Source organism: Dipteris shenzhenensis, chromosome 27 (assembly GCF_047967505.1).
Source record: "Dipteris shenzhenensis isolate YYH24624 ecotype China chromosome 27, Dip_SZ_1.0, whole genome shotgun sequence".
Taxonomy (NCBI): domain Eukaryota; kingdom Viridiplantae; phylum Streptophyta; class Polypodiopsida; order Gleicheniales; family Dipteridaceae; genus Dipteris; species Dipteris shenzhenensis.
Window position 1 is genome coordinate 32,899,157 of NC_141622.1, and position 72,089 is coordinate 32,971,245.

General features: G+C 42.1%; 2 protein-coding genes across 3 annotated transcripts; one reads left to right on the forward strand and one right to left on the reverse strand.

Moving 5' to 3' along the window:
* The first annotated feature begins 5,460 nt into the window (after positions 1 to 5,460).
* LOC147884182 (protein EMSY-LIKE 3-like) lies at positions 5,461 to 37,757 on the forward strand. Of its 2 annotated transcripts, none has more exons than XM_087398522.1 (10): positions 5,461 to 5,700; positions 13,236 to 13,425; positions 16,484 to 16,593; positions 16,866 to 17,109; positions 17,204 to 17,419; positions 25,629 to 25,697; positions 25,781 to 26,095; positions 32,003 to 32,065; positions 32,273 to 32,339; positions 37,041 to 37,757. In XM_087398522.1, exons 1-10 carry the CDS (start codon positions 5,663 to 5,665, stop codon positions 37,262 to 37,264), a joined length of 1,536 nt encoding a protein of 511 aa, XP_087254648.1. In that variant the 5' UTR covers positions 5,461 to 5,662; the 3' UTR covers positions 37,265 to 37,757. The 2 variants fall into 2 exon arrangements, with proteins under 2 accessions (XP_087254648.1, XP_087254649.1); XM_087398523.1 differs by having other exon boundaries at positions 5,461 to 5,690; positions 13,232 to 13,425.
* A 30,137-nt stretch (positions 37,758 to 67,894) lies between these two features.
* On the reverse strand, positions 67,895 to 69,677 carry LOC147884183 (WRKY transcription factor 71-like). Its single transcript, XM_087398707.1, has 3 exons — positions 69,019 to 69,677; positions 68,752 to 68,898; positions 67,895 to 68,282 (listed from the first exon to the last, which is right to left on the reverse strand). Exons 1-3 carry the CDS (start codon positions 69,603 to 69,605, stop codon positions 68,081 to 68,083), a joined length of 936 nt encoding a protein of 311 aa, XP_087254833.1. The 5' UTR covers positions 69,606 to 69,677; the 3' UTR covers positions 67,895 to 68,080.
* Positions 69,678 to 72,089: the final 2,412 nt, after the last annotated feature.

Here is a 72,089-nt window from a genome sequence, read left to right on the forward strand (position 1 = left end):
AGATACTATGATGCAAATCGTTTTTTTGAAATATATTATTTGACAGCATTATAGTGGAGGAACACCATTATATACAAGGTAGAAATTGACTATTATCCAAGTCAATATTACCTATGATTACTCCAAGTTATTGATACTAGTATTATACTCTTTTCAACTCTAATGAGCCATATAGCACTCATTTTTTTGAAGAACACATTCAATTCCTAGTGTAAGTCTCTTGTTTAAGGCCTTTAATTTTTGACCTAGGCCTCCAAGTGCCATGCTATTTAAAGTAAGATATTAGGCATTCCATTGTTTTTGCATCCATATCTTCATTTATTACTTATAATCCATATGTGGGGAGAGGAGAGCTCCACGTTTGAATCAACTCAATAAGATTGATTACACACCCATCAAATATGGATTGTACTGAGCCATTGGTTCTTGAAGAACCATGTAAGTCAAGCCCCCATATGCCTAAAAATCAGATAGTTTGCATGTTAATGCACGTGAACAGAGCTCATTAACAATTAATCTACCCAATAGGGAAGCATCACTCAGTAGGAAGTTATGCTAACACCCACAAAAGATACTTTGTATTATCTTCGTGGCATCATAATAATGATGTGTATTATCAATATTTATCTCTGTCTTGGATGAATAAAGCTCTTTTTCAACTCAACTATAGTGTTTTGTTGCAGCCAATTTTGTAAATAGCTTTTGAAAACCAATGCTAGAGGTTTGATATTGTGTGCTTATCCAAGTGACAAAAGTTATTACAATGAAAGTGAATCGTGAACTACAGTTTCTGAGTGATCTCAAAAGAATTGAGTAGATTGAGGCACAATATGAACGAGATGCTTACCAAAAAGGATAATCAAGTATAGCTTTGAAAGGGCAAGAAAGGGTGTGCCAATAGGTCATCATGCATGGTACATGAAACCACATGAGATGTAAGGGATTTTATGAAGGGATAAGCCATAAGTTGAGAGGAGGCGGTGACATTGAGACAAATGTGGGGTAGTAATTGGGAGGGAATAGGGCAAGATTACAAGGGAGGGCATGTGGACAACAGTTTTTGGATGACCAATCTATGATTAATTAAGCACATTAGAATTACAAATACATGCTCAATACAATAGTATGGAGGTGAGTTGAGAAAATGAAGAGAAGCCTTAAGGAAGTGGATGGTAAAAGGGTAGGGAATTTTTTTTTGGGGGAGTGGGGGTGGGGGGGGGGAGGGGTGAGGATGGGATTAATGATTTCGATAACATCAAAGTTTGAACAAATCAACTATCCACTACATGTTTTCGATGTCAACCATTTTAACTTAAATGAGACTATAGGTATTGTCATATGGTTGTGATTCTGGACGCTACACACTAGTGGTAGATAAAAACACTAGTTTTATACAAGGTAGACCCTTGTACCCAATTGGTTTTTGATTGGTAGAAAAGGGAAATTGTTAATTTTGGAACCAAGACTCATTAAATCTATAATATAAAATAAAGACAAAGAAATCCAAGTAAATAGGATAAAAAAATATTGAAGTTTATTTTCATATAGCATTGAAGTGGATTGATTGGGTCAAGTAAATGCCAAGCATGGTCTCGTGGAAGGCGCATTATGTTGGTAATTTGGATGGTGAGATGGATGTCAATCTCGATTGATTGGAAATGCATGCATCTGTCTTTGTGTCTCTTGTGAATGCCCACACATGCAGATCTACCATAGTGGGGCATGGATGGAAGCATAAGCTTGACAAAACATGTGTGCCTCAAGATCTATGGAGCACTCTAGGGTGGATGGAACCTATGTGAAAACATGATGAAGAGAGTGCTTATGACATGCACCTCAAGTCAATTAGGTTCCAAGATAGATTAGCTTAGACTCATAAGAAGAATCTTGAGATAGTGCAAAGAGCTTGGTTGATATTACATCAAATGAACCTCCCTTTTGTAGGTGAGAGTAGTTACATCCATATGCTTGCTCACATGTGGGATATCTCCTCCATGCCATGTCGCAGCTTTCCCTTTACTCATACCTTTGCTCTACATGTGCTCATAGCACCACAACTCTCAACACCTCCCCTTGGTGCCATGATCCTTTGGCTACTGCAAGGTGGTCAGATGTGAGTTACAAGATCAAATCCTCCCCTGGGTGCTTACATAGCTACTCTCAGGTGGTCAGGTTTGATTTACAAAATATAGGCAAGGTTGGCAAGGTTTTTTGTTTTCTCAATACATTCCATTGATGTCACCTTTTGGCTCATGGCTTGACGATGATGTCGTTGTCTTCTTCACTTGGTGTAGCTTCATGCATGATGCTTTGTTCTTCCATGTGCCTTGATGCTTTATGTGTGGATGCCATGCTTCGTGCTATAGTCATCTCATGCACTTGTGCTTTCGGCATGCTTATTGCATTCATGCGTTACTTTTCCATTTGTTGCAAAGGTCTTACCAATTGATTTCTTTCAATATTGGCAGTGTCTAATTGCATACAATGATTTTGACTTGATAGACGCGTAGAGCTTGAAAAGACGATCACTTTTCCTTTTTGGAGCATGTTCAAATTCCTCTTGAATTACAAGTTACGCCTTGTTGAAGTTTTTGTGAAGAAGAGTGCCTTTGATGATGTGGCATAGGGATTCACATGCTGAATTCCATACTGTGCTTAGCAAGATGCTGTGTGCTTAGAAGGCACTGCTGACTGTGCATGCTGATGTGGCTTAACTAACCCTATCTACTTGCTGACCAAGGTTAATTCTACCCAAGTTAAGTTAACTAGCAGTCAATGACCACACCCAACTAACCAAGGTTAACTGTGGTTGGATTAACTTAACCACAGTTAAGCCTTATCTTGCCACGTGGCTTTTTGTGGGAGCCTTAGCAAAGAAATGGAAGCTTTGAAGCTTCTCTGCTGCAGAGACGACGACGACGACGGCTTCGATGAACAAAGTTGTTCGTGCAGGGTGGGCCGGCCTGTGAGGCTTGGAGTTGCTAGCAAAGGTCGGCTTTGGAGAGGCTGGCCGATCTGGAGATGGAGATGGACGTTGATGCAGAGGCTCAGCTTTGGAGAGGCTGGCCGATCTAGAGATGGACGTTGATGCAGAGGCTCGCTCATCGAGCTGAGAGGTTGAGAGCTGTTGTGAGCCCGTGTGCTCAGGTGTGATGGAGCCGTCAATGGAGCTGAGAGCTTTCTTTAAAGCTTTCGACTGTTTTACAGATGGAGCTCATCTGCCTTGGTGTTGCGGGAGCCGTTGTAGGAGGCGACTCTCTGGAGCTTGGCGTTGGCATCTGGGAGCTGCTCTATTAGGGTCGCCTTAGAGCTCACAAGGCTGGCTGTTGGTGGTGCTTCTTTGGCTGTGTGGCATCGAGGAGCGCTACTTTGCTTGAAGCTTTGGAGCAATCGTTCAATCAGCTGGTGAAGGAGTTGGTTGGAACTACTTCGTCAATGGAGGAGGGAGCCGGCTTACATGCAGCCATGAGCTAGAGTTACTATCAGGTCAACGGACGGGAGTGAGCAACTGTTGTTAAAGTCACTAGCCGATGGAACCCGTGGAGTTTAGTTGCTTAGCCTTAAGGAACCTTGCTTACTGGTCATGGCAGAAGCTTTGGAGGCATTTTCCACTGTGCTGAGCCTTTGCAGTGGCTAGACGAGAGGCAACAGATAGCATTGTAGATAGCCTTTGCATGCATTATTGTAGATAGCTCTTTGGAGTCACTGTAGGAGAGGTTGGATATGTGTCTCATAGGAGATCTTGTAGCTAGAGAGAAGACAGGTTCTTGTAGAGTTCTCTCAAGACTTCACATATCTCAAGAAAAACCTTTCTTTCTCAACCAGCATGAAAGAAAGCTCTCTCAACCAAATCTCTCTCTTCGGAAGAGAAGAACAACTCTGACAGATTTATCTCACAAAATAGATCTCTAAAAAGGAATGAACTCTCTCTCTCTCTCTCTCTCTCTCTCATCAAGAATGACGGAGATATCTCAAAGCAATGAACGGAGTTTTCATTCAATGGATGGAATTCTCTCAATCTAAAACTAAAACTAACCTAAGAGAAAACATGTGCTCCTAAGGCAAGCCTACGACTAATCTAGGAGACTAGACCTAAGCTCTGATACCATGACAAAACATGTGTGCCTCAGGATCTATGGAGCACTCTAGGGTGGATGGAGCCTATGTGGAAACATGATGAAGAGAGTGCTCATGACATGTACCTCAAGTCAATTAGGTTCCAAGATAGATTAACTTGGACTCAAAAAGAGAATCTTGAGATAGTGCAAAGTGCTTGGTTGATATTACATCAAATGAACCTCCCTTTTATAGGTGAGGGTACTTACATCCATATGCTTGCTCACATGTGGGATATCTCCTCCATGCCATGTGGCAGCTTTCCCTTTACTCATACCTTTGCTCTACATGTGCTCATGGCACCACAACTCTCAACAAAGCTTGCCTCTAAATTCCCATGTTTGTGTGCATCTTCAAAAAGCAGGGTGAGGTTAGTCGAGTGCAAGGGGATGAAGGAGCTAATTCTTAGTTGGGAGGAAGAGTTTGAACGAGCGAGGCATCAAACACAGACCCATGATGCTCCGCCCTTAGAGCACATTCCCGCACCTTTGAACTACAATATGGAAATTGAGCACCAAAAAGTGGCACAAGAATAGGGAACCTGTTCTCTCGTGTCGGCTTACCTCCCCGTCCCTATGTTATATGTGCATTTGTAGATGGGTTGGCAGGTTTTTGTAGGGCAAGAGGTCTCCTGGATTCACGCTCCCACAAAGCTCGGCCGTTTCTTCGATTTTAGTGGGCTCACTTTGTCGTTCTCCTTTTAGGTGACAGAAGGGGAACATGCCATGGGAACGCTACTGGGTATCTGTTCCGTGAAAATAGAGAGCAGGGGTGTTTACAGGTTGGAGCCCACCCTTCCCCACCCATGGTGCATTGAATGCATTCGGGTTGTGGGCTGGACACGGGTGCTCAGGCAATGGTGCTAGTCCATGATCGGTGGTGGGCGGCAGGGCCAATGGGGTGTGCAAGTCTGCAAAACACGATGATGCTCATGGGTGGGGGTGGCAAAGTTGTGTGGAGTATTTGTAAGATAGGGGTGGACAGTTTGAAGCAAAGGAAGTGATTGGGTCAAGGGATGTGGTCACAATAAACGTGCGAGCTACAAATACGAGCTACATCACCCATCTACGACAGGATGAAACATCTGCATCTATTCAGCCGGCTGATCGAAAGGCTAACCTCTCTCAAACGTCCCGAAGCGCCCCGAGCCATTGCGAGCCTCGTGTGAGACACCACCCTCTCCGTAAGATATATAGAGAAGAGAAGAGAAGAGAAGATTCGGAGAGTTGTAATGAATGAATGAAGGAATATGTGATGAGGAGGGGAGGGCCAGGCAAGGGGAAGGTGGTTCAAAAGGTCCAAGGGGGAGAGGTTCCAAAACATATACATACATAAACAGAATGCTATTACAAAGACTTCCCATTCTGATGACCGTCTTATAAATCTCTGCATTTTAGCTTCCCCTGTTTCTTGAACAAGAGCTTCTTCGACGGAACCTCAGAGCTCCATCGCCACCCTCCCTCCCTCCCACCTCCATCGCCACTCCATCGCCAGCCTCCTCCTCCTCCTTCGCCATGCCCTCCCCCCCTTGATCGCTTCCCTCTCCATGGACTATGAGCGCTCCGATTCCAGCGGTATTTTTGCCTCTCCCCTCCTCCTCCTCCTCCTCCTCCTCCTCCTCCTCCTCCTCATTTCCCTTCCTTCCTTCCCTTCCTTCCTCTTCCTTCCTTCCCTTCCTCGCTGATTTTCTTTTCGCTCGCCTCCTCTCCCCCTTTCCTTCTTCATTAAACTCTCTTAGGTCTCCTAGCTTGCTCGTTTTACATGCAATTGCCCCTCGGCTCTTTAGGGTTTTGCACCTCGCCCCGCAAACGGGCTCAGGACATTGTCTCGCGGGAATGCTCGGAGGAATTTTGCTGGTTTCGCCACCCCGAAACGCCCGATTCGTGACTCCGTGTGTAATGAATGCTGGTGTTTCTACCCCTGATTTAGGGCATGTCGAAAGTGAAGCGTTTCTCTATATTGTTCAGGTTTCCATCCCATCAGCTCCTAAGAAGTGGGAGCAGTGAGCGTCCAGCCGATCGCATGTTTTGGACTTGAGCCTACGGCCCAAAAATCGCAGAACTTCACGCAGTGTCACAAATTGACACTTGAGATACTCGTCAGCATCGGTCAATTGTCGTTCAATTTTCCAATGTTAGTGCGAGGATTTTGTCCTCTTCAAAATTTATTAATTCAACGAGTACCAAATTAAACGGGTTGAAGTTGTAGCGATAATTTATGTTCAGACGAGCCCCTCCATCGCTATGCCTTTACTTGTCCAGCGGCCACAGCTAGTTCCGTTGCGACCGCACCCTGTAATTGCATATTATGTGCTTCTAGATTAGGGCTGATCGGGCGGTCAGTTTTTGCAGCAAAAAAATGTGCCTTAGCAGCGAGCCCAATTTCCTGAAAAGATATCTCGATCGGTTCTTAAAAGCTATTGAAAGAAGCGTTTAGCAGTTTCTCCAGCAATAAATGTGCTTGAGCACACTGCTCCTGAAAGGTTCTCAAAAACATTGAAAGCAGCGTTCAGCTTAATAGCCTATAAAAAGGTGCAAATTGACAGGAACATAAATACTTTCTTGTACTTCACTTAGAACTGAAATATTGTTCTTTCTTTTGGCGTCAAGTGCTCTCATAGCTGGACTCTCTCTGTGTCACCTTTAATTTTGTGGGCGCTCTAAGAGTGGAGTATTTATTTGGATACTCAAGTCTAATTGAAAGATCTTGTGTTTGAGGGTTTTGAAAGTAGTTTTGGGAACCTCCAAATGCTTGATTGTATTGGATTTGGGGAAAAATCTCAGGGAAATACATCGTATTTTAAGCTGATTTATGAGATCATAAATCCTCACTAGTTCTCATTTTCAACAACGGCAGTTGATTAAGACTTCTGTATTTTTTCTCAATGGGCTTGGGACATGGTGATTTATTGGATCGAATATGGGCTATGTTGATGTACTCCTGAAGCTGCCTAGCAACAACTTTATCTTCCTATGTCGAGCTACACGTATAAGTTTGTCTGAATATGGGATATCTGAGAGTAAATCAATGACATAATTCACATGATTTTGTGGAAGTGGCCTATATGATGTCTGTATAGGAAATGAGTATTGGGCTTATTATATTGCACAAATAGACCTTGGGAGGCGTTATTCGTTGTACAATTTTGCATGCATAAGATGTTACATCCATGCCCATGATGAAAATAAACAACAATAGTACCAGCCTTGATCTGTAATTTCGTACATTGCATTGGTTTTTTTTGGCTTGTGGTGGAAATTTATCCTAATTTAATTCTCTCTCTCTCTCTCTCTCTCTCTCTCTCATTTCATTTTTTATTTTCTGCTTTGTTTATTCATTTTTACAATCAAAAGTTTTGGTTGTTTGTTTGGTAAGCAATGGGTTTACCAAAGCGATTTTGGTATCTTTCAATACCCAATGTGACAAGACAAGTGTTGCTTTGCTTATTTAGTTGTTATTAGTATTATATTTTCTCATGCACTTATAATTTTGTCTAAAGTCGCTTACAAACTCCCTTTTTTTTTTCTGGTTTACTCATAATTTTGTCTAAAGTCGCTTGCAAACTCCCTTTTTTCCTTTGTTCTTTCCTTGTTCTATTGATAAACTTAATTTGTATGATTGGATATGTTCTAGTCTTATGAAGGTATATATATAACTCTTTTCCCAATAATAATTACAGACGAACATCTTACTTCATTTTTAAGATTCATGTTTCAAGCCTTGTGAACCTTTCATTCATAAGTTTTATGTCATAGTTCCAAACACTTGGTAAATGATAATCTCTAAGTTGGATACAACTTTTCATCAGTGCAATATCCAATCCCCTTTAGAAGCAACACTCTCCATCATGGACAGTCATGCTTCCCTAGCAACCTTTAGAGCTGTAAGAAACTCCAATGGCAAATGAGGGCTACAGCCTTTACTAGCAAATGTGCTTAGCTTGTGGATGGTCATCTAACTTCTATATTTTTGCAAAATATATCTAAGTTGAGTTTGAACTTCCTAAGATATGTTTCCTATTATTTTTTGTGGGATACTTTCTTGAAATTCACAAAAGCAGGTGGTAAATTGTTTTCCTCTTATTCTTGGGCATAGTTACCAGCCGAAACGGAAACGGAAGAGACGGAGTTTCCGGGCGCCGCCGAAACGGAAATGGAAGAAACGGCAATATGATACAATTTATGTATAAAAATTTATTTTTTATACATAATATAATTATCAATAGAGTGCAAATCATACATAATACAAATTACAATTATCTATACTTGAAGGCTGAAGCTTCAGCCTTCAAGCATCAATGCATCATTCATGCCTCTATGATTCTAAATTCTTGAATGATGCTTCAATAATCTGTAATCAACATGTATCATGAGTCATGACTAACAACTTTGGCATTACAAGAATCTGAAATTTAGAAGTTTGAAGTACTTTAAAGTTTAAACTTAGCACACAAGTTTAAACTTGAAAGTATCCAATGTCTAGACTCCATAGATGATCATGATTCATGATCCACAAATTTCATGATCATGACTCATGACTCATGAGTCATGCAAGACTCAAAATAAAAGCACCCATGGATGATATAAAAAAAAGCAGCAGGACTACTGATCATTTGCATCATCCATGGACTTCTCGTCATCGTCATCCTTTGCGTCCTCAGATAAGCTTGAGGCATCTGTGTCACTGTCTGAAGAAGAATCATTAACATCAGGATCAGGACCATCGGGTGTAACTGAAGTACTAGCACCATCTTCAGATGGTTGAGTGTATGATCGTGTGTGGTGTGCTGGTGCTGACAGCCCCTCATACAACATGGTGTATATGTCCAACTCCTCCCGTGGGATATCTGATATGGCCTTCATCTTCTCCACGTCCACCTTGTCTACATTCACTTAGCGAGGTTCGGGGCAGCCGGCGGTGAACTCAAGGAGACGGAGGTTGCAATGACAAAACACCAACCGCTCCAATTGAGCCGTGCTCAATCTGTTCCTCTTCTTTGTGTGAAAGAGGGCCCAAGTGCTCCAGTTTCTCTCACAAGGACCGGAACTGCAGTCCTGTGAGAGAACACGTATAGCAAGGCGTTTCTGCCATAAGCCAATTAAGCCGAGATAAGTATCAGGAACTTGATAACTTTAAACATATTTGTAGTAGATAAAACTTCAAATTACTTATTAACGACTAAGCTCTAACTAGTGGTGTTGGAACTTGTCTCTTAGACTCTTACCAAAGTAGGAGTACAGTTGCCATATTTCTCCCACCAGGAGACAAGTTGCAACTGTGTCTCTCGGAGCCTAGCCGTAGGTCAACCAAAGGAGAGGCTGTGATTGCGGAACAATAGAAGTTCATCCTCCATTCTTCGTTGCATCTCCAAGTCACCACCCGTCCAATTTTGTAGATACTGTTGCATCCCCTCCTCCAACTCGTCATTCTTATATTGCTCTTGATTGCGCTTGAGCGGATGCAATACATGTGCCACCGCATGGATTGGGCGGTGGAACCAATTCCACCGCTTATTCCATATAGCACGGATGGACTCAACCCTAAATCATGCCACAAGAAATTAGAATGCATTATGCATGCAAAATTCATAGACTATAGATAATAGTACATACATAATATATATCTGAAAATTCCAGGCTTCATGATAACAAATTGCCATTTAGTAACTGCAATAATTATACATATTACAAAAGTAAAAAGTCTTACTTATCAGGCGATAGGGAAGTGTTTCTGTTGAGGGCCTCTCCAATCTTGTCCATAAACTCGTATAAGAGCCCTAATGTGCTTCCCTCCATGTCCGTGATGCGAAGCACCGTGTAGATAGGATTAATCGATTTGATTAATGCCTCCGCTTGATTCCACCAAGACTCATCCATGATCATGCGAAAAAATTTGATAGACTTTGCTTGGCCTCTATCATCCCAATCTCCCTACTCCCGAGACACAACCGTGCGCAACAAGCCCTGGCGCACTCGCACAAGCCTCTCCACCACTATGAACATGTAAGCAAACCTTGTGGCTGGAGGTTTCAATAGCTCAAGGTCACTGTAAGCCCGATAGATGCTGAGGACTTTGGGTCTCTTCGTGACAAACTTCACGATACTGCGGGCTGTGGAGAAGATGGCATCAATCCAAGGTATCTTCCCTAGGTCCTCGATCAAAAGATCAAGGCAATGTGAGGCACAGGGTGTCCACACAATCTTAGGGAACTCATCTTCTAACATGGCACCCATTGACACACAATTGTTGCCATTATCAGTCACCACCTGCATCACATGCTCAACAAATGCTCCCAAATATACAGCCCTGTAATCACTGTATTTGCAGTGGAAGCGTCTATGGCTCTCAAGAACATGGTTCCCTTGCAAGAAGACACTAAAATATTGTACACATTCCTCTTGCGTGCATCTGACCATCCATCGCATAAGAGTGTGCATCCATATTTTTTCCAAGTCTCTTTCAAGGGCTTCATCTGGTCTTCCACACATTCCCTCTCTCTTCTTAGCTCTCTTGTCCGCAAGGCCTCATATGTAGGCCCTTCCCATTCATACCCAATGCGGCTTACGGCTCTCATGGCCTTCCTCCATCGTGTAGTCTTCGCCACATGAAAGGGTATTGCACACTGTATGAAGAGCTTTGTGAGCTGACTAGTGGCCTCCTTCACTGCTTGCTTTTGCAAGCGTGCTTGAATGCTAGACCTTTGCAGTGATCCTCTTTTCCCCGCACTAGCATCCACACTAATTGATCCATGTGGCAAGGGTGTTCTCCTGGCACTAGGACCCGCGCTCGATGTAGTTGATGCCCCTCTACTTCTCTTTGCAGAACCCAATGTGCTGGCATCATCCAATGGCTCAGTGTTAGCAGCCTCTTCTTCATCTTGCAGCCCTTGTCCTCCACTTTTTGCAGCCAAGGCTGCCATACGCACACGCTTCCATTCTGTTAGGCCACCTTTCACTGGAGCAGGCACGAACTCACAAGGTCCTACATCCTTGCTTGGAACACCTGCTAGATGGTCTTTCATTCGTGTGACAGACCCTGTTTTGCTTATGCCGCAATAGTTGCATCTCCACTTCTTGGAGCCACTGCCTCCTTTATAACTATCCAGGAGGGAGACATGGACCCAATAAGCATCTCTTGGCATTGAGAAGGATGGAGAGGTGAGAAGGAGGATGGAGAGGTCACAAGTGAGAAAGGATGGGAGGTAGACCGTAGAAGGAGGATGGAGAGATAGAGGTAAAAGAGGATGGAGAGGTGGAAGGAGCCTGGAGGATCAGAGGTAGAAGTGAAGGAGGATGGAGAGCAGGAGGATGGAGAGGTAGAAGGTAAGATTAAAGAGAGGATGGAGAGAAGAAGGATGGAGGGATGGAGTCTAGAGAGCAGGCTGCCAAGCTGCAGCTTGCAGGATGGAGAAGATGGAGCAAAGGATGAAGAGGATGGAGAGAGAAGGATGGAGATCCAAGAGCAAAGGATGGAGAGAACAACAAGGATGCACAAGAGGAGTGGAACGGGCTGGAGGTGGCGAAAGATGAAGAGAGGCGGCCGAAATCGCGTTTTTAGGGTTTAGGGCAAAAGCAGGGTTTACGAAACGGCGTTTCTTGACGAAACGCCATTTCCGTTTCGTCGTTTCCGTTTCTGCCCACGAAACGGGCGTTTCGTGCAACTATGTTCTTGGGTAGGGGGACATGAAGCCCTTCTCCTTCAGTGGGTGGGTCTCTGTGGATGTAGCAGCCATGTCCAAGGTGGTTAGCGGTAGAGAGCAGTGGTAGAGCGATGCCAATCAATAGCACCAGTAGCATTCAATTTGGCAACTACAGCGACAATAGGCTGTTTGAGTCTGGAACTTGATTCCGTCTAAGCTGATTGGATTGGTGGCAAAATTGTCAAAGATTGTGTGGGAATTCTGGGTTTGTGCTGCGTCCGATCACCAATTAGAAAGTGCAAACGAAATCTGGCATACTGGAAGGATTTTTGAGTTATTGAGTGAGGGACTCTGGGAGAGTGGGTCTTGGGATTGGAAGCACCGACGCTTGAGGCTGGCAAGTGTCGCATATCCTTTGCTGAGTTGGGCCTGCATAGCTGGTCTCATTGTGAATATCAGGCCTGGGAAGAGAGCCCCAAACCATCTCAACTGGTGCTTGTCGAAGGTGAACTGCTCTTGATGTGCTGTTGCCTGAGATGGATGGAACAGCATGACCTTGGTTTTACCAAGGTTGACCTTCAGATCTTGTCTCACAAAAATATTGAAGTTGCAGCTAGGTGGTGTTGGAGACCTCGGTTGAGGAGTAGATTAAAACCATGTCAGACATGGAATCACCCATTGATATCCTCAAAGAGTGGGGGAGGTGAATACGTGTATATCCTAGTATCACATTGAGGCCCATTCTGTTCTGCTCATCTACCACGCCTTATCTGGGAGGATCTCTTACCACTACATACATTCAAAACATGGTTAACCCAACGAGCTTCTTGTGAAGCTCAACTTCTGCAAGGACCATTGCTTAAAGATATCAAGGAGGGCTTCATCTGTAATCTGCCCGTACGGAGACCTAGACTTTCAAACCATCTGCATGTGCGTGCATACCAGCACCTCTGATTGCCCTCAGTTGCTAAAGTCATAGATAGGGCGAGTCATCCAGACTCAAACCATTTGCATGTGCGTGTGTACCAGCACCTTTGAAGACCCTCAGCTGCTAAAGTCATAGATAGGGCCAGTCATGGAAACCTGCATCGGTCTGAGGTCTAGGAAACATACTCCAACTCCCTGACTTGGTAGAGTTATATGATCACCTGGAATGCTGTGTCAAGTTGTACTGGAGATGTCCCAAACTCAGCTAGAACATTTGATGTGAGACGGACGGCTTACTGCGGATCATCCGTACAAACTTGATGATTCGGGAACTAGAATTTGCAGGACGTTTTAGTGTATTGTTCCCTCTCACTTATATATTCTAGTCCTATGAAGGTATGCTTTTCTATCACTTAAGCAAACATGCAACTCTTGATGAATTTTCCCCTAATGGTGGCCAGCGTTTGGGCCCCATGGATTTATCTTTTATATGAATGCCGAAGTTCTTGAACCACACTGTGCTTTCCTTACTATTTACTGATGGAACAGGGACAGATGATGATCTTCCACCTTCCCAACCTGGTCGTGCATCTCGAGGTGGAAGAGTTAGCGGTAATGGAAGGGCTATTAGTGCAGCTCATTATGGGCGACCAACGCCAGATCAGCAGCTGTGCAAGCTGGAGCAAGATGCTTATATTGCTGTTCTTCAGGCGTTTAAAGCACAATCTGAACACATCACTTGGGTAAAATTCTTGCTTTTTCTTGGTTGAGTAGGTTTCTCAGCTAAAACTAGCTTTTATGTAATCTAAACAGCTAAGAGCTACTAAAAAGCATGTTCTTCACATAAGGCCATGGTTTATCCTCAATGATATGGATCCTTGTCCATGGTGGTATCTTTTTTTAATTGGTTATGCAGAAATTGCTCCTCATAGAGTTCTTCGGTGACCTTTCATAACCTCCATGAAATCTATTTTGATCTGCGTGTGCAATAGTTTGTGTCATCTATAGTTTCTCTTCTCTAAGTTGAGCATAGGAAGGTATTTTGTGCTTACAATTCAAATGAAGTCTCCGACTCCCAAACAAGCTTCCCGAAATAGCCCGAAACACTATAGAACAGCAAGTATACACCAAAATAAGTGATAGGTAGTGCCCAAAAGCTGTCCAAAGTGCAGCAAAAAATGAGACCTGAACTTGTGTTTGAGGTGTAGCAACAATGTCGTAGATGAATCGGAACCGAAGTAGGGCTCTGACCTGCTCAATAGCTCCCGTCTGCACATGCTGGAAAAAATAGCATTGATCATGACTATTGTGTCCAAGAGCCGTCTCTGAAAAAAGAAGGATGTTCAGCTGAAAGTGCTGGCATTCCTTGCTTGCTTCAGGACTCCGCCCCGTAAAAAGATACTCTCTTTGCATTGCCTGTGTTGGATGATGATTTCCCTCAACTAATGATAAAATGACAGCTGCAATCCGATCGTATCCTCAAGGTGATCAAGGTGCATCTGATATAACAATGTAAGATAGCGACTACAAGGTGAGATTATTTAGCCTACGGGTAAAGAGTTGTATTCAGCCTATTGGCAAACAAAGAATGAACTGTAGATACTCTCTAGGGAGGGGGATGGTTGTAGCCCAATCCTGCATTCATTCTCACACACCCAGAAACCCAAGCAGGGTGTTTATGTTGTCTTCTCTCAGTTCAGTGCATTCTGCATTCACTGACAGATAATGGGCTAGAGATAGAATAAGTCAGTTTCCTTGTCCTTTACATTGGTATCAGAGCTTTGGAATTTCTTTCCTTAAGAGTGTAAGGTACATATTTGGGAGTATTGTGTAAGGTACATATTTGGGAGTATTGTGCAGCATACACTTCGGCATGTCAACCATGACCAATGAGACACCATCTAATTATAGTTCCAACCATATGCATATGTTTGGTTTTCCAACACAAATTGCAAATTTCTCGAATCTTGATTGCAAATTGCAAATTGCAAATTTGTAGGTTTTTTCCCTCTCCTTTGAGATTTTGTAATTGCTGATGGGAAAGAGAAAGGATGCTGAATGCCAGTATGCAGATGTCCTTGCAACTCTGGGCAAGGGTATGAAAACTAGAAGCTCCTTACATTTGATGTAGTATTGACCATTGTCTTGTTTCTCAAATGCTCATCTCTAATAGTCCAGTATTTTCTCAGGTGTTCTAGAAAGCAATGTTCATTGTTCAAACTTCAGCGTTCACTTTTAAAGTTTTATACAATCTATGGTCTGAAATGGGGATTTGAATGTTCAAGAGGGAGAACGCTTATTGCGATTTGATTGCCAGCTCCCTTCTTTGCTGCCAATTAGTGTCAGGTGTGGGCTTGAAGACTTGGAACAGGTTTCACTATCAGCCTAGTACGAGCAAGGTTATCATTAACAGAGATGTTATCTTTGCTGAAACTCTGTTATGCCCTTGTTGGACTGTCAAAAACAGCCAACTATTGTTGACATCCAACAACCTGGGCCTTTGTGTTGCCGCACGAGGGCCGCTGCTAGTCACATGCAGGGACACTAAATGGAAGTTGCCCTTCTTCTTACACTCTTGTGCTGCTGCAATAACTTACACAGCTCGTTTTTGGCTTCCTTGCTCATTTTCTGCTCCATGGCTTCCACACAAAGCTTTTAGCCATTATATCAATGGATTCGACAGTTACATACATTGGTTTTACTAATTTTTGAAACTGTAACTAGAATGATTGTCAAGCTAAGAAAGATGCAACACCTCATATATGGAGTTTGACTCCATGCACCATCTTCCCAGAAGACTAACAGGATGATAAGGAAGGCAGAAGGTCTCCTTAGGTGAAGGTAATCTTTGCCAGTGACTGTTCAATAGGTTGGGTAATCTTCATATAATGCTGGCCTATGGGGTAAGGATAGGCTAGCAGTCTAGGATAGGTGGGAGCGAAAGACTTCATTGTCCTGCCTTGTTAGACATGCCGATTTAGGAGAGAAGCACTCTCGTGAAAGTACAATATGCTTACTCATGTTTTAATACATAACCTTTCCTCTTGTGGTCATGGGAAGCTAGCATTGTCACTAGGACAACTGCTTGTTTTAGCCTTGCAGTCTCAGACATGGAGAGCGGCTGAGCCTGCCCACTGCTTTTGAGCCAGGGTTTTTCTGGCCTTAATTACGAGAAAATAGCAGTGATGAGGTTGAAAAATAATCTCCAGGATTTTGAGATCCTCTTCAACATCCAGCAGGAGAGGAACATCTCTTTGAAGTGCTAAAGCAGGAGTAATGTGAGGTTCTGAGGTACTGGTAGAAAGGTAAGCTAAGCGTTCTGTACACGACATGGTCAGTGGGATCTAAAGGAAATATTTGGAAGAGATAAGAGATAAGAGTCTTCCTGTATGTTCCTATACACTGTTGCAGTTCTTGTTTAAATTTGAGTAAGTCTCAGACAAAATAATCTGTAACTGCTTATCATTTGATATTTAATTCTTGTGTAGAATAAATAGATCCCCCTCTTGCAGTAGGAAGTCTTTGTGCATTTAATTGAAATGACGGCTGGCTGCTGGAAAGTTTCTGCAGGAAAGACTTTCTTTTAACTTGGTTTTTTCTTATAAGATATACAGATTGTGCTAATGGTAAGTTTGCTAGTCATGCTATGTACATTTTATTGCACTTGCTCTCATCTCTTAAGGCCAAAGAGCAGTTGATTTCAAATAAAAGGAAACTGTTTAAACAGCATTGTGGTACTGAATTGATGGTTTAAAGAGGGTGATTACCTTTTTGTTGAATGTGCTTGCTATTATCACACAGGCAAAAGAACAGCTTGTGTCAAACTTACGGAAAGAGTTAAGGATTTCGGACCAACAACATTTGGATTTCCTAGTGGAAGTTGGGGCAAATGCTACACTTCGTCAAATCAGGTCCAGTGCTTGTATTAGTTTCAGAGAGAACATTAGGTTTCTGCATTTTTGTGATGCAGCAGGGTCATGACTCATGAAAGGCAAAGAGTAGACACAATCTTTTTACTGGATTATGAAATAGTGTGACCTCTGGGTGAGTTTCGTCCAAAGGCATTCATTGGAGATACGTGTTTATTTGACTGTGGTCGATTTGATATGAAATGTTATCATGATCCCTAAATTTTATTGTTCTTGACAACCTCTTTGAAGCCTTGTCTGGATATGGAAAACAGGGAGCGGAGGCCACAGGTGGATGAACGCATGGGCCCACCCATGTATGCTCCACCGCTTCCGGATTCTGCTCCAGCTCCTGTTGCAGCAGCATCGCGGAAAAAGCAGAAAACTGCACATGTCTCACAGGCGACGTTGCCACCTCCGGCAATGAAATCTTCTTTGGTTCCATCTCCCACATTAGCTTCAAATGCTCCTGGGAAGCGTGCTCCACCTGTTGGAGCAAGAGGCAAGAAGAGCAAAGGGGTATGCCTGGATTTTTGTGAGTAGCAGCTTGCATTTCACAAATGCACTTATAGTCATTAGCATGTTTGATCATGTTTTAAACTTGCGTTTGCAGAGCCGTCAGCAGCCAAATGTTTCCAGTCTGACTACAAAGACACTTTCAGTAGGAGTGCCTTCTGCCGGGGAAGGTTCAGCTCCTGCTACCAGTAGAGGTGGTGGTCTAGCAGGAGATGTTCCCATCGATCCTTGGATAGGAAGAAGGGTGAAAACAAGATGGCCTGCTGACAATGCTTTCTATGAAGCAGTTATAACAGACTATAACCCAGAGAATGTAAGTCATGCGATTAACAAATTTTGAGATCCTAAGTTTTCTGCTTAGCTGGCAAAGTGGAGCTGCTAATGTTTGCACATATTATAATAGTTTGGCTGGCATAGTTTCCCATGTCAATGGATATCACTAGATGGTTCAACATTCATTCCAAGTGTAGTGTATTAGTGCCAAGAAAACCTATAACATGAGTCATCGTTTTGCTAAGAATCCCTGAATGATTTTCTTGCATGTTCTTTACCATCCAAAAATAATGTTTGGTAAGCTCTTTTAAAAATCAGCTTTACTAGCTAGCATAGGTACACTATTGTTTCAGGAATAATTTTCATTGTCTGATGATATTTTTAGACCTAGTGGTGTTCCTCTTCAGTGATTAATTCTTTTACTGTAGTGAAAGTCTGAAAGAATGAGAAGAAAATATGAGGTACAGTTTTGTGTCAATCTTTGGAGTAGACAAGTATACTGAAGGAAGCATGGTGAGAGAGAGAGAGAGAGAGAGAGAGAGAGAGAGAGAGAGAGAGGCTAGGGTGAGAGGAAATGATACTTAAATGAAGCCATCATGAAAGGCTTTCATTCATTCATCATCATCAATGAGACGAGCGAAGTATGAAAGGCTTTCATTCATTCATCATCATCAATGAGACGAGCGAAGTACAAGACTTTATAAGCTAGACACACTCACATATGTACTAGGTGCATATGGGATAAATCCCAAGATGACACGTGGTACTCATACATGAACCACTACTAGATCTCCTAGGACAACATGTCACATAACACACCAACACACTTTGGCTATGGTTTCTCCAACACCCCCCTTTAGAGCAAAGAGTGTGAGACCCAACACGTAAGGAGTAGACCAATCCCCCCTCCATTGCAATATTGCGAAGAGCAAGTCCAACTATCCAACACCTCCCGTGTGATAGTGACTTCTCAGTCAGCTTACAACCGGCAAGGGTAGACTATCACTGGTCACCCGTCCTTACGCTGAACGGGGTGGTCAATACCATCATACCAAAGTAAAAAACCATACAATTATTTTTGGGGGACACAACCTAGGGTAGAGTACCCTTATTGACTCCAATCCAAATACATTCATTTTAGAAGGACTACTCAAGGCTGAGAACCTTTATTGACTCAACACAAAAGAACTAGTAGCATTAAATATCATCTACCACCTCAGATCATGCAATATAGCAGATAAAGCTTGTTCTTTAGGTCCAGTAGATGTGGCGAAAAGATTCTCGAGCTTGTCCAATGTCTCCTTGGCTGAACTATCGAGGTCAAGATGATGAAGTAGATTGTCAGCCAGCCTCAAACCAATAAGCACTAGTGCCTTGTCATTCTTCTCATCCCAAGTGATGACTTGTGCAGATGGGTCTTCGCCACGAGGATGAGGGTCCATGTGTGCAAGACGGCTGAAGAGGTGCTCCTGTAGATAGTTGCAGCAGCTGGATGAAGCCCTAAAGTACTCCAAAATGCAAACGTGGCTGATGTAGATGGCTAGGCGATAGCTGTAGGTGTTTCAGATGCAAAGGTGGGTCTCGAAATCTGCAAGGCGGCTCAGCAAGGCACTCTGAAATGCAAAGGCAGGTCCGAAAACTGAAGGTCGGCTGTTATATGCATGCTAGAGGCTGGAAAACAGCTTGGAAGTGGCTTTGTTGAAGGCGGTTATGCAGCAGCAGCACATAGGATGCTGATTTTGGTGACGAAATGCTCCAAAATGTCCACACGTGCAGAAAATGCCTTGGGAAGTGAGCCGACCCGCAAGCAGGGAGGCTGCCAAGAGTGCCTAGAATACTCCAATGCAAGCGCTCTAGTCGGGTGCAAACAGCTGAAAGGAGGAGACAACACTAAAATGTCATTGGGTGTGGTCAAAAGGATGTGCAGCCTATTTCAAAGTGGAGCCATTTCTACTTTGTTGCCAGGCACTTTAGTCTAATTGGCCTAGAAATGTTTTGGAGATTTCTTGCTTTAGGCCATGGGAAAGGAGAATATGATGAAGATGAAGCTGTCATTAAGATAGGCTGCCTGTCAATCTCTTCGAGAGAGGAGGCAGGAATTCTCCGAAGGGTACTTCTGAAGCAGGCCCAAGCTTTTAGTATAGTGACCATAAGTGGGGAGGAAGGAGATCTGAGACGGGCTGGAGTGAAAATCCATCTGGTGCTGTCCATCCAATCTCCACTTGAGGAGGGGTTGCAGGTTTGGTTGCAATGAATATATATCTTTTCCCATGGCTCATCCCCAGGCATAAGACCTCTAGCCACAAACTTGCAAAGCAAGGCCTTACACTACAAATCTGGGTCTATGATGTTGAGTTCTCCCTCCTGCGTCAGAAGGATTAAGGTCTCCTACGCCATCCTGGCAATAGTGTCTACTGTGCCATCTAGCCCACTCCATAAAAACTTTCTTAGAGGCCTTATGAGCTGAGTGATTCAATCCGTGGAGCTGCACCAACAAGAGCAAACATACCAAGCCGTGGCCAGCAAAACCTGGTTAACAATGACCACCTTGGATGCAAGGTCCAACCTGGCTGAACTCCAGAAAAGGAGTTTCCTCCTAATGCTCTCCAACACCGGAGCAAATTGCTGCGGAGAGCAGATACCCATACCGACCTGGCATCCTAGATATCTGCTTGACGCACCCCTCTGAGTCCAAGTGAAGCCCAAATGGAGTGTCATCATCATTGATCCAAAAGCCATTGGACTTGTGCCAATTAAGTGAGCACCTGCTGCAATACAAAACAAGTACAAGGCTGTCCTATAGGAAGTGAGTCTGAGAGGAGGCTTTCAAGAAAATAGCAACGTCATCTCCTAGCTTACAATCAACGAGGTCCTCCTCTTGTTTGAGCAGGGTAGTTTGAGCCCAAGAATGTTAGCTCGAGATCTAAGAAAAATGCTCATAGCCTCAGCCACAAAAAGTCAAAGAAAAGGGGCAAGAGGGCGTCCCTGTTGGACTAATCTGGAAATTTGAAATCTGTCTCCCCTGACCCCTCCGATAAGCACCTGGCTGTGGGCTGATCTGTACAAGGCTGAAACCTTTGATCCGTGCATCTGAACATCCAAAATGATGAAGGGTGCTCTTAAAGAAATTCCAATCTGCCCTGTCGTAGGCTTTTTCAAAGTCCAGGAGAAGAATCGCTAGCTTTTGTCTGTTCTGCATGGCCCACCCAGAAGCTTCCCAAAAATAGAAATTATTATTAAAAATGCTTCTGACACGAACAAATCCCGTCTGCGTATAGATATGGAAGTATGGGAATCAAAGGCAAGTTGATTGCTTTCGCCAGGATTTTATAGCAAGTGCCCAATAAAGTGATAGGTCTCCATTGTGACACTAAATTTCTGCACCCCCCTTTTGGGATTAGATGTATGAAGCCCTCTGAAAGTGAAATGGCCATCTCATTGGAGTCCCAAACACCCTGCAGGACTGAGGTGATGTGATCTCCAATCATATCCCAAAGGTTAGCAAAAAAGAGGGTGTAACCCCTTCTGAACCTGAGCACTTCCTCTTATGTAGGGTAAGAAGTGCAGACTTGAACTCTATGTTAGTGAAAGTTACATCAAGAGAGAGACTCATATCTGGCTTCACCAACAAGGAATACAGTGCCATATGACCTATCTGGCATCATCTGTGGCCTCGCTACTAGGATCAGCTGAGAGAAGGGAGGCATAAAAATCTGTAGCTATGCACAAGACGGCATCCGAATCTGATAGCAAATTCTCGTGCATGAAAGGCAAACTCTGCTCTCGGATCCAACAAAATTTGCTGATGAGGCCTGGCTGCAGCAAGGCGCTCTTGAATCCAAGCATCAAGGGGCCTCTTATGCTCTTCCCTCTGCAAGGTTGTCAACTACTGGCAAATACCAATCTCTCGTCTAAGAATCTCACGTCTTCTAGTACTAGCAATCAGATGGTAATATCGGAGAGGGCTGCTGTGAAGGGGAGGACACTCCACCCTGCATGTGAGAAACCCAGATTTGCAAGGCTGCCTCTGTGAGGTCCTTCTTTGCATAAAGGGCATCGGGAATCCTAATATTGGCAGAATGTCCTCACAAGTGCAGCTCTGAAACCATCAACACTACCGGAAAGTGATCTGAAGTGGAAATACTTGGGGCAATGCATATTGATCCTCCTCTATCCATGGCCCAATCATCAACACAAAACCGGTCAATTCGTGCATGGATAGGCCTCTGCGGCCTCCTGTTTGACCAAGAAAACATGAGTGACTGGGACTGAGTGTGAAAGGCATCATCCAACCAAACATCTTTGCCACTGAAACTGAAAAGGAAGGCATCCCAAGAGTGGATGCCACCCTCTTTGTCCCCTTTTTTATCTGTGGGTGACTCCACTATGTTGAAGTCCCTCTAATGACCCAAGAGTATGCTATTGGGGCCCAGGTGAGCAACTCCTTCCAGAATAGGACGCGATCCCCTCTATTATTGGGGGCGTAGAGATTGGGAAATCCAACCTTACGTCCCCTAATCAAAAGAAGAATCCATTGAGCTCTAGAGGGAAGGATAACTCTATGTCCAACCACCAAGGGGGAAAAAGAGTCTGAAATTGAGATGCATGTACCTCTCCTAGTACCCAAAGAAGGTGACAAAAAAGTGTGAGTCGAAAGTAATTTACCCGACTTTGCACAATCTCTGGCATCCAGTTTGTGCTCCTGAATGAATAAGACATTAATGGAGCCATTGGTAACACCTGAATGAAGCTGATTCCGGATCAGTTATTTGTGGTGGCGATGAGGGACGCCACCAAGGCCCTGTATGTTTCAACTAACAATTCTCATTCACGGGAGGATGTAGCATGGAACATATTACTTGAGCTAGTGGCCGAAACAAACCCCTCAATGGGGGAAGATTTCTTGCTCAATGAGCGAGGGAGGGAGTCAAGTGACGGAAATTCCACTGGGGAAAGTACTCGTCCACCTGAGGAGAAGACACCTTGTCAATAGGAACACCAACCACTGTTTCACCAAAAGTAGAAGGCACAAAGTCGTCCTCTAGGAAGTCTGTGAGATTTGGCAAGGTTGTGAAAGAGTTCTTGTGAGCCAACCTTGACATAGGGGTGCCAAGTATCCCTGTAGAGGGAAGCCGTTAATGGTGTACACAACCCCTTTCCCTCTATCCAAGAGGGGAGTTGAGGGAAGGGGCTGCTTTGAAATGCCATGATCCATGAAAGCTGCGGAGGCCTCTCTAGCCGGACAAATACCATCAAGTGCTGGTCAAGGAGAGGGATTACTGCTGAGTTAAGGGAAGAAGTTGCAGCCAGGGCTGCAATTGGAGCACTAGCGTCCTGGATTGCGTGAAGTGCAACATTAGAGGGAGCAACCAAAACGGGAATGTCCAAAGCTTCTGAGGAGATGGCGTCTTGGACGGCGGCCGTTTGATTTGGAGGGTGTGAAGGTTGCACATGGACCGGAACCCATCGGGGGACAGCAGGTGCCACAGAAGCGGGTGGAGGCAGTACAAAGGGAGCACTTTGTCGAGGAAGAGCTCTCTGAAGTGGAGGAGTTGTACCAACACTTTGTTGAGGTCGAGAAGGAGGTGTTGGAACTGTACTAACACCCTATCAAGGTTGAGGAGGTGCGGGAACTGTGTCACCCCTTGTCGAGGCTTAGGGGGGGCTGTTGTACCAGAACACTTTTTGAGCCTCTTCTTCGTTTCAGGGCATTCCTTGGCGAAATGCCCCAACAGTCTTGTAGATCCTTCACTGGTCTTGTCAGCCCGCTATCTCCACTCTCTGTCAAAAGAAAGAACCGTCTGGACACTGAAGCATGATATGATCATTTGATAAATTAGGGTCGAGTGTAAGGACCCTAACTCTAGGAACCTTGTGAGACGTGATTGCCTTTGCAGCTGTCAAGGGCAAACTAGGGCAGGGGCATCTCAAGGACAATACCGAAGCACTCCCCAATCACCAGGAGTAAGCGATGGTAAACTTGGGGGAGATTGGGAAACCGGATGAAAAACGAAGACTTCTGCTTGGCGGCTTAGGGTCAAAGCCTAGCATGAAAGGGTCAAAGAAAATCTTTTTGTGTCCCAAGTGCAAGAACCCGGTTTTGTGCACAGCGCTCATAGCCTCCGATGAATCAAAAACAACCTCAAAGAAACCTAGCCCAAGTAAGCGAACATCTTTGAGTCGAGGGGTGAGGTTGGGGGGTAGCGCCGCTAGCATCCAGTCTTTGGATTGTGATCTTGAAGGGTGAGACCCATAGATGCATGTGATCAAAGTGGTAGAGCTTTCAAGCTCTACATCCTTCTTGAGCTGTTCCAACTCGTCTTCTGAAATCTAACTGTTTTCGCGGCTGGTGGAAGCGGAGTAGGATTGACTGAGTGGAAATCCATCGCCAATCAAGGTGAGAAGGCCAATTCGAACACACATAAGCTCTGTCCGACCCAAAAGTGCTGCTGGAAGAAGAAACCAGGTGGAGAGGGGCTGGTTGAAGAGAAGGGAGGAGAGGTAGAGCGAAGGGAGAGGCAAGGAGGGGGGGAGGGGTTGAGGGAGAGAGAGACAGAGGGGGTGAGACAGAGAGGGAGAGGGGCAGAAGAAGGGGCTGACAGAGAGGGAGTGGGAGGGGCTGAGAGAGAGGTAGGGGGAGGGGCTGAGAGAGAGGGAGTGGGAGGGGCTGAGAGAGAGGGAGAGGGGAGGAAGAAGGGGGCGGGGGAGGGGTGCAGGAGGGAGTGGGGCGCAGGGGGCGGGGAAGGTGCCAAGGTAGAGAAGTGTAGGGACCGGGGAGGGGGAGGGCTGAGAGCGCGGGGGATGGGGCGGGGGAGGGGAGAGATGAGGGAGCAGAGGAAGGGGGAGGTGGGCTGATGCATACATATTAATAAAGGTGTATATAAAAAATACATACTTACATAGTCAAGAGTGACGAGGAATGCTGCAGAATATTGAATTCTCTTTGATGACAGCATGACAGTGGCAGTCTGAAAAAAATGTTTGATTTGTTGGGAAAATATGTTTTTTGTTTATCAGGAGCTCATACAATAGTGCTTTCTAGCAAACATGTTTGTTTTGTTGGGAAAATATGTTGTTTGTTTCTCAGGAGCTGATACATGCCATTCTATGTTTTCTTGAAATAGTGCATTCTGGTTTTATCCTAGTATTATTTGGCAGAGTCAAACTTATTGGGATGGATTATAGTGTAACTATCTTGTTGAAGAAGGGAATATAAACTTGCAACTTTTGATTGTCAGTTTGGCATAGTGTAAGTGAGTTGAATTACATTCTTTGAATTTTAAGATGATTTCGGGGTTAACACCTAAGAAGGTTTGGGAGGGAGAACGCCATGTATAGAAGATGTGTAGAGAACGCCTGAAGGTGTATAGAAAGTGAAAAAAAAGGGTTATTAATTTTCACCTTGATTTATGAGGACATTAATTGGTTTTGAGAGGGGTGGGGATATCTTATATCCAAAAGGGACTAACCATGGTCCACGCTAGAATATGGTTAGGTGAGGCAATTAGAAGGCTTGGATAGATTTGGGGTTTCCAGTAGTCTAACGCATGGTCAGTCACAGTCAAGTTTGATACTAGGCTAGCCCAAAATCAATATAGGCGGAGGGTCGAGTACAGTCTATCCAAGTTTAGGAATAGCCTAAGGCGAAGTTTGAAGCTAGCATGGATGACCTTTAGATCTCATGGAAAGAGCTATTTTAGAAAATTGCCACTAATCCAGGAAAACTGTGCTGTTTAGCTGATCACTCTTACAATTAGAGTTTGGGCGTGCAATTGTAACAGAGAATGCAAATCACAATCAAACTATAGTTGGATGGTTTTTTTGGCTAACAGAGAATGCAAATCACAATCAAACTATAGTTGGATGGTTTTTTTGGCATTTCTGCCTTATTTGTTGCCCCAAATTGAGGATCCTTTCTGCATTCCATTATATCTGTTTGTGTTCAATGATGATATACTATTGATTATCAATAGTCAGACTCTAAGCGTGTTTTGTATGTTTGATTAAATTGCACATTAGATGCAGATCGAGAAACCCTTTTTCTAAAAACCAGCACAAGCCTAGAAATCAGGCTGTGGAATATTTCAAATTGCTGAGAGAAGTAGTGCATGCTAATCCTTACTTGTCCAGGTTCTTAACTGTTGTATGCTTGGTTTTCAACATTAAATTGCCTCATCTTGCAGATATTCCTTTATAATGTTATAAGGAGCTGTGAATGCCACAAGCTGATGCAATCGTTGTTTATATAGGGTCTGCATGCGCTTGTATATGAGATGAACACTGACAATGAGACGTGGGAATGGGTGGATTTGAAGGAGGTAACTTTTCTTGCTGTCTCATTGGTTCGTGCCGAATGGTTGTGTTACAAGAACTTCTTCATGGTATTCTTGATGGTGTGCAGTTGTCACCAGGAGATTTGAAGTTTGTTAATGGGCCGCCTGTATCAGTCACCGGTAAAGGTCCATCAGCGAGCTTTGCTGCAGGAGGTCGGGGAACTGCAGGAAGAGGCACTAAGAAAGCAGGTGGAAGAGGTGGCCTCATATCTCCAGCAGGAAGGGGCAGGACTGCAAATAAAGGGCCCACTAATTCTTTAGATAAGTCTGCTCCTTCAGGCATGCCTCCAAGGAACTGGAAAGGTGCAACACCTGAAAATGGCCTTGAATTAAAGGGATCACGGCAAATCCAATTGCCTTCACTTGATGCCCTTGTTAAGGAGGTGAGATTCTTTGATGCATGCTGTCTACTCGAGCTGCTTCATTTGGCCTAATTGGATGTATTTCTTCAGATCGTTGTCTTATTGATGACTGCAAAGGCCTTCCCGTACTATTTGTATTATTGCACTTTTACATACATTGAAGACTAGGTTGTGATGGAATTAAAGATTGCAGGGCTGATGAAAATGGAGTAATGATCTTTCATAGTTTCAGAGACTTCAAAAAGTTATTCTCAGCTGATGTCAGAGAAGAAGGGCTCTAGAAAGCAGCGGCAAGGATATCTTTGTATAATATTTCAGAAAACTGCAGTGGCAATGTTTGTTGATTACCTGCTTTCTCAAAGGGTTACTGAAGAAAGTCCAAATATCGCTTAATGTTGCTGCTCCTTTGCCACCAAGTTCTCCGTTCCAAATCCAACTCATGGCCTTCCTCTTCCTGAGGCTCTTCAAGGGGAGGGAGGTACATCCTCGTGCTTGCGAGTTTCTTCAGTCATCATAGGAGAGAGATGAGTGGGCAGAAAGAGAGTGACTCAAGCAAGTAGGTGAGGGAAAAAAGGGAGAGAGCAGACTGGTTTACTGCCTGGCGCAGAAGCAGCTGCTGAGAAAACCAAACAGGTCTTCTTTGTCTGCTGCGACATCGAAATGAAAAGGAAAGGGTTTGCTACTGTCAAGAAGGGAGCAGTAGCCTCGGAACTGCTTGGGAATCACCTGGTATGCACCCTTCTTGAGTTGCAATTCACTGCTGTAGGAGGATTTCCTTGTGTGGAATCTGCTGTGACACTGAAGTAGGCTGGTGTGTAAACTAATGACAGAGACGAGGGGTGCAGGTTTTCCCAGCATGTTGAGAGCCCGAGCCCCTTGCCTCTAAAAGCCATCTATAGCGCTGCTTTCCTCGAAAAGCTTACTGTTTTTGGAAGCATTGCTTTCAGAGAACTTTCTCTAAAGCTCACAAAAGCAAGCTTTGCAGAGGCCTCCAGCCCTTTGTGGCCAAAAGCATCCATGCTTCAAGATTTGGACTACTTTCTGATTAGCCTTCTCCTTTAGTGCTAGCCTTCGTCATGGCTGAGTTTGCCCTTCACCTCCGGAGTGCCGACAGAAACTCAGAACGAAGACTTTGTATAAATGGATGCTCAAGTATGTGTGGGTGTGTGGATTTGTATGTGTGAGAGCATATTTTTATACTATGGTCTACACCCACTGTTGGGCGCTGATGACGTCAGTGGGGATGTCATAGTAGCTAGTCCCTGCTATGGGTGATGGAGTTTATGGCTTTCAATCTTATGAGTGACTACCGTGAGATTGAAACTGCACTATGTTGTGTTTTTAGAGGATGAGTTTGGGAATGTTCCTGGATTCATCTAGGTATATGCTTCAAGGAACAGTTGCAATCAGCTGTTCCATGTGCACCACAGCCTCATTGCTCAGCTTCTGCCAAACTAGTCTGTTTGCAGTAGCTGGACGGGTTTTTCTGCAGGTTGGGCAGCGCTAACCAGACCCTCAGTATCACATCGCACCATCTATTTAATCTTCCAACCCCCATATCTACCCCTACAGCGACTGGTCGCACAGCCTGTCCAGGACTCAGCAACCTGTCACACCTCACAGTACCAGATCCAGTCTATGATTCTTCCATGACTTCCTACTCTATCATGGACCTGCAAATCACTGCAGTAGTCTTCTACTCTCTTTCTTAATAATTCAGGACTCTGTTTTTTATTCACAATAGGTACAAGTGCCCCCCTTCAGGGTTTCTTGCAACAAACAGTTGCAAACAGCTCCCAGCATTGCACCAGGGAAATTCACTCAATTTCGAACCTTAAAACACTTCAACAACGTATAGACACACTGCGCTACATTATACATACCTGGCAATATTCGAACAGCATACCTCGTAAACCTCAACTTTGTAGAGGGCTGCTCCGATAAAACACAGTCCAAACATAGTCAGCAAGACCAAACAGAGATTAGCAGGCGACTCACCTCAGCCACGTGACCTTGACATCAGACTCCCACAAGGCTATTGCCATAGCTCTTGTGTCCCATACCACTGGAACTGTCCATTAGGAACCTTTAGCATAGTGTCTCATGATCTGCCATGACCAGACCTTCTAGTGTTGTCAACACATGAATGAATCCCAATAGCCTGGGCCACTCTTATATAGAAGATCATACCGCTTTCTAGAAGCATCTTAGCTAAATATGGTCAACTGGTTTTTTGCTTTAGTTCTACGTCCTCTAGCCCCATGTTAGCTTGCTTTGATTAATCACACATCCCCCTAACCCTCCCAGATTAAGTCACTACTCTGAGGATTAGCATGCTGGTAATAACAATTGCCGTTTCTGTAGCTTGTGCGTGGCTGTGCATAGGCATTGTGTAGGCGATTTTTTAGTATTTGTGTATGCTTCTGTAGGTTGTATGTAGTATTTGTGCATGCTTTCGGCAGACATTGCACAGGTTTTGTCTTAGCTCTATGTAGGATTGGGATTAGCGTAGTCTCGTAGGCTAATCCTAGCCTACAAGAGTAGTGACGATGTAAACATTTCATTCCTTGGCCCAGATGGTGTGTTCCTCTATATTGTAGGCATTGCCTAGGTAGCCCAAAGGCCTTGACTCACAGACGAAAACCCCATCTGCTGAGGATCTTCGGCATCATTGGGAGTTGGGGTCCTCCATAATCAAGCGCATCTTTGGAGAGTAATAAAGCTGCTGTTGTAGGGTGTACAAAATAGTGGTAAAACATACACATGGAAAAATGTATGGCTCAATATTTCTTGGGAAACCTAGGAACCAGAATGTAATCAAGAATTGGTGCACTTAATGACTCAAGTTCATTTGCTATTGGCACATTTGTTTATAGATGTACATGCTTCACTCCTTTGGTAGGCGGTATACATTGTTTATATTTATCATGCCACCATCTAGAAGACATGGGAATATCATCGATTCCCATATGTAACCTCTAGAATCTCAAATGAAGTATGCATTATTAGTGGCTAAATCAATTTTTTGGTGGGTGTCATATGACCTGAGGCACTTGAATCTACAAGCCTTCAACAAGATGTAGAATGATGAGAAGCCTAGGTGTCTCATAAATGCCTCTTGAAGTACATATCCTTTAGCATAAGCAAATTTGCCTTTGCCCATGCTTGGATGGAAATTTTCGCCTATGCTTGCAAGTAAATTCCTTCCTCGTGCTCTACCTCTGCTCAAGCCTCTACATGTGTCTGTAAAATTGCCTATGCTTGCAAGTGAATTCCTTCCTCGTGCTCTACCTCTGCTCAAGCCTCTACATGTGTCTGTAAAATTGCCCTCACTCTATGTTTGCCAATTGATAAGCATAGAAGGTAGATCTAAGGGTGAGAAGAAAGTTTTTAGGCTATCGAATGTATTACATTATCAAGTAAACGAAGCAAATTGTCTTACGCTAGGTGGATTGCTTCATCCATTAAAGATCCTATCTAACATATGGGAAAGCATCTCAATGGGTTTTATTGTTGATATACCTCGGTGTTATGTGGATGGTTGACCAAAATGGCTTGTTTTATTGCAATGAGGAAAACTTTGAAACATGGTTGCCCTCGTTCAATGTACGGAACGTTCCGTACGTTCCGTTATGTTCCGTACAGTACTGTACAATCCGTATGTTTTTTTTTTAATTTTTAATGTTATTATTTTTATTAATTTTTTTTTTTTTCCCTTCATTTCGTTTGTTTGTTTTGGATGACTGGTTTTGTTATTGGTGGTGGTTCTGCCAAACTGATTTTGGGCCTCCCAAATGGCAAGGTTCCATATAAACCTCATCTCTCCTCACTATGATCACACACTAAGCATCTACCTTTGACTCTGAGTCTCGACTCTCCCTTCTCCATCTCCAACAAGTGACGAGGCTCAAGCTGCATCAAGCCCTCTCTCCCTCTTTATCTCCATCAAGCACCTATATTACATGTTTGTACAAGTTTTAAAGCTTGTACAAGTACCTACTCCAAACTCTATAATCTTTGTCTTCTTTTTGGGGTATCAAATGTACCATCGGACGTACGCCTAAGATTTTTTAGTTCGTTTAGTACCGCACTAATATCGAACGGCACGCATCGAACGTGATCGTACGTGTCAACGATGCTTTGAAGACTCCTCAACTAGCATCATTGTTTGTAGGAATAGTCTTTAAGCTATATGGTGTACCATTTGGGTATTGTTAGTGACTCGGATCTGTCTTTAATATGTAGGAAGTTATTTTAAATATGAGCACTTTCGAATCATGCATGAGCAGATGGCCAAACAGAAAGGGTCAATCAAAAAGTTATGCTATGAGCTTATGCTAATTCAAGGCAAACGAATTGGGAAGAGAATCTTCAATATTAAAGTTTTTCTATATGCTTCTAAACATTCAGCAACAAGCTATAGTCCAGTTAATGAACGGACTATAGACAATTTAAGCCAACATGCATGCCAACATGCATCTAAAAGGGGTTTTGCTTGGGTTATCTTTCTCTTTTGTTTATTTGACGTATTTTAGTAAGCACTGGGTTTGCCCAAGAGACTCCGCGGGTCTTTAGAAACCCAATATAGCTGCTTATGCTTGGGCATTGATCGACATAAGTGTTGCTTTGCTTGCTAAGTATCTCTGCCTTTTGTTTTTCATTTTTTTTGTGGTTACCTCATTTTTCTTCTCTTTCGTTTTCTCTTTTATTTTCGTTGTAGAATAGAACATTAAAAATAAAATGTAAATTAGTACAATTGGATACAAAGGTATATAAAAATTGAGCCAACAGGCATCTACAAGGGCTTATTCCTGCTGCAGTGGTTTATTTTTCAAGTGTAATTCCATATGAAGAACTTATGCCTTGCGCAACCTTGTACTAAATCTGCTACCCAAGAGCGTCCTGCTTTAACTAAGTTTTAAATAGTTCCCATAAATTCTCCTTGTAGCTTAGTTTCCCTTTAAAACAAACTTTGTACATGAGATCTTGTAGTTCACTCATATATCATCGTTGTTAACAGTAAGTTATGTACACGACATTCCTCATACTTTGTTCTCTGTTTAGAGTAAAATACTGTTTTCTCCTGTAGGGAAACAGTAGTCATGACAAGGGAAATTTGCTGGGGTGATTTTGATATTAGAGAGTGCTACTCTGGAAAATCAATTCATCATGAATTGGAGACTGATTTCAAATGCCATTTCATCTTTGTATTGCACATAAGGTATTCTTTGCCAATACCCAGTAGTCCTTTGCCATCACATTTTTTATCATGCCTTGTTTATCAGGCTCATGCTTTGAGCTAAAATGTGCGGTTATTTCTTGTAGCTGTGGTGGCCATTGTAGATTGTAAGCAAAAAATATTCGAAACATGACAGCATTTTTCCAATATAAATCAGACAGCCATTTTGCTCAGCATTTGCAGTTCTCTACAAACAATCTTCTTTTTGGAACTCCCTTACACATGAGTTTCTAGATTTTCATTTTCTTGAGAGAGAATAAAACATGTTTGCTTACCATCATTTGTTTGAGAATTCTTATCAGTGTGGATGTTTTAATGATGGACAGTACCTGGGAGTCGGGACTGAAGCTCGTTGTATTTTGAATGTCATGTTTCTTATGGGGAGAATTGTGTGATTTTGGCTAGCAAGATTTCACTGTTTTAGGAACGACCTTTTCTCTATATGTTCAGGGGTTTACATTCCATCCAAGAGGACATCATGCCAACTTCTACAGAATTATCCTTATGATGTCCAACACCGGCAGTGATGCCCAAATTTATAATTTCAATGTTACATCTTTTGAGTTTGTCATTCACGGTTTCTTTTAAAATGCTTGGCCTACACATTTGACAGACTGGGATTTGTGAATGTTTCGAAGCTGCTTTTAAAGTGTGAATGTTCAGTAGTACCATCCATGTGTTGTTCTCAGGTTGACAAAATTGCTGAGGAGGATGACTTAGCGAAAATCGAAAGTGTCAAGAGGGCTGCCAAGGTCGGTATAGTTTCTTTTGAAATAGTTTTGAAGGATGCAGTATTTTTCTTGAAATCAGAGAAACTGCATTCAACAACTGTAATAAAAAAGGACGTGACTTCTGAGCTTGAAACACGGGAATAGCTTTCATTTCATATAATTACTGATTTGGATGTGTCACAAAAGATATTTGAAGGTTCTTATACCTTTGAACTGCGATGATTGCAGGAACATGAGGAAATTTTAAGGAAGGCATTAGCTGAAGTTGGGGAATCTTCAGAAGAAGGAGAAAGTGGTGAGTTGTATACTACATCATAGTTGTTTGCGAACTGTTATAAAAGTTTAGTGTTCTTGCTTATAAAAGAGAGGGTGAGAGGAGGGGTGAACCAAGCAACTTTTCTCCCGTCCTTTGGAAAAGAAAAGGCATCCCTCACAAATGTATCTTTGGGAGTTCAACAACCATATCCTGTGAATGCAATCTTACCAGGATGCACTCATGCCACAAATGAGTATCTGAATTGGAAATGAATTGGAGAGAGACAGGATCACCTGATGCTGCAGGTAGTTCAGCTTGGCCAATGCTTTTCATGGCACACGATACATTATTGTACATCATTGCTCCCCCCTTCAGTGCATCACGTAGAGAAAGAACAAAAAATGATCTGCGCAGAAGCACCACTCAAAATACCACGTGCTGAATGCATTTGAGGCTGCCATGCAAGAATCATGAATGGAAGGATTATATTGACATGTAACCACAGAAGCCCAACACGATGAGCCACATTGGCTGATTCATCCTTCTCATGAGAAAAGGAAGCATCTGTAACTGAAGGCTAGGTTGCTTCATCTTATTCTTTGACTCTTTATTTCTTTTGGCATTCAGAGATATCATGATCTGGTTTCCTGCAATAATTGCATCTCTTCTTTTTCTTCTCTACATTTTTTGTTGGCATCGAAAGTACCACCACAATTGTGCCTGGGTTTACAATAGGCTTTGCTGTTTTTACATTATCCTTATTATGGGTAGCCTGATCACGAGAGATAGAAGCATTCTGATTGGTAGGGCGTTGCTCCTCCTGCAATTAGAGAGTGACCAGTTGGTCAAAGCTATCATGTTTGGGAGTGCCCATGGCAACCAACCTCAATGTGGTAACAAACCCATGATGAGTCAAGAAGCCACTCAGCGCTACCAAAAAAGCTGACTCTCTGGCAGAACCTCATCAATGTGGGCGAGTTGCTCTTTGAAATGCTTGACCATAGTCAAATAGGCATCCATACTTCCCCCCCTTCATCCATCTTTAAATTGCCAAAATTGCTGTTGCATGTATGCAACCCGTGCTTCATTGTGAATCTGATACAATGAGGCTAACATATCCCAAGGATCCTTTGCAATACTGTAAGACCTGATGTGAGGGAGTATCATCCTCTTAACCAACAATGCAATCAAGGCATGAGCTTGAGCAGCGTTGCCATCCCATCTGATCTGATTTTGATTAGGAGGCAGTGTGGTAGCAGTAATAGATGATGAAGAGCTAACAACATTACCACCACCCGTTACTGGGAGGGTGCATTGGCTACTGGTGCTTGTGACGGAGATCTCACCTCAAAACTTGCAATAATCTTCCACAAGTTATTGGCCACCGACACAACGCATCATGTATGACCACATGGGGTAGTTGGTGCCATCAAGCTTGGCTTCAGAAGCAAGCATACCAAATAGATCATTGCTTGCCATTGTGGAGAAGGCACAAATGCAAAGAACCCAAAGAAGTGACTGAACGAAATGGCAAGACTAGGCTATTGCAATGTCTTATTCTGACCACACAAGGTAAAATGGCCTGCACAATGCTGCAAATGTTATTGCTTGCAAACAAAACCCAAGGCATGAAGGCAAATGTGCCAGAGAAAGCACAAGGCAAGCCCAACAAACTCTGCAGAAATAAATTGGACAACACGTGCAACTTTGCAAAATGTCCTGACTGAAGCAACAGTCCATTGCAAGCAAATGTGGTTGTACAGCTCTTCCCAAAGGGCACTGCGAACTGCAGAAAGACACTGCTGAACTTTTCCGACCAGTCTGAACAGAAAAAGAGGGCTGAACTGAACCTCAAAACTGAGGCAGAAGCTCACAATCTTAGCAAAATAGTTCTAAAAGTTCTCTTCTGAAGGAAGCTGCTTTGCAAAAGAGCACAATAATATCTCCAAAAGAAGTCAAACTGATAGGAAGCAGTTCCTAGAAGAGAGACATCTTCATACTGTTGCAGGAGCAGTCATACAGATAGAGTACAGCGTCAAACAGCTCCATATCAGGGCTGTAAACCAAGTCGCATTGGCAGAAGGCAGCTCTCGGAAACTCCAAAACAGGTTGCAGGCATGCATGACAGCTGCTACAGGTTGTGGCTGCTCCTGGAGGAGCTGATTGAAGCAGTTCTCCTTTTCTTGTGACAGTAATGCTCCAAAACATGCTGGAATGTATATGGCAAGACCTCAGCGCTGCTCTTGAAGCAATGGTGCAGCAAACCTGAGCTATGGAGCAGAAAAACGAGCTGTGTGAGGTTAACGCAAGTACAAGAGAAATGATGGTACCTCACTTTTAGGTCTAAACCTGAAGCCCAGATCGGTCAAGCCATGGGACAAATTTATAAGTTTTAAGGTTGACTTTATGCTAATGAACTAGAAGTGCAAAACGTGCACACTAGCATTAAACTAGCATACACGGCCATATAAGGGGCTAAACCAATCAAAAAGCACTCCCAGTTATGTGTAGGATGCAACGATCTCCTCCGTAAAGGTGAATGTTCTCTATGCATGACTGTCCCAAATGTGTTGAAGATCATAACCTTGGTTTTACCAAGAGTAGCCTTCAAATCATGCATCTCACAGAAGGTGTGGAGTCTATTTGTCGTTGGAGGCTCTCAGTTGAAGTGGAAAGTAAGATCACATCGCCTGCATAGACCAGAATGTGAATCAAGGAGCCGGCTAGAGATGAGCTTGCCTCTCCTAGTGTCTCGATGAAGGTTTCAAGCTCATTGATGTAGCGGCCAATAAAATTATTTGTGAGTATGTAGAAAGATGTGCTGTGTACTCGGGCGATAAACTATGATCGAATTGGATGTCATGATATATGGTGTGTGGACATTGTCATGGTATGTATTGTGTAGTGGCGTATGGATATACTAAAGAAAAGATAGGTGTGATCAGTTTTGGGTGGTTGTGGGCAAAATAGAGAAGGTAGTGATGTGTGGGGCGAAGGCAAGGGATCACAGTAGATAGTCACCCTGCGTTGTGGAAAGCAGGTGAATCCACCCGAGGGAGGCCATCAATCGCCAAACCATTGTAAATAATAAGGTCATGTATCCAATGTCCATGTCCATGTCCATGTCCATGTCCAAGAAAGAGTGTCTGCATGAGTTGACCAAGGCTCACCCATCTGCAAATACTCGGGATATCCCGGACAACATTTGGTAGTACAGTATTATCCTCTCTCAAAAATTAAGAAATGGTGCCTATTGAAGTGGTACCTATTGTGTAGCGATCCTCACGTTGAAGCCCCTAACAAGGATGATTTCCTTGCGGCTTCAGAAATCCACGATGTACGGATGTAGGGCTGCATATGCTGAGGTCTCAGCCTCTTTAGCAAAATGTGAGGTCTGGGAAGAACAAATAACATATTGCGATGAAGAGGTATTGTCAAAAGGTGCCTCAAATCCCAATCCAAGAAAATGTGGAAGATGTGTCATGTCTCTCTACAGAGATAATCCCAGTGAGAGATGACCTGCATAGTGCTGCCACCCTCCTAATCCATGAACTCCACCTATCTCCTTGATGGCCAACTGCATGGTGGCTATCCGCTGCTCCACTGCCGGTCCACCATGCACATGGAAGAGCGAGAGAGACAGGGAGGGAGAGGGAGGGAGGGAGGGGGAGGGAGAAAGAAAGAAAGAAAGAAAGCTTATTAAAAAGTCTTCGGAAGACCTAAGAGATTAAGAAAAACCTTGATACAACAATTTGAGGGGTGGAGCCACTAAGCGGGCATCAACACCCATGATGAGTGAATAGCTTTGTTGCACGAAGCTGCTGTGGTGGCATAAAACCTGTGATGGGGCTTTGGCAGCGGTCAGCATGTGTGGCCCATTGTGGTCTCCGGGCTTCAGCTTGTGGCCATTGTCACAACTCACCCTTGTGGGTCGTCTAGTGAGTATCGAGGGAAGGTCCCTCAGTATGATCTGTGCCTCAGTCTGCTGGCGAGTCGGTCATATCTTTGTCTTTGGTCCTCACGTCCATCGTCTCCGTGAGTCCTGCTGGTCGGTGTTGTCTAGCTCTGAGAGTGAGAGAGGACGAGAAGGAGAGGTGCCTACCGAGAGGGAGGGAGGGAGACCTTGCTGTACAGGAACGAGAGGTGCCTAAGGATGACATAAAAAGCAAAACTGGAAAACAAAGATGTAGGGACCGTGAACAAACTTGTTCAGGAGTCAGCATAAGTGACATGGTTGTGTGTGGCCTGGTTGAGGTCCCAGCAGGAATGTGGGTGTTGTGGAAGCCTGCCGGAGATTTAGTGTTGAAACTGTATGCGCTTCTCAGCTGGATGCCTGAGGCAGTGGATTCATCCATTGTGGAAGCACTTTGATAACTTGGTTAGAAATGATGCCATTTCAGAGTTGTTGCACAGTTGTGGGCTGCCAGCCCATGGTTAGGAGGTTGTGGGCCGTACTCACCATGGGCCGGATATTCTAGTCGCATTATGTGAGTGTATGTTTTGTTTCAATGTATCAAAACAGAAGCGAAGGTATCATATGTGATGATGATTTTAGCTATCATGTGTGTGAGCCCATTTCGTGGGTTAATTGTTTTCAATATGTCAGCTAGCTTATGAGTTAAAAGATGAATCCTGGATGAAATTTTGAATGGTGAGCCTGGTGCAAGATAAGCAATGAACTGCCGAGTCTTTTATGCCTGATCTCTTTTTTCTGCACCATTCCTGTCGTGGTTCCTGCAGATGAGGAAGAGCACCCTCCCTTTTCACACACTCACTCTATGGACCGTGAAAGAGAACGAAGGAGCAGGCAAGATAGTAGGGACCAGCATGGCGACGATGATGAGGATGACACTGCAGGTGATAGAGGGGAGGGATCAGATGGGGAGCCCTTGGGGGGGGATGGTGGTGTTGCTTCAGATGCAGATGACGACCACCAGGAGGGTGATGATGGAGATGATGGGTAGAGAGGATTTTCCAAGCTAACGTAAACTATATTATGACCTTGGTTAGTACATGCAAAACAGCAAAGATATGAATTGTTGCAGAGTTAACATTGAGAAGAGGCTGTACTACTTGAAAAGTGTTCGGAATCATTAGAGATGTACCCAGCAGCTTCCTATACTTGAGGTAGGCCATGCTATGGATTTTATCATTATTTTTATGGGCTGTCCTGGTTCGCCAATCTACCTGTGTGTTTGTGTAGATTCTCCAGGGTGTCAAAACTGTTATGACACTGTTCTGTGGAAAAGGTTATGTTATCCATTAGCAGTGTCATGATGGGCTTGCCCTTTTAAGTTTTAGATTGTCGACCTTGATGGACTGTTGGATTTCTATTGTAATATGCAAGGGAAGGTGATCTTGCAGGAAAGTGGTTCTCTTCAGGAGACACATGTAACATACAGGTTCCTCAATCTCAGTTCCTGGCTGCATGTCCAGCCAATGTAGTCCTTTTGAACAGATGCTTGTTTAGTGCTTATTGTAATGGCAATGGCAACCAAACATGTTTGGTGGTTTGTAATTGTTTGGCAAATGGTCGGTTGAAGTTGTGCTAGTGAACTTTTGAGAACTCTGCAACTCCTACACAATCTGCTTCAAACATCCTAGTGAAAGTAATCTTGAATTCTCGTTAGCAAAGTAAGTCGGACCCAATGTGCAAGTTTGAAGCATCAAAATTGTTGGCTGCCACCATGATAGTGATTGCTGATCCATCTCCTTTGTAACTTTGGGTTTCGTTGTAATGCAAAAGAGGACCTTTCTTTTCTATGCCCCTGATAAACGGGGGGTGTGCAACTATAGATTCATATTGCAATGATTGCTGAAATTGAAAGAATGCATGTGATGTGTCGTACATAGGTAAGCCCCCCCCCTTTCTCTCTCTCGCTCTCCCCCATGCGTGCGCACATGTAGACATATCTGTATGAGTGTGGGTGCTGCTGATTTTGCGTGCATATCTGTGTGTGCGGGGGTGTCGTTGATTTTGCTGTGAGGTAGGACTATGATCTATTTTTCTATTGGGTTCATTACTGGGAAACCGTCAGGTCTTCGGTGATCCCTCTCTGGATAAATATTAGTTCTTCCAAGCATCTCTAAGACAATCATTTAAAGACATCTTCTGAAGTTGTAGCTGGTTGTCCCTTGCTTTGGAACTGTTCTTTGTAATTTAATGACAAATGAATTTCACCAAAAAAAAAAGAAGTGTGTTCATGCTGCATGTGAGAGCAGAGAGAGAAAGAGTGAGACCCAATGAAAGAGCAAGACAATGAACTCGTCAATATTTCCATACTCGAACATTGAATACTATAATTTGGATGTTTTTATTGCATTTGCTTAAGTCTTCTGAAAAGATGCTTATAACTTTATTGTTGGTTTTAACATACTCGATACATACCCACGCATGCTCGCGAACACATACATACATACATACATATATATATATCTCATGCGCACAAGTATGCATGGGCATGTGTAAATGCGTGCACGTGTGCGTGTGTGCACATGCGCGGTCGTGCGTGTGCATGTGCACGGGCATGCACACACGTATATGTATGCATACATATGTACACATGCACGATCGTGCACACGGCACGTGCACACATGCACACGTGCATGCATTTACACGTGCACATGCATACTTGTGCGCATGCGTGCGCTCGTGCGGGTACATAGGTTGTACTCAATCTTTCTGGTTTATTGAAGAATCTTGAAAGGAATATTAGAAGTTGATGACAATAATTGAAATACTTAAAATGTCAATCTCAATAATGCAACATAAATAGATTGACAAATTGTGACAAAAATATATGTAGTTGATTGACAATGATGAAAATACTTGAAATGTCGGTCTTAAAATTTTTCCTTGTTTATTTAGAAATTGTGAAGAAATGATATTAGTAGTTGATTGACAACGATCGAAAAACTTGAAATGTCAATCTCAATAATGCAACATAATTTGATTGAAAATGTGAACATATGGGGTATTCAGATGAAGTGACTAGGTGTGTTCGGGCAAAATAAATTTTCTTTTTCAAGCATTGAAGTTAATATTGACTAGAGAAACATTGAATAGTTTAGAGCACATTTTCAAACAACATTTTTATGGTATACCATAGGTTTTGCAATGTTTTGGCTCCCTAAGGATTTCAGCTCAAAGTAAAGATTTGTAAGATCATTGTTCAAGAGGATGGTGAAAGATAATCTCTATTCTTCCTCAAGTAATGATTGGAGCCATAAGATAATCTCTATCCTTCCTCTAGTAATGATTGGAGCCATTGTTCAATCAAAACTTCTTCCTTGGGTATTAAATGTGCAATTACATGGTCCAATAGGAGGGTTAAGTTAAAGTAATTTGTGCTTAATCAGGAACATGGATTCTTTTAGTGATGCAAACAAATGCACACGGACACTGCTTCCGTGGCAAGTAGATGATGTGTTGGGCTATTAAAAAGTAGTTTTAGCATGAATGAAAAGCTTTGTAGAATAATCCCAATGAAAAGCGGTCAGTGTGGACGATAACATATAGTGAGTATGAGTGTCAGTATGTGCTTATGTATAGGCGTAGGTATATATTGATGCACATACTGACAAATGATAATGCTTTCACTGACGCTTCCATCGTTTGTTGAATCTAGGTTAAATTTTTCATACCGACGTTTTTATAGACAAGGGACCCAAAATAAGTTTTGACCACAAGTTTGGTCTTTGAGAGATAAAACATATGAGAGTATGTAAACCAAAATTGAGATCAAAACACTCATATATTGATGGTGAACTTAACATACAAATGTACGAAATGTCACTATAAAAATGCGAGGTCTAAAGATAGGAACTCTCGTCGATGCCAAAACAATCAATGAGTAGTATTTACATCAACGTCATCATCTTGAGCCAAGTCTTGCATGCCAAATAAGTATATCTCAAGGTTTACATACAACTGATCACCTATGTCTACTTAAGACTTGATCCTCTAGTTCACCCTCTTCTTCCTCGATGCTCCCTCCACCTTCCTCCATTACAGTGTCATTATTGTCACGTTCTTGGCCCATATTGTCATCTTCATCTCTTCTCTAGATCCATCGGCATCATTATTTCGATCTTCTGTCGACATCTTTGTATCCACATTCCTATCTTCAAAAATATGTATTCTTCGACGAGCAACTTGGACCACGTATCCACATTCCTATCTTCAAAAATATATATTCTTCGAGGAGCAACTTGGAACATGTACCACCATCTTGGATCCAAACGATGTGGATGAAAGACCCCCTACGTTGAAGATACAAATTAGATGCCAATAATTATATTAATTTATGCTTAAGTAAATAAATAAATAAATATATATATGAACATCTACCAATAATTGTTTGAAAACAAAGATATTAGCTTTTAATCAATTCATTAGGATGTATATATTCACAATGCTTTGGAAGAACAAAAGTATCACTTTCATTGGTCTAGAGTCTTGTAGAGTCAAAGGCAAAGAAACCATTGTTGTCTCTCCTAATTGTAGCATTGGGACCATTGTAGATATTTTAAATCATTTGACATCAAGAATGAAAATACTAAATCGTCTAAAATCAACTTCATAAATGTCACATATGGTCCCATGATAATCTAACTGTGAGAAGAGAAGATTTGTATCAAAAGCACTTGCTTGGGTATCTTGTACAAAGTTAGTCATGACTCCACAATCATAGGTGACTCTCCTTGATTCGATGCATTCCACACAAAAATGCTATCCATGTGACCATAATGCACTGTACTTTTTGTATTACAGAAGAACAAGGTTAAAACAAAGTAGAAAGGTAAGAAACTTACATGTGGCATACATCCGACTGCAAGCTCTCGCTCTCGATCAGTTACGTCCTCTCCATCATCTTCGGCTTCACGAAAAGCTTCTTGTAGCCAATCACATGACATGTCTTTGGGAAGAAGAGCAAGGTCCAGTGGAAATGGCACCGAGATGGCACCCTTCACTTGTGCATGAACCTAAATGTTGTCCTCTTAGTTTTTCTTTTTGCTTTGGCCTCTTCATATCTCTCTAGCTATCTTTGTATCTGGGGACTATTTAGGACACAAAACTTAATGAATTTCTCTCTTTGCTCTTTGCTCATCTTTCTTTCAACCCCTTTACCTTGTGAAACCTCCACAACGACACGATCATTGTTTTTGATGTTCCAAGCATGTGGCATATCAGGATCCATGGATGCAAGAAACTCTATGATGTATACTAATGACTCTTGCCCAAGCCATCCCTTTGCCATGCTTACTTTGGGTCTAGCTTTTTACCTTACAAATCCCTTCAAAGTTTTCATAAACCATTCAAGGAAAAACATCCAATGATTGAATGGTTCCTGCAACGGTGACCTCATCAACTACATGTACAAGCAAGTGCACTTGAGTTGACGTAATGCTTGAGGGAAAGTTCCTCTCAAGAAAGCACTTAGCTTCAATGGAGTCCACATTGGCCCTCTTAATACTCGATGCAGAGATCTCTTTGTGAGATCCACCTATTCCACATGCACCAAGAAGATTCAATATTTTCAATTGATCATTTAAAATTTTATGAAATATAATGAAGGTGATAAGATAGTAAGCATACCTAACAATGCCACTGATATTGTAGATAGCTTTTCTAACATGCTTTGATAAGCATCCTCTCACTGTAATTCAGCGGATAAACTATCTAAGCAACAAAGGAGTTATAACAATGTATCACACTCATATAAGTCACACGAAAGCATCACAATATTAATTCTACTAAGCATTCAAGCTAACATGTAGCATACCTATAAGACCTTGTGCCAATCATGGGACTTGAGGCCACTAAGATTATTATCTTTTGTAAATACTCCCCTAAGGCAACACATGTGTCTTGTGGGTGTCCGAAAAGCTGCAATGTCTACCTTGAACCTTGCCTCCTCTACCTCTGAAGGATCCATGATGCCCTTGGGAGAACAATTCTAGGAGGACGCTCTTGGGTTCCTAAACCGCCCTCTTGAGTTGTAGAACCATACTCTCGAGTTCTACGCATATCTCTTGGGGCCACTAGTGAGGCATGCTACCCATCTCATTCAAGGCTTCTTGCACTCCCCTTGTGTCTTTGTCACCAAAGAAGTGTGCCCAAATAGAAGCCTCCACGTTCTTGAAGATATGCATGGAACCCAAGAGATGATTGATTTGTAACTCACCCCAATATGGAAGCTCGTGAAAGATCGGAAGCCATTCCATACCAAGAGGAGGCTCCTCAGTGTTAGCTCTCCAATCTTGAATCTAGTCACTTGGCTTTCTAAGGGCCAGTGGTGGTTCAAGTTGACCTTCACGTGTAGGATGATCAAGCGGAAGGTATTGAGCATGACCTTCATAAACCATCTTCCTCATATGTTTTGGAGTGTCATGCATTCAAACTAGTACCACAAATAGGACAAGCATGGTACCCTTGTGTTTTAAGTCCTACATATATGCATGCACAAATAGATCATTAGACATGCATAGATCACACCACAATAAAGCAGAACGGTATCAATATGCATGAATAAGTATATACTTGTGCACTTCCCATATCTTGGAAAGTCATGCATGTTCCACATCAAAATTCCCTTGATGAAAATGTTAGTGGCTTGCCTCGAGGCTCTAGTATTATCAAAGACATGTACGCCCCTCCATAGGATCTATAGCTCCTCGATCAAGGGTACCATGTGCACATCCATATTTTTGGCCTTGTACTTCCTTCGCACAAGTAGGGCAAGCATGAGGTGTCCCTTCTTTATTGTTAGCCATGGCAGAATATTGTAGTTCACCAAGACTATGGGCCATGTTGACCAAGATGTCAAGCGTAACTTGAAAGGGTTTACGCCATCCATTGCAAGCCCGAGATGTAAATTGCGTTGCTCCCTGGCAAAGTTCAGCCACATGTTGTCTATGTGCTTCCATATTGTCTATGTGTTTTCACGCAACACAATCTACAGGGATCCTCAAAGTGTCATTGGTGGGCTGGTGTGTAGCATGCCACATCATCAGTTGCACAATGGACTTGCATGTGAGCATGTGTTGTATTTTAGGGATCATGGAAAAGTGTCTCAAGACCTTCACTGGGATCATCTTCCCCAACAAGTCCTATTCATACCGTTGTGCTCCACACTCTGAACAATTAACCAAATCGCCATACTCATGATGAAACAAAATACAATCATTAGGACAAGCGCGGATGGTGTCATAATCCATCCCAACCAATCTCAACATCTTCTTTGCTTTGTCTCTAGATTTGAGCATGGTATTTGGGGTAGGCAACATCTTCTAGAGCAACCTATTGCAATTTGCATATCCAAGAAACTTGTGAATGAGATACTAATTAATTAAAACAATTAGGAATGAGATACTAAGATCAAGGATCCAAAACTCATCAAGGCTGAGACACTTGTGTCTGACCATCCATATTTTAATTGCAAATTCAAGATTGAGAGGCAAGCTCATAGTTTTGACATCCTTGCACCATTATACAACAGTGTTGATGCCAAATCTTGCATCATGCTCTCATGCTTAGACGTCTCGCTCCCATCTCCCATGGTGCCTCCAATAATAGAATCCATCATGTTTGCCATACCCTCGTCCTCCTCTAGAGGATCATCCTCAAGATCATCTTGATCTAACTGTGGTGGTGGTGCACATGCTCCCTCGCTGCTCTCCTGATCTTGTATAATATAATGATGCAAGGTTAGTGTGTACAACAAGGACAAGCAATATAAATATCCATGAATCATTCAAATATTATTGGTTTACCGATGATGCACTAGCATGTCGAACAATATCATCTTCTTGTGGCACCTCTCCATACATCTATGAGTGGCGCATGACAATACGACACTAATGACAAACCTCTCGCCTGCAATGTGTGCAAGGACAAGGAAATATCTCACGAAGCCACTCCAAACTCTCGGGAGGTGGCCCCCTATCTGATGAGCTCTCACTACTCATCCTCTCCACCTGCACACATCCACAACCATCCCCCCAAGTCAAGTCAAAAATCCAAACACCCAAATCCCCCCAAATCCCCTTAAACCCCCTAATCACCTCTCTTTCACCAAACACCTCGGGGCCTAAATTTCCCCTAAATCTCTTCAAACACCCACACCCCCCAAAATCTCCCAAGAACCCTAAACCCTAAACCCCTAGAAAACCCTTGTTTCATCAGTATGGGTGTCGGTATATACTGATGACCATACTGATGCTTTGCTTTTATATACCCACAATCATACCGATGCCCATATCGATGAATTATAGGAACCAAAAACCCATGTTGTTCGTGTCATGACGGGGTGAGGAAAGAAATAGCATGTTATCATAATGGAAATAGAAGGCACTTTTGTAATGAGAAAGAAGACTCCTCGCAAAGTAGCAACAGGAAGTGATTGCAAATGCACACATTCCATCATTGCCATTGAAGCAAAGAACACGAGTTGTGGTCTCACATGTGGTGGAGCATTCGAGGCAGCAACATAAGGCAATTGAGGTGAATACCAGTCTTCAGTCTTCACAAGCTTTAGCCTACACCATAAAATTCAAAGAGTGACATCCCTCCCAACATCTCAAGAGATGCACACCCAAGAGACGATGCTCTGTAACTTGAGAAATGGCCTACAGAAAGTGAAAGGGGTGCACAGCTTAGATCAACTAGAGGGCAACATCGGCTGTGTTGGTATCCTCTAATACAAAGGAGAAATAGCTCGAGTGCAAAATTTCAAGATGTTGTCAATAAAAAGGACCAGCATGGTTGTAGTGGTTGGATGCAGAGAAGAAGCAATGTAGGATCATCTCGGAGAAGTCTTTCGGCTTCAACTGAACAGAAGAAAATGAGAGATAGTCTAAGTGTGGAAGAACTTATTGATCAAGTGACAACATTCTAGTATGAGAATAAGAGAGTTTCTCTAAATAATGACATTTGCAAACATCGAATGGGATGCAAGTAGTGGACTAGCACATCATATACATGCTTCATACGTTGGAAGGTCAATGGTTTCCTAAACCAACTATCCCAACTACTATACCCTGACATCGACGAAGAGTCGACGGACTCTACTCTGAACTAAATCCTCATCACATGTGCACTAAATGGAATCCTCATCACACATGCATCCAATTCATCATCATGCATCCAACTTCACGAGACATTGCCCATTTCTAGCAAATTCTCACTATTCTTCCTCGAGTCCCAAATCTTTGTAAATTTACATAATTCAAACAAAGACATATTATACTGCTTCACAAGCTAACTTTGAGTGTCAAAGATGGCCACATCTTTGACAAATCGAGCATCAAGCTTTCCAAACATTTCATTAGGTTCACTAAAGGATAGAGGCCACATGCTAATTTGTTGAATCGAGCAAAGCAAGATATGGGCGATTCAGGTCCCATACGATGTCTCATCTATAGAAGACCGAGCTCTTGATTCATATTATTGACCAACACTATTGTAAGAATGCTGGGTGAAATAGGAGGGAGCACGTCAATAGAAATTTTAATGGCATATCTATACTAGATTTGATTTTTTGGAGCAAGTTGCCCAGAATTGGTTCGTTGCTAGAATTTGTACTACAGCTATTTTGTTTGTCAATTTATGACAAGCACTTGTCGTGCCACATCAATTCGATTACAAATCAATTCATGAGTATTGCTGGGCATTGATGATGACATCGCCTGGCCGTTTGGCTAAAGAGAACATGGTGGGAAAGGAAACTCCATCGAGAATTTTCATTGAGATGTTCTACTCATTGGAAGAACCTTCAAGGAAAACTGAGAAGATTGGTATCCAAAGTACTTGCTCGGCTATCTTGTGTGAAGTTAGCCATGACTCCACAATCATATGTGACTCTCTTGGAATCGATGCGCTCCACATGATAATGTCATTCATATGACCATAATGCAATGTACTTTTTGTACTGCAAAAGAGCATCATTAAAATAAAAAGGATGCATCTATTTTATAGCGTATATTGCCACAAATACATACATCATACATCTAGATGATAACTCTCACTCGCGCTTGTTTATTGACTCTCCATCACGTTCGGCTTTACATAGAGCCAGTTGTAGCCAATCAAGTGACATGTGAGCGGGGAGAAGGGTGAGATCATGTGGATATGGTTGCACTCGCCTATGCATGACTCTCAATCTCATCCTTGCATTTATTCCTTCTCCTTTGGCTGCTTCATATCTCTCAATCCACTTCTACATCTTCTTGCTATTGAGGATACAGAACCTATTAAATTTCTCCATTTGCTCTTTGCTCATCTTTCTTTCAATCCCTTTTCCTTGGGGAACCTCGCCAACGATGAGATCATCATCTTTTTTATGCCAAGCCTACGGCATATCGAGATCCATGGATGCAAGAAACTTTGTGGTATATACTAATGACTCTTGCACAAGCCATCCCTCTGCCATGCTTGCTTTCGGTCTTGCTCTTTGCCTTCAAAGTTTTCATAAACCGCTTGAGAAAAAACATCCACTGATTATGAACGGTACCTGCAATGGCCACCTCATCAACGATGTGCACAAGCAAGTGCACTTGAGTTGTCATAATGCTCGAGGGAAAGTGCTTCTCAAGCAAGCATACGGCTTCAATGGAGTCCACCCTAGCCTTCTCGATGCTTGAGATAGAGATATCGTTTTGAGATATCCACCTATTTCACGTGCCCATGTAAGATTCGTAATCAGTTATTCAACCTAAATTGAAGAAAATGCAATTCCCGTACAACCGTGTTGATTGCAACTCTTGCATATTAGCCTCAGACTCAGACATCATGTGTACATGTGATGTAGTGCCCATAAAAATAGAAGCCATCATGTCCACCAAACCCTCATCATCATCTAGCACATTTGGGAGACCATCCTATTGCTCAAAGTGTGAAGGTATATGTGTACCCTCGCCACTCTCCTCATCCTATCTCAAGGTTTCATGTAAATATAAGATCCTGTCTCAAGGTTTTGTGTAAAGTACACATGAAATATTAATCTTGAACTCAAATAGCATTGACTTACCGATGATCCATCACCACATGCACCACCAATGGTGGGTACTAGTGCGGGCTCCTCCCCATACATCCACAAGTGGCACATGACAATACAATGTTGATGTTGTACTTCTCGCTTGCAATGAGTGCAATGATGATACAACCTCTGTGTAAGCCACTCCATGCTCCGGAGCATTGGCGCGTCATTTGATGAGCTTCCACTTGTGCCTTCATCTGTACACCTCCAAAATCACAACACAAAATGCAAGGAAATCCACTTAAGTTCCAAAAAATAGCCACCCACGATCTTTTATTCCTATTGCTAGATTTTGTGCCCTGTACCATCAGTATATACTGATGTTATATCCTGTTCCATCGGTATATACCAATGCTTATAGGATATGTAGAGTCAATATATACCGATGGAGTAGTGTCAGTATATATCGACACTGGGAGCTAAAACCCAAGTCCTGCACATCGCCGCCCATCACAACTCTATTGTGGGAAAAGAAAAAAACTCTCCTCCATTCTATTTGATGACCTCACTTTCCTCCAATGGCCTCTTCCCCATAGTCCTCACCCCTACCCAGCCCCTCTCCCAACCCTTATGCTCCTTCTCCATTCTTCTCCCTCTCAGCTCGTGTGAAAGGACGTTTTTCAAGGTGTGTCTATTTAAGCAATGTAGGTTTTTTTTTTGTGAGATTTCATTTTGTGAGTGTTGAAGGATGTTTCTCCTTGCTTTGCTAAGCCCATGTGCTAATTTTCATGCTTGATTTTTAGAGTTGAAGGATAAAAAATGAGATTTGGTGAAAGAAAGAAGGCTCACCTCTTCTTTTTTTGGTATTTCTCTACTTTGCCTTCCTTTTGTGCTTTCTCCCTGTTTGTAGGTTTCTCTTTGTCCCCTGAATCCAATCCCTTTGGAAAGTTGCTTCTCCAAACTCCTCCTTTCACTAATTAGTTATCTAAAAAATGGTATGCTTCCTCTCTTTTGTAGGGCCAGTACACGAAACACCTCCTCTTCCGAGTAGGATTTTTCTAGGTTAAAAAGTGCTTCCTCTCTTTTTCTATTTTTCTTTTTGTGATTCCATTGTCTTGCAGCTAGCGCCTTAAGCACTAGTTGCAGTGATGGGCATAGGAACCCTCTCTTCCCCTCTCTTCTCTTATTTCCTCGTCTTCCCCTCTTCCCCTCTTTTCCTCCCTCTTCCCCCCTCTTTCCCTCCCTCTTCGTCCCCTCTCTTTTCCTTCTCTCGTATTTGCTCTCTTCTCCTCTTTTCTTATTTCCTCTCTCTCTCCCCTCTCTTCTCTCTCTCTTTTTCCTCTCTTTTCCTCTCTTTTCCTTCTCTCTTCTCCTCTCTTTTTCCTCTCCTCTCTTATTTCCTCTTCTTCCTCCCCTCTCTTTTCCTCTCTTTTGTGTATGCTCATGCTTTCCTCCCCTCTCTATTCCTCTCTTTCCCTTCTCTTTTTTCTCTCTTTCCCTTTTCTCCTCTCTTTTCTTCCACTCTTTCATCCTCTCTTCCTCTCTTTCATCCTCTTTTCTCTCTTTTCATAAGCATATGCATTTGCGTATGCTTATGCATGAGCAAGGTAAAAAATAAGAGGTAACCATGATTATGGAATTGTAAGTCATTGGGCAAATATTTTGAGAACATAGGTATGGATGTGTATATCATTGGGTAAAACTTTCTCCTTGATAGACTTACGAATATAGCTTGTGCTACCATTTTCATGGCTGTAATTAGGTTTAAGTATATACTTAAACATCATGTACAGGTGTTTTATAAGCTAGAATTTGACAATTCTAATTATATGATGGGTCCAGATGACTTGTGCTGATCGATTTGAGTACTTGGACAGCTAAATTTGGAGCTTTTATGAGAAAGTTATGTCGATTTTTGGGTAAATATATAAAATCTACAGTTGTAAATATTAGCCCAGGCAGCTTGGGGAAGGCTCCAAATTTGCCCTTGGCTAATATTCGCCCCTATTTTTTTCCTTGTGCATAAGCATATGCTCATATACTCATATGCTCATGCATAAGCATAATCATATGCTTTCTCTCTTTCCCCTCTCTTTTCTTCTTTTCCCCTCATTTTTCTCTCTTTTTCCTCTCTTTTCCTCTCTTTTCCTTCTCTCTTCTCCTCTCTTTTTCCTCCCTCTCTTATTTCCTCTTCTTCCTCCCCTCTCTTTTCCTCTCTTTTGCGTATGCTTATGCTTATATGATTATATGCTTACGCTTTCCTCCCCTCTTGTGCCTCTCTTTTCCTCTCTTTCCCCTCTCTTTTTTCTCTCTTTCCTTCTATCTTTTCTCCTCTCTTTTCCTCTCTTTTTTCCTCTCTTTTCCTCTCTTCCCCTCTCTTTCATTCTCTCTTTTTCCCTCTCTTTTCTCCTCTCTTTTCCTCTTTTTTCCTCTCTCTTTTTCTCTCTTTTCCTCTCTTTCCTTCTCTCTTTTCCACCCACATGAAGCTTCAACGGCCTGACATTGAGCAAGCATATACAGACTTACGTCACTCTCATTCAAAGAATGATCGAGTCTGTAAATGCTTGCTCAATGTCAGGTTGTACCAATGATTGGAGCCTATCTTTTCCTATCTTTCCTTATCCCTTTTCCTCTCTTTCCTATGCCTATCTTTTCCTCTGTTTACCTTTCCTCTTTTTTCTTTTGCTCTTTAGCTGTATTTGGTTCTTTTTTTTCAAACAGATTCTAAATAGAATGCCCACGCCCTAATTAATTGTCTTAAGTAATTAATTATCTTTTCATAGTTTTATTAAATTGAATTTGAGTTTGAAGTAATAAATTATCTTTTAAGTAAATTGTTGTTCCGCTTTTTACAGGCTCGTGTTTAGAAAATGTCTAGGGCAACATAGAATCTTCTTGCAAAAGTGTCCATGGGTGGAGGGAAGTCAAGGAGATTCCTAAAACCACAATCTTGACAAAGACAGACATACATTGTCTCAAAGTAGTTTGGGTTGGGAATACTAGAAAGCATTGTGTGAATGCATGACCAATAAGGCTTCTCCTCCTCAAGTATCAACTTTGAGAGCTAAAGTATGGACAAAGGTAGATGCACTGATAAAATTGCTTCGCCAAGTTCAAATCGATGAGATGTATTATGAAAGGTTCAGGATGGCTGTGAAAGAGTTTATGCAATTAATAATGAAAGCATGGGGGGAGTCGCACGTTACACATTAAATGGTAATCTTGGCACCGTCGTAATATTTAGCACTTGCTTTATAAAAAGTTTTTGTTGCTGAATGATTCTCATCATGTTTGCATCATATTCTCTATGCACACAAACCATGGTTTGTACAAAATTGGGGCCCTTTGTCCATTTGGAATACACAAGGCATTGAGAAGTCGCACTATAGAGCTAAGGCAGCCTAATTCAAGAACTCAAGGCATGGTGGTGGTGTCACTTGTAGCAATGCATTGCATGAGATGTTCGATTGGTTTTTTAGATGTTTACTAGGAAGGACTTTGAAGTCTGAAAAGGCAAAGCCATCAGAACTTGCAAAAGCAGTTCAAATTGTATCAAAGAATAGAACGCATAGTGCTTGGAAAGCATCCATAGTAGGGAGTCGAGGAGTTGCACGTTGGTTGCAAGCTAGAGTGAGAGAAGGGAGAAGATGTGTCCAAGTAATAGAAGCTATGGTGTCATTGTATACAGATATGAAATGAATATCTTGCTTATTTTGACCACAATTTTTGTTTTCTCTTGGAGTCCAAGGTGTATGTGAGGTAACGAGGTTGGGAAGGTGGGGACAGGGTGAAGGAGGGGGAAGTGAAGGGAGAGGCATAAGGCAGGGCAAAGGGGGGGTGGAGTATCCTTGTTCCAGGCAAATGTGATTCCATTCATACCAATCTTCTTTACGACATGGACGTCTGGGGAGCACAAGGACAGTATGTATTCCTGATCATGGGTAGAGAAAGGCCTCTCAAAATGGGAAACCATGGAGTGTCCTTGGTGGTTGGACTACCCCTTGGGATGCATACCCAAATGTGAGCATGTCCTACATTTGGGTATGCTTTGAAGGCCCTCTCCCGCATTCATGGTTTTTGTATATCATTTCTGGTGCATTGCTCTTGCATCAAGTGCATTGAATGATGCTTCATTGTGACCTGTGCTTTAAGAGGCCAAGAAACCCCAAGGGGAGGATGCACTAGGACAGACATCACTATTTCTTGATGCATGGGAGGTGATGTTAACAAGAGAATCTGGCTCATCTTTGAAGCACAAGCCTGAATCCTCCAGTGGTTCTTGCAAAATCAGAAGCAAGAGGGGGTTGGATTTCCAGCACCCCCCTCCTCAACTGTATTAGGTAGATCCTTAATGATGGGTTATCCTTTTTCACTATTGTAGATTCTAGAAGTATGTGATCCCTTGTACAGCTATTCATTATCTTGAACAGATCATTGTTACAAGCACAAATGCGGATGTGTTCGACATTCCACCAACCGCGTAGGGTAAAAGTTGGTTTCTTGACATAGCTTTATTATGTTCTCTTTTGAGAGTGTACTCTTTTCCCACAGCAAGGCCACATTAGCAAAGATGCATGCTGCCACATCAGCATCTTTCTTGGCTCAGTAATTGACACATGTCACTGTCAAAATCACAACATCATCACCCTATCCATGACCTCACACCAACTATGGTCTAATAGGGGCCAAGTGGGGCAGCATCTATCCAGTATGCCACAATAGCACACAGTGCCCAGTCAGCAGGCTTAGTCACCTACCACCACATCAGCAGAGTGCCAACTAGGCACAATGCCTTCCAAGCACGCAGTGCCTCACAAGCACACACTACATTCAACATGTGATCCATAGTGCCACATCACCCTACAGAACACCTCATCTTTTTTATCACCTTCATGGGATCAAAATTTGGCCATCGTTCCGAGAGCCATAACTTTTGATCCAAAGGGGATTTGGAGGTGATTCAAAAACAAAAAAAATCACTAGATTGTGCTCTATGTGCTGAGCACCTCATACACTACTACACATGGATCCTATTGTGATGTTTAAGTACCGACGTTTAGCACACGTGAGGCGCTAATTGTCGATATTGGAAGCCGCCTCGTGAAGCCTCGCTATATAGCGACTTTAGGCAAATGTCGCGATATAGCGACGATTTTTAAAGTCGCTATATAGTGACATTTATCAGAATTATAAGTGTCACTATATAGCGACACTGAGATACTTTTTTAGAGCGACGTTTTACAGAGAGCTTTTTTTCTCATATCGACCTTAAAAGTTAGTTTTCTCCAATGGCAATTTTTTTAAATTTTCATACATGTTTGATCTTTTGAGAGAATAAAAGTATGAGAGCATGTACATCAAGCCTTTAAAGCTCATATATCCATGTCCAAGTTTGAGATGAAAAAAATCAATGAAGAGCATTTACATCAATGGTCAAGTCTAACGCTGCTTGGTAAATCATTAGTATGCACCTGCTCACAGTGCTCGAGAAGAACAAAAGTATCACTTTCATCGGTCCAAAGTTTGGTGGAGTCTATTGCAAAGAAACCGCTACTATCTTTTCTCACTGTCGCATGGGGACCGTTGTAAATATTTCTAAACCATTTTACATCAAGAATGAAAATACTAAATCGTCTGAAATCAACTTCATAGATTTCGCGTATGGTTCCACAATAATCCAACTATGAGAAGAGAAGATTGGTATCCGAAGCACTTGCTCGGCTATCTTGTGTGAAGTTAGCCATGACTCCACAATCATACGTGACTCTCTTTGAATCGATGCGTTCCACACAAAAATGTCGTCCATATGACCATAATGTACTGTACTTTTTGTATTGTAAAAGAGCATCATTAAAACAATGAAGATGCATCTATTTTATTGCGTATATTGCCACAAATAATTACTTAATTACATCAAGAGGTAAGAAACTTACATGCATCATACATCCAGATGATAACTCTCGCTCGTGCTCGTTTATTGTCTCTCCATCACGTTCGGCTTTATGTAGAGCCAGTTGTAGCCAATCAAGTGACATGTGGGTGGGGAGGAGAGCCAGATCCCGTGGATATGGTTGCGATTGCATGTACATTACTTTGAATCTCGTCCTTGCATTTATTCTTTCTGCTTTGGCTGTTTCATATCTCTCAGTCCACTTCTACATCTCCTTGCTATTGAGAATACAAAACTTATTGAATTTCTCCATTTGCTCTTCGGTCATCTTTCTTTCAATCCCTTTTCCATGGGGAACCTTGCCAACGATGTGATCATCATCCTTGTTATGCTAAGCTTGCGGCATATCGGGATCTGTGGATGCAAGAAACTCTGTGATATATACTAATGACTCTTGCATAAGCCATCCCTCTACCCTGCTTGCTTCTGGTCTTGCTCTTTGTCTTACAAATCCCTTCAAAGTTTTCATAAACCGCTCGAGAAAAACATCCACCGACTATGAATGGTACCTACAATAGCAACCTCATTAACTATGTGCACAAGCAAGTGGACTTGAGTTATCATAATGCACGAGGGAAAGTGCTTCTCAAGCAAGCATATGGCTTCAATGGATTCCACCCTAGCCTTCTCGATGCTTGATATGGAGATCTCTTTTTGAGATATCCACCTATTTCACATGCCCATGTAAGATATTTTCATAATCAGTCTACAGATTATTCAGATTAAATTGAAGAAAATACAATCAATGCGATTTGATAGTAAGCATACCTCACAATACCACTGATCTTGAATATAGCATTTCTAACATCTTCTTGTAAGCACCTTTTATTGTAACTGGGAGGATGAACTATCAAAGCAACAAAGAAGTCATGTCAACAATATAACATAATCATAATTATGCTAATGCATCACAATTATCGGTACACTAATTCTATAGCTTAGAATACATGTAAGAACTTTGTGGGGATTAAAGGTCACTGTGCCTTTACCCCGGTTATGTACAATACTCAAACACATATATAGATGAATGAAAAAGAAGATTAGGGTGTTCTGCACCCACCAAGAACCACCGACCAAAACTTGTGTGGCTCTCTGTTTCTCTCTCTCCCTCTTCCATTCTTGCTTCCATTGAGAGCACTCTCAACTGGTATCAGAGCCCGGGTGATCTAGCTGAGTGTGCGTGAATGCCTAGAAGCTCAGCAGCTCTATGGGAGGAAGGAGAAGCTCTGTGGGAAGCTTTGTGGGTGACTTTACTTGCATCCGAGTGTGCAGAGACCTTGGAGGAACCTTTGGAAAAGTCACTTTGGTTTTGCGAAGTGGTTTTAAGAGCCTGTTAAGTGTTTTCAAAGAAAAAGTCGTTTTTTGAGCTTTTCCCTATTCTGTTCGATGACAGAGACTCCGTATTGACTTGTAGAGGCAACTATTGCTTGCTTTTGGTGTCCATTTCACTTCAAGAGCTTGAAAACACCTTCATTCTTGAATCTGGGATCATTTCATTGGATTTCTGACTCACTGTGTTAGTTTCTGCGTTTTTTTGCCTAGGTGTTGGAACTCAAGTTTGGAGCAACCATTTGCAGATCTGTCAATTCTGGTGGACTCAAGAGGTCCTAAAACTTCTATGTTACTCATCATTCACACTCCGGTGGAGTTTACAAACAGCTCTGTTTCCAAAAACGTTTTTCATCCGTGTGTTGGACCCAGTGATTGAGACCACGGTTTCCAAAACCGTCTGTCCCATTGCGTTCTGGATGCCCAAAAACCGCTGTATGTCAGTTCTTGCATGATTCGGTGAGTATTTTTAGAGTTATAGATCTCTTTGTATTCGATTTCGTCTCTCTATTATGCATTTTTCATTCTAAGGTTTTGAAACCTTAGATTTATGCTACATGGCAGTGGATAAGTTCCGACAAAAGAGAGATATTTGTATATTTTCTTGCTGAGTCTAATTATGCAATGGCACCCATGTTTTGAGGCATCTCAGGTTCTATTTTCAGTAGCGGTCATTACCGTAGGGACTATGATTTCTTGAGCATACCTTATGCAGATCACTCTCGAGCAGTGTGCGCTCATTTGTGTTGTGCATTGGGTTGCAATGGATGATTTATAGGCCATTTGGATGCATTGCAGTCCTTATTGGATGCACTGATAGGCCCAAATTGCCTTGTGGGATGCTATTTTTATGGACGCTTTGCACATGGATGCTATTTTATGCTGAGGGACAGCTTTGACACATTGCAGGTGATGCACTGATAGTGCTATGCTCTCTTGGATGAGATATTATTAATGCATATGCCAGTGGACGGTGTTTATGCTTGAGTCATTTGGCACTTATTGGCATTTTGGATTGCCATTGCAGTTGGCATTTTCTTTTGGGCCAGATTTGCTCATATGGATGCATAGTATATGCACATGAGTTAGATGCTTTGAGACATGAGTTTTGGTGATATTTCACTCTATTGTGGCATACACATTTGGGTGCACCTGGTATTGTTGGAAAGCTGAAAGGAAAGCAAAGAGTGGACACACACTCAGAATACTTGCATTACTTGCTTATAGAATGAAGAAGAAAGAGGTCCTTAAGTAGGCACCTCATACAAGGTCACTGACATCACTGATGACCTCAAAGCTCCACAATCATCTCCTCAATCTGCTCCTAGATTCACTCAATCATCCTATGTGGCTTTTCCACCACCTAACTGTGCTTGTGGGCACCTAACTGTGCCTCTAGCACTCACACATAGAAACATAAGGTGTGCCTGAGGCATACACCTTGAGATATCCCAACAAACCCCCCCTCAAGGGAATGCCTCAGGCTATGTCAAGGATACATCTAGTCTCATAGTTTCTCATGCCATCTCATGGTGGTCAAGGATAAATCTATGGCTAGGTTCTCATGCTAGCAAGGGTTTCCTTGGGTGTAAGGTAAACAGAAAGGGATATAAACAGACCTTCCAATGGTTATCTCCCCTACATGTACATGCACACAATGTCTGTAGGAGGTACCATGGAACAAACATACACATGGCCTACATCATAAGGTGACCAGAGGTGTTTACAAAACACACAACACACAATAATTTATTTTCATTCATTTTGGAGGACTATCCAGGCTGAGTACCTTGACATAAAAAGAGAGATCTGGAGCATACATAGAGATGATTTAAAATGCATAATCTTCATGGGATGCCTCATCTTGTGGAGGCAAAATATCCATGTCAAGGCAAGGTCTTACTACATGGGCAGTGTCTAGTGCCTTATAAGATGGTACTATGATAGAACAAGTGGATCTGAAAATCATATCCTTCAAGAGAAAAATTATCTTGTCATCTCCATAGTTGTGTAGAGAAGCATATCTCAGGTATCTGACCTTCATCTTTTTCTTGTACTTAGAGTCAAATAAAAGTGCCATGAGAGGGTAGATCTCTGGCTTTGTAGTTGCTTCCTTTTTGGCAACCATTGTTTTGGCAATCTTCAACAAGGAAGTCAAGTTGACATTTTCATCCTTTGTAGCATAACAAGACATTGCTTTATGTTTTGGCTTTTCACATATTTTGCATAAGCAAGCCATGAGAGGGTCTAACCCAGGTATTGGGCAGTGTCTTCTCTCTTACAGAGCTTAGAATAACAACTGAAATGCTTCAAAATATAAGCATTTAATGTAGCAAAGTCTTGTGACCAAATTTCAAACAATGATGCTTCTTCTTACATGCTTCATAAAGGTGGCTAAAATGAATACTTTCCAATCAAAACCAGGTCTAGCAATTCAAAACAAACTGAAGCCACACTTGTACTGAAGTTATTGAAAGTTTCAACAAACCAGAAATGCTAGAGTAGCATTTTATGTAGCATCATCTTCAAAAACTTGTCCAAAACTGTCAAAATTGAAAAGCTGAACTTGGAGGGCTTGTAGCTCACTCTTCAAAGCAAGGAAAAGAGGGCTTTCTGAAGCAAAAGAAAGCTCATATACCAGAGAAGGTCCAACACAGAGGTTGGACGAAATGGTGCGCACTTTTGCCCGGGAGAGTTGCTACCGACTGAAACTGAGTTTTGACGATTTCTCCCTCGTTACTGAACCAAATGACCTGAAAAATGGCTCAAAATCTTCTCTTGAGGTCGCCCATCTACTCCTAAGAGGGCTCAGGCAATGGCGGAGTAGGTAGGGAATATTGAGCAATAGAAGAAATTCACTGTTTGGAGAATGGCAGCCACCACAGACGTTTTTTCTTCAATTGCTTACAGGTGGAAGTTCGCCCATACTAGAGGAGTTTCTAGCTCAGAGGGTTTGGGCAATGGCTATCTGTAGATGGAGAACCAAGCTCTCAAAGATTTTGGGAAGAAAGAGGAAAATGGAGAAGAAGAAGATGAAGAAGAAGATGATGATGTGGCAGAAATGGGCTCAAGGGGGATCAAAGGGCTTTGATACCATGTTGGAAAGCTGAAAGGAAAGCAAAGAGTGGACACACACTCAGAATACTTGCATTACTTGCTTATAGAATGAAGAAGAAAGAGGTCCTTAAGTAGGCACCTCATACAAGGTCACTGACATCACTGATGACCTCAAAGCTCCACAATCATCTCCTCAATCTGCTCCTAGATTCACTCAATCATCCTATGTGGCTTTTCCACCACCTAACTGTGCTTGTGGGCACCTAACTGTGCCTCTAGCACTCACACACAGAAACATAAGGTGTGCCTGAGGCATACACCTTGAGATATCCCAACAGGTATTTGGTGTGATTCTCTCTTGTAGGCACTAGCATTTGGGATTTTTGCTTCATTTGCATCATGTCATCCTCTTCCATGTCTGAAAAGGAGTTTTTTAGCATTAAAAAGTTTGATGGGACAAACTTTTCTTTGTGGAAAGAACAAATAAGGATGTGCTTATTCAAAAGAAGCAGATTAAACCCTTGGCAGGGATTGAAGCTAAGCCTGCAAATATATCCTGAGGATGATTGGAATGAGTTGGATGCATTAGCAAAATCTACTATTAGACTTCATCTTGCAGAGTCAGTTTATTTCACAGTAGTAAATGAGCAGACTACGAAAGATTTGTGGAAGAAACTGTGTGCCACTTATGAAAAGGAAACTGCCTTTAATAAAGTTTACCTCATGAAGAGGTTGTTTGAGTTGCAAATGAAGGAAGGGGTCTCCATTGCTTCTCACTTGAATGAATTCAATATTATTTTTAGCCAGCTTCAGCCTCAGAAGATGTCGGAGACTAAGGCAATATTTCTCTTATGTTCATTGCCATCCTCATGGGATACCTTCCATACAGCTGTCAATAACTCTGCACCTGGTGGAGTACTGAAATTTGATGATGTTGTGGGTATCTTGTTGGCCGAGGAGATTAGATGGAAGTCTATGGACGGCAACAAGCAGGATGCAACCTTAAATGTGCAAAGGGGCAGATCACAGTTCAGGGGGAAGTCCCAAGAAAGAGGGAAGTCTCGTAGCAAATCCAGGGCATAGAACATTGAGTGTTACCACTGTGGCAAGAAGGGTCATATGAAAAAGGATTGCTACAAGCTGAAAAGGATAAGAAAAAGAATGCAAATTGGGGTGCAGATCAAAAGGAAGAGAGTCCAAGGGAGGACAAAGTAAAAGTGAAGATCGAGGAGATCAATGTAGTCACATATGATAGTGACAATGATGTTCTCTTCATGTCTAGTTTATCTGCAGAGTTGCTTACCACTTTAGATGATGCATATTCCCAGGATTCGATTTTGGATTCTAGTGCTTCATTCCATGTTACTCCCCATAGGGAATGGTTCTCCACTTATGACAATGGAAAGACAGGTTGTGTGCATCTTGGAAATGACTATGCATGTGACATAGTGGGAGTAGGTGACATAAAGTTTTCTTTTGCAAATGGGTCTGCATTTATTTTGAAACATGTGAGACGTGCCTAAGTTGACCAAGAGTCTTATTTCAATGGGTTAGCTAGATGATGCTAGTTTTCACACCACTTTTGGCTTTCAGAGTTGGAAAATTCAGAAGGGCTCTATGCTTTTGGCCAGGGGTGCCAAGTGTGGGACTTTGTATCCCTTACATGTATCAAGGGTATTTGATCATGTTGTTGCAATAACCGAGCATCCAAGCACTTCTTTGTGGCATTGCAGGTTGGGGCACATGAGCCAGAATGGAATGAAACTCTTATGCTGTTTGGGTTATGTACCGCATTTAAGTTTCTCTGATTTTGAATTTTGTGAGCACTGTCTCTATGGGAAGCAGACTAAATCAGCCCATAAAAGAAGGGGAAAGAAAGAGTTTGAAAAGCTTGATTTGGTGCATTCAGACGTATGTGGTCCCATGCCTTCACGGTCATTAGGCGGGGTTGAATACTATATGACATTCATTGATGATGCAACTAGGAAAGTGTGGGCTTATGCTATAGCTCGGAAGAGTGATGTGTTCCAGGTATTTCAGAAATGGCTGGCCTTGGTTGAGAATCAGTCAGTAAAACGCTTAAATGCCTACAGACTGAAAATGGTGGAGAGTATCTCTCTCATGACTTTCAGCATTTCTGTGATACACGTGGGATTAAGAGGGAGCTCACATCCCCTCGTACTCTAGAGCAAAATCCAGTTGCAGAAAAGATGAACCTTACCATTCAAGAAAGGTTGCAATGCATTCTTTCCAATGCAAGTCTTTCTTGTGCTTTTTGGGCTGAGGCAATGAAGACTATAGTGCATGTGATCAATAGATCACCTAGTAAGAGTTTGGATGGCGGTATTCCTGAAGAGGCATGGAGTAGTAAGAAGCCCTCTTACTCTCATTTGCATATATTTGGGTGTGAGGCATATGCACATGTGCCGAAAGAGCTTCGAAAGAAGCTAGATCCTAAGTCTAGGAAATGCATCTTTCTGGGTTATGGTGAAAGTGGAGAGATGGGCTATTGTCTCTGGGATCTAGAAGCAAATAAGATCATACACAGCCATGATGTAGTCTTCAATGAGAAGAAGATGCATAAGGCACCCATGAGGGATGTGGAAATGAGGAGAATCACTTTCCAAGATGTGAATCCACCTGCATATGTTGATAGATAGCAAGCTGTCCATGCACCAAATGTGCAAGAAATGGTACCGCCAAGTACTCCCACATGTATACAATCAAGGGTAGATGATGGATCATCTATTGGTGGAAATGATGAGCCAAATGTGGTTGATATGCAAGTGGGACAGCAAGCTGAAATGCCCTTGAGAAGATCATCTAGAGTGTCTAGACCACCTGATAGGTTTGTTCCAGGGGTAGACTATGTGATGCTTACTGATTGTGGAGAGCCTTCTTGCTACAGAGAGGCTATGATGCACGAGGATCAACGCAAGTGGGAGTATGCTATGCAATCAGAGATGAGTTCACTTATGAAGAATAAGACTTGGGACTAAGACTTGGGACTTGGTTTCTTTGCCACATGGAAAGAAAGCATTGCCATGTAAATGGATCTACAAAATGAAGGTCACAGGTGATGATGTGCCTAGGTACAAGGCCCGTTTGGTTGCTAAAGGGTTCAAGCAAGAGAAGGGTGTGGACTTTGATGAGATATTCTCTCCGGTTGTGAAGATGACCACACTTAGATGCATGCTTGGACTAGTGGCATCAAAGGATATGGAGCTTATGTAGATGGATGTCAAGACAGCTTTCTTGCATGGGGATTTGCATGAGGAAATTTACATGGTGCAGTCGGAAGGCTTTGAAGAAAAGGGCAAAGAGCATTTAGTTTGCAAGCTGAAGAAGAGTCTCTATGGTCTTAAGCAAGCGCCTAGAGAATGGTATCAAAAGTTTGATGCTTTCATTCAGTCCCATGGTTTTAGAAGGAGTGAAATTGATCACTGCCTCTACACTAAAAGGGCTAAGGATAATAGCCTGATAATCTTGGCACTATATGTGGATGATATGCTATTGGCTAGCAAGGATACTTATGAGCTAGATGCATTAAAGGCCAAGTTGCATGAGGCCTTTGATATGAAGGATTTGGGACTTGCAGGTCATCTTCTTGGTATGCGCATCACGTGTGATCGGAGTAGGAAACTCCTTTGGCTTTCACAAAAAGAGTATGCCACAAAAGTATTGCAGCATTTCAATATGGAGGGGGGGAAGGCAGTGAGTACTCCATTGCCTCCATATGTGAAACTGAGTCATACAAATAGTCCCAAATCAGATGAGAAAAGGGCCATGATGGCCAAGGTTCCTTATGCATCAGCAGTTGCGAGTCTTATATATGCTATGATAGCTACTAGACTAGACATTGCATTTGCAGTGGGAGTTGTTAGCCGGTATATGGCTAATCCAGGAAAGAGGCATTGGGAGGCAGTTAAGTGCATCATGAGGTACATGAAGGGTACCAAGGAGATGTGCATCTACTTTGGTAAAGGAGACATGCGTGTACTTGGGTACATAGATTCAGACTATGCAAGGCATATGGATAGTAGGAGATCCACTTCTGGTTATGTGTTCACCTTTGCAGGTGGTGCAGTGTTGTGGATGTCTCACACACAGAAGTGCATTGCTTTGTCTACCACAGAGGCTGAGTATGTTGCAGCCATAGAGGGTTGCAAGGAGGCTATATGGCTTGATCGGCTAGTGGGAGATTTGGGGATTCATACAGGTGTACTGACATTGCATAGTGATTCCATGAGTGCTATTCAGCTAGCACAGAATTCGATCTTTCATGCAAAGACCAAACACATTGAGGTCAGGTACCATTTCATCAGGGAGGTACTTGAGGACAAGCACATAGAGCTTGTCAAGGTTCATACAGATGATAACCCTGCAGATATGCTGACGAAGAATCTACCTAGTCAGCGGTTTGAGTATTGTCGTGTATTGATGGGCATTGGATAGTATGCTCACTGGTTGTTCTCCCTTAAAGACACATTGTCCTTTAAGTGGCAGGTTGTGGGGGTTAAAGGTCACTGTACCTTTACCCTGGTTATGTACAATATTCAAACACATATATAAATGAATGAAAAAGAAGATTAGGGGGTTTTGCACCCACCAAGAACCACCGACCAAAACTTGTGTGGCTCTCTATTTCTCTCTCTCCCTCTTCCGTTCTTGCTTCCATTGAGAGCACTCTCAACCTTGTGCTAATAATGGGACTTGAGCTTATTGTCCTTTGAAAATGCTCCTTTTAAGCAACGCATGTACCGTGTCGGTGTTTGAAAAGAGGCAATGTCTGCCTTGACCATTGCCTCCTCCCTCGTAGAGAGGATCCATGTTGCTTTTGGGAGGACAACTTTTCCCGAAGCATGCACTTGGGGCCACAAACAAGACATCCTATTCATAGCACGCAAGTCTTCTCGCACTCCTCTCGAGTATTTGGAACCAACCAAGTATGCCCAAATAGTAGCCCCCACATTCTTGAAGATATGCATGGGATCCAAGAGATGATTGATTTGTAACTGCTGGCCCCAATAAGGAAGCCCATGAAAGATCGATAGCCTCTTCATACCAGGAGGAGGTTCCTCTCCATTCACCCTCCAAGCTTGAATCTAGTTACTTGCCTTCAAATATGATGGTGGTGGATCAAGCTGACCTCCACGTGCGAGATGGTCTAGCGGAAGGTATTGAGCATGACCTTCATAAACATTTTTCTTCATATTTTTGGAGTATCGTGCAAGCGATTTCAAACCCGGTCCACAAACAGTTTAAGCATGGTATCCAAGTCTTGCACGCGTGCATGAATGTGTTAGTATAAGACATGCGTGTGAAAGAGAGTCATAAAAGCATAATCCTATTTTATACATGTAGAGACACAACCACGTACCTGCGCACTCTCCATATCCTTGGTAGTCATGCATGGTCCACATCAAGATACCCCTGACTAGAATATCATTGGTATGTCTAGGAGCTCTGGAAATATTAAAGACCCGCACTCCTCTCCATAAGCATAAGCATGAGCATATGTCTCCTTCTCTTATGCTTATGCTTATGCATGAGCATATGTCTCCCTCTTTCAATCTCTTTTCCTCTTTTCCTCTCTCTTTCCTCCCCTCTTTCCTATCTTTCAATCTCTTTTTCTCTCTTTTTCTTTTATGCTTAAGCTTTCTCTCTTTTTCTTTTATGCTTATATGCTCTTGCATAAGCATAAGCATATGCTTTGTTTCCTTTCCCTGTTCTTCCTCTTATGCATAAGCATAAGCATATGTCTCCTTCTCTTATGCTCATGCATAAGCATAAGCATGAGCATATGTCTCCTTCTCTTATGCTCATGCATAAGCATAAGCATAAGCATGAGCATATATCTCCTTCTCTTATGCTTATGCTTATGCATGAGCATATGTCTCCCTCTTTCAATCTCTTTTCCTCTTTTCCTCTCTCTTTCCCCCCCTCTTTCCTCTCTTTCAATCTCTTTTTCTCTCTTTTTCTTTTATGCTTAAGCTTTCTCTCTTTTTCTTTTATGCTTATATGCTCATGCATAAGCATAAGCATATGCTTTGTTTCCTTTCCCTGTTCTTCCTGTTATGCATAAGCATAAGCATATGTCTCCTTCTCTTATGCTCATGCATAAGCATAAGCATGAGCATATGTCTCCTTCTCTTATGCTCATGCATAATCATAAGCATAAGCATGAGCATATGTCTCCTTCTCTTATGCTTATTCTTATGCATGAGCATATGTCTCCTCTTTCAATCTCTTTTTCTCTTTTCCTCTCTCTTTCCCCCCCTCTTTCCTCTCTTTCAATCTCTTTTTCTTTTATGCTTAAGCTTTCTCTCTTTTTCTTTTATGCTTATATGCTCATGCATAAGCATAAGCATAAGCATAAGCATAAGCATGAGCATGAGCATAAGCTTTCTCCCCCTCTTCCCCCTCTTTCGATCATCAGCATATGTATTTGCACCTTCGGCCCTAGATTTACAGCCCCTTGATCACTTTGTCCACATCGACTATTCAGTCTTCTTTGACCCTGCATCGTTCAATAGAGATTATAGTTCTACTGCAGCATACCATTACCTTTGATGTTAGTTCTTTAGGGTTGGTGACACTCTCATATGTCACAACCTATCGGATCACATCGCCATCGCTACATAGACTAGCCTCACATCTAGATGCCTCTTCCATAGAGCAACTGCACAGTCCATGATGACTTATGACATGTTCAACCTTGACATGTTCAGCATGTTGCCATACACACAGTTATCCATGCAATCATCATTTGATTAACTAGTCTTTGATCCAGGTGGACCTGGCTTTTTGCACATTTCCTTCCTCTTCCTTTTGGCTTGTCTTCTGGGTTTTATTCCCAAAGGTGAAGGATGACCCACAACTTAAGAGGGGGAAATCATGTTATGTGCAGGATCATAAGTTGTACTCATATACAGGATCATAAGTTATACTGATTGTACATGCTTCCGCTACGTAGTCACTGTGCTCACATACACACATACTACTTTGATTTTTTTACAGTTTTCTTTTCAGTTTTACATTCTAGCATATGCACCAAACAAAATCCACAAAAAGGTCTTGTACATGCACCCTCTACTTACCCAGTGCAATCTAAGAGGGGGTGTTAAAGATAGTGTAAATTGCACTATCCACATAGGGCATAGGGGCAAATCCTAACCCTAACCGTAAGGGGTTCACATGTATATCTTCATGTTCATTGTCAATACACTTAGTGTATAGGTAGCTATATCATGTGCACTCCTCTCTCTCCCTCTCTCACTTCCGCTATCAATTGCTTCAAACTTGAGTTCCAACACACTGGTAGAAAAATGTTGAAGCAAACAGTGAGTTAGAAATCCAATGAAATGATCCCAAATTCAAGAATGAAGGGATTTGTAAACTCTGGAAGTGCAATGGACACCAAAAGCAAAGCAATGGTTGCCTCTGCAAGTCATTCTGGACTCTCAATTTATCAAAAGGAACAAGGGAATCATAAAAACCACTCAGGGAACTTTCCAAAGGTTTTTGCAAGTTCTTTGCACACCAAGATGCAGGTAAAGTCACCTAATGGAGTTTCTTCTTCCTCCCACAGAGCTGCAGTAGCAAACTTCGGGCTCCAGGCTCACAGCCGAGCTTAGCTAGAACACTTGCACTCTGATACCAATTAAGAGATCTTAACAATGAAAGCGGAATGGAAAAGGGATTGAAAGAGGGAGAGCCAGACGAGAGAGCCACACAAGTTTTGGTGGGTGAAGAACACCCTAATCTTCTATGTCATCCATATATGTTATGTGTGTTTGAGTATTGTACATAACGAGGGTTAAGGTACAATGGCCTTTAACCCCCACAAGACCGGTGGTGCATGCAAGCTCGATGGTTTTCATTGTGACTTCAATTCAAATCATCATTACATTCTTAAATTGTGATTTGTTACATTCTTAAATAGATGTTGCCCTTGCACACTCCCCCTTACATCCAATGCATGCTAGCTACCTTGCAACTGCAAGCTTGGTAATTAGCCCAGTAGTTGTCATCATGGCTATAGTTTGACAACACCCTTACACACTCCTTGTAGTCATCCAATCAATCAAAATTCGAGCTATATTCTTGTGTCCAATGTATGCCAGCCAACTTCAATGGCAGAGGTATAGAATGAATCCTAACTATATTAAACAAGTGAAGGCTGAGTTAGATCAACTCTTGTGTGCTGGTTTTATCTATTCCATTGATCAGAGTGGTGACTGGCTATTTTCTGTTTTGGTTGTGCCCAAGAAAAATGGTATACTCTGAGCCTGTATAGGTTATCAAAGTTGAATGCCCAGACAGTTCCCGATCCTTTTCCAATTCCCTTCAATGATGGAATCTTGGACCAAGTTGCAGGACATGAGATCTACTCATTTATGGGCAGTTATGGTGGGTATAATTAAATCATTGTGGCTCTAGAAGATCATTCTAAGACTACCTTTATCATAGAATGGGGTGCCTATGCAACCCGATTAATGCCCTTTGGATTGAGAAATGCCCCATCAACCTATGTGTCGAATGATGAACTTTGACCTTATCTCCTTTTGTTGAGAAAAATGTCAACCATAAGGAACTTCTTTCTTATCTCCTTTTGTTAATCATAAGGAACATTATCATACTTGATCATCATTGAATAAGTTCTTGAAGAAATCTACGCTAAAGCTAGTTAGTTTGTCTAGCCCACCACAAAAATGAAAGTGGAGATAATTGTTAGCTAGACAATGAATAATCAACAACATTTCAAGGGACAATCTTGGCAGCAAGGCGCAACTACTTTGTATGCCTGAAATTTGGTTTAACGTTGCCTATATATCACTAAAAGTATGCAAAAGCATATATATAACTATCTACAAGCATTGATGGATTAGACATATTTTTCTTGATAATGGTAATTGCTCATAATTGCTTGTTTGTGAAGTGTCTTTTACTTCATTTCCTTTATTTGTCAAATTTTCCCAATTTTTCAATAACTAAAGAACAAATTGGACAAGATTAAGGAAATGACAGGGGCATGAAAAGGCCCACCTAGTGGGTTACTTGTGGCTCATCAATTATGATGGAGAATCAACAATGCTCCTAGATACAATTGCAAATATGGAATGCCACAGATTAATATGTACTAACTTGCACCTCCCACAAGTATACAATGTGGTGCATGCAAGTTGCACTAGGATTCAAATTTAAAAAAATGAAAAATTTTATTGCATTACACTCTCCTCCTGTAATCTCCACCGCATTCATTGGCTTTAGTAGTGGTAAATCTACATCCTAATTCCTAGATATTGGACCATGTGCCCACTTTTGGGGCACTCCACAACCACAGTGAATATTTTCTTCCTCAACCTCATCCTCTCATGAGTCAATTGTGGTCCACGTTATCCCAACACGCTAGGTGCAAGAGCTACGGACTACAACCTTGCCAAATGAAGATCACTTGTAGCTCTTGCAAGCTTTTTATGAGTAAAAAGGAGGTGAGAAACCCATGAATATTACCAATGGTGAATGCCATACTATCATCGGCATTATCATTATACTGACACTATGTATAGACTATTATCACTAAGTAGTACTTCAATAGGCCTCCAATATCTATGCTATTACCCCCATTGTTCTATTAATATTGCTGATAAAGTTGACATCATGGATAATCTATTTATTAAGTCTATCAGTTATTTTTCTAGGTTCCCCTTGTCACTCGTGACATTATTTGACACTATTTTGGACAAAAAAAGATGATAATGAACGATCTACTAATGCAGATGTGAAGACATCAATGAAATCCTTGCTAGAAAAGCTTAGATAAAATGTATATTCTCTATAATATTGAAGTCCCTACTTATACATAGGTCCTACATTCCTTCCACTTTATAAAATTTATAGTTTTGTTAATTAAGCAAGTTCAGCTTCCAAATGGGAAGGTAAAGTTCATCTATGATGTTCTTTGTGTGCCGCGACTTGCCATGAATCTATTCTTAGTCATAGAGTGCACTCATCAAAAGATTTGCACTTTCTTTGATGACTTGAAGGTGCTCTTATTTGCTCAAAAATAGACATGGAGATTTTGTTAAGAAAGTAGAAAGCAACTTAAACAAAGGCATGTAGACTACAAGATTTCACAGACTTCATAATCTAATCCAATTTTCACATAATTAAGTGATTCAAGTGTTACATTAAAGCTTGGATATATTTATGAGACTAAGAGAGGTGTAATTTGAAAATCTAAAAGTTTTTAAAAATTTGCAAAAATGTGTGTTTCCCTTTTGACGTGTGGGGGGCTCATTAATGATGGAATGGCAATGATCATGCTCCAAATTAAGATGTGTATATTTCACAAAGAAGGGGTAGTGGTCCATAAAATTAGGCAACCTTGGAGCTTAATTGAATTCACATTTTGGGGGAACATTATTTACAAGTTGTGGTTCAATTATGGATTCCCACAATGCCTAATTGGGAATCACAAAACCACTTTCTCCAAATGGCAAGAGTTGAATTACTTGGGGAAAGTTGATTGTTGATTCATTTGTTGTAGGGTTGTAGTGGGTGTGCATGCCCTGATACGTTGTCACCACTATTTCTGAATCGTGCGCTGATCGCTCCACGCGTTTCTTCACCGGGCACTTGCTGAAAGTGCAACGGTAGTAGCTTCTGCATAGTTAACCACAATGCCATCAAGCTATAACCAACGCTTACAAAAGGTGACCTTTAGTGTATTCTTTGGAGGCTGTACTGGCCAAAAACTGGCCGAGATTTTGCCTACACTTTATTTTATGGATTACGTTTTAAGCTTTTCAGTTTAAAATGGACAAATTACAGATTTAAAAGTGTGAAATAAGATTATGGATAAGAGGAAACTTTATTTTCTCGGGTTAGACAGAATGTACTTTTCTAGCACTAGTTATAAAGACAACGAGATCGTGAATGCGGACAGATTTCTATAACTCGAGAGTGCAATCTAAAACGACGCTAAGCATTGTTCGATAAATTTGCATGTGAGGGACAAACAGACTCAGGAACATCTAAATAGCTTGCAGTGGATTAATCTATCTTGCAAAGTTTCCATCAATCCTTCAGACCGATAAGAAATGTAGCTCGGATAAATGAAACGTAGCTGTACCTTGGATGCGGGCTGTTTTTCACGGCTTTCTGACCATACTTGCGCCATTTGTATCCATCGTCAAGGATATCGACGTCAGTCCTCGTTTCCAAGGCGTATCTGGGCTGAAGCAGTGGCTTGAGCTTCTTCTGTTTGGGTGCTTTGTTTCTGCAGAAGTTCCCGGAAATCCGTGTCAATTTCAAAGGCGAAATTCGACCATACGCAAAGCTAATTTCAGTATTTGCAGATGCAGACGAGATGCAGACACGCTACAGGCTTCGTACGTACAAATTACGTTCTTGGGCTTTTCGCTTCTCGCTCTCTTTGCTCGTATTCGTATGTCCGCTGCAAATGTTTGGCTCGAGCTCGCCGTCTTTCGATTTAGAATCATCATCACTTTCTTGCGTGAAGAGATCCGGTGACAGAACGTTCAGGAGCCAATCTTGTCCGCAGCTTTTGGCCAGCTCACCTTCCTCCGCTAGCGCCAGTCCTTCATCGACGTTTTCAGTCTGCACAGTGGGAGAGCTCCAATCTGTGCATAGAGTGTCCCTGAACTCTTCAAGCTGATGAAGCTTCGAGTAGTCAAGCAGCGCCTGTGCGTCAAGCTGCTCGTGAAGGTACCTACTCTTGAAAATCTGCGGAAAGGCGGAAGAAGAAGGTGCAAGGTGAGGGTCGAATGGCCGTGGTTCGTGGGTGAGCTGGGGAGTGCCCAATGTACTGCTTTGGGGAAAGTCATGAAAAGGCGGAAGGCAACGAGAGGAGAGGTGGATCCATGGAGGAGGGGAAGAAATCTGGGAAGAAGAGGAGAAAGCAAGGTCGTGAAAGGGATCAAGGAGGCGAGGGAGGGGGACTGAGGAGGGAGGAGAAGACATCATTTGGGAGTCTAAGAGAACATATAATAAGACTGAGAGTAGCTACACAAAACAAAGGAAGGAGAAATGGATAGGCATTCTTTGCAATTGAGAGCATGATATTATACGTAGATGATGTTTATTTATTACAGTCATGAACTTGCCATGTTTCCTTTGGTAGAAGTTCCAATTGAGATTGGCCTCTCCCAAAAAGAGTAAGACCCCAAGTCACCCTCCCCTTCCTCTCTTTGACTTTCTAGAAGCCCATGAGCTTTGAATAAGCTTTCTTTACCTTTGACCCTCCCCCACACTCCGTGACTCCCACGCACCCTCCTCTCCTTGGGTGGTTAAATTCCAATGCAGACAAGGCAAGCCCCTTGATTGAGTATCATAATATTATTGGTTCCCATCGCACATCCAATCGTTCCATCGATCTATCAATGGAGCCCCCCACACTAGCCTCACCTCACAAGTGGGAAAAGTAGGATAGTGCTACAATGACCAATCTTCATGCACCACACTCAATCCTCCTAGTCCAAGGAAACATCGCATAGAGTAGTCATGCTGGCTCCAGCACACTTCCATAGATTTGCATAGCATCAATCAAACATTCTACAACCATCTATCTACCATCTATCTGTTTTCTTACAAACCATAGCCACTTTCACTACTCCATGTATGTAGCATGACAATATGCAAGGTGTGTGATAGGTTGCATCTATCAATGAAAGTGTGGGGGCTAGGAAGAGTATTCATTTATTGGTACCTTGTTCTTGTCAAGGAAAAAAAGCTTTGGATGATGTATTGCCACTTCACTCCTCAACTTCTTTTTATTGATAGGATATTCATACACTAGAATTCACAACTTGCTTGTTGGTAGATATGTCTAGAAAGTTTCATGAACACCCAAACGTTGAGAAGGACTACCTTTTCACATAGCATCTCATATAACTTGGAGCAATCAATAAGGCCTTCATTCAACCCCAAAAAGTGTACTTTTGCTAATCAAAATACATCTCTTCGCATCCTCCCACCCCCCTTCTAGAGCCTTGACTTTCCCTCATATCCCATCTCTTTTATCTCCAATCCATTTCTTCATATTTTTTCTCATGCCTACTTCTAGAAGCTCTACATGGGTTCACACAACTCATCACACCTTCCATAAGTCCACAAAACCATTGTAATTTCCAAGCCTTTAAGCTCTCCCCAAGGTATTGTCCACTTTGAGTCAAAACAATCTTGGGCATAGCAAAGGGCTTTTATGACTGTAACGGATATGAGATGCCTCATACAAGTAACTTATGTCAAGAACCATAACTTGTAAAACATAGCAAATTATTTCTAAATTAATCTACACATTTTTAACGTTAATGTGAATGAAGTACATAAGACAATCATCTTCCTCTAACTTTGATTCTGAAATAGTTGCAAACACTATTTTAATATTAAAGCCAAACTCTTATGAGGCTCTCTAAGATATGGGATAATAGCAAGATGATTGTTTATATCTTTCTAATGTTCATATTTAAATTGAGTAAATTGGGTGGTTTTATTGTCTAAGGAAACTCGGGGAGGTTACTCATCTTATGTAACCCTATCACGTGAGTTCAACAGAATGATATTTTTAATTTCCAAAATTTACAGAGTTTAACTTACATAAGGGATTATTTAAAAATTAAAAAACAATACTGATTTGTATAGAAAAAGGGTACATTTTATTAAATAAAATTCTACAAATAAGGGATTTTACAAATAAGCCTTGAACGCATGTGATATAGAGAATTTATACATAGTGACCCCCCCGACCAAGGAAACCACTAGCTACATAGCTAGATCTAGCTAATTAGATCTAGTCTCATCATATAATGTGTTTCAGTTAGTATAGTAGATTATGCTAATGGCTAATTTATACTTAGTAGTAAGCTATGGTTTCCAAATGATTTTTACTTCACATATGACACGTGAGTATATCATCCAAACGATTTGTAGTGTGCATATGCTTGTTGGATATGCTAATATAAGTATGCATGATAATTAGTGTCAAAGAATCCATGAAAAAAATCAAAGACAATAATGTTTGGTGTTATAAGATGCAATAGATTTAGACCTCATATTTTTTCACCACCATTATGGAAAAAAACAAAAAACATAGGATAGAACATAGAATTCAAATATTATAGGTAAAATTATGGAAGAATGCGCAAGTTCTAAGGCAAGTCCATATATGAATAGAAATTAGAGCCATGCTTTAAGTTATGTTACAAAATTGACTCGTATATTCTAGATGTATTTCATGGCATCATCAATGCGCTTGGTGGTCTTTTACACACGAAATAAAGTATCCATGCTCCCATCCATCATAAATTTTGTTTAATGCCATCGTTTTAAAGTTAATCTATACAATATGTTGGAATGATATGAATGGTGGTAGATGTAAAAGAAAGCAACATCAACTTGCAATAGGACAGGAATAGAAAAGAATAATGTGAAAACAATTATAATCATTAA

Bases quoted from the DNA above. Each gene is read 5' to 3' on its own strand.
- LOC147884182 (XM_087398522.1), top strand. From the start codon at position 5,663: ATGGACTATGAGCGCTCCGATTCCAGCGGTATTTTTGC. The intron at 26,096-32,002 runs GTGAGATTCTTT...TGTTGTTCTCAG, and splicing joins TTGATGCCCTTGTTAAGGAG to GTTGACAAAATTGCTGAGGA. The intron at 32,066-32,272 runs GTCGGTATAGTT...CGATGATTGCAG, and splicing joins GTGTCAAGAGGGCTGCCAAG to GAACATGAGGAAATTTTAAG.
- LOC147884183 (XM_087398707.1), bottom strand. From the start codon at position 69,605: ATGATGTCTTCTCCTCCCTCCTCAGTCCCCCTCCCTCGCCTCCTTGAT. The intron at 68,899-69,018 runs GTACGTACGAAG...GAACTTCTGCAG, and splicing joins AAAGCCCAAGAACGTAATTT to AAACAAAGCACCCAAACAGA. The intron at 68,283-68,751 runs GTACAGCTACGT...TTAACTATGCAG, and splicing joins AAAAACAGCCCGCATCCAAG to AAGCTACTACCGTTGCACTT.